Below are 72,089 nucleotides of genomic sequence, written 5' to 3'. Positions count from 1 at the left end.
ATTACCAAGGGACAGTACTATGAAAGAATCCATTTACCTTCATGTCCTCTAGGGCTAAGATTCTAAAACTTTTTTCTATCCTAGGGACCCCTTAATTAAATCAAATTTTCCACGGAGGCACAGACCATAAAGTGAAAATAGGTACATTAATGAATATTAAATATGCAATATATTAAAAAAATGTAAATGCAGGACTTGTTTAAATTATGAGATTTTGTTTAAAAAAAAATAAAAAATTATGATTTGTATACACTCCATGAAATTTTTTATTATTAGTATGTTTACACCCGGCTGACGACTGAACGTGAATTTCGAGACTTTATGTATATAAAGCCTGTATATATATATATATATATATATGTATATATATATATATACAGTGAGAGAGAGAGAGAGAGATTATTTGTATGAGGTTCGTTATGTAATTAACTCACGTTGTACAAAAAAAAATGGAAATTATTCAATAACTTTTTTACAAAGAACCATATTAGCAGGTAGGTGCATATGTTTGCTTTTGTAACCAGAAATTGTGTTTTCAGTTCCTTGTATGTGGATATTTCAGTAAGCTGCTTCTGCATTATGGATTCATCTGTAACGGGTTAATTGCAACTGGTGATTTCTTGGACAGCCACATATAAGAAAGAGAGGCACTAGAGCTAACTAACATCTACAAGGATAATATACTACCAGACTAAGACTATTGATCCTTAAGGAAATTTGTTGTGATTACAAGGACTCTTTTCTCATATAAATACAACACAACAGAAACATACACATAAATACAACAGACACAACATAAAGAGTTCATTCAGCGACTACACACAGGCATCTTGGTCCTTTTCATGTTTCCTGATCAACGAGAGGCGTTGATATAGTCTGACCGAGTAAGGTACGAACGAGTTTTTGTATCGCTCTGTTGTTGTTTTGATCGACAGTAGTCGCCCACTTCGCGACTACCTGACGTAGTTCTGATGGAGCGGGTGGCCGTTGTCTTCCATGATTTTTTTTCGATTTTCCTTAGATACTTTTTGTTCAAAAAGTTCCTTTAAGTGTGGTAATGTGTAATTTTTTATGCCCTTTTTATGATGGTTTCTAGACGTCGCAACAGTTTAAATGAAGCTTTGCCTTCCCAACAAGTTATTCCGTATGTTAGCAGATTTTGTATAGTCGCGCCGTAAAAAGTATTTAGGATCTTCTTAGCTTTAAGCTAAGAACGCCCAAGAACGCCAAACAGCCAGATTGTCTTCCTGCCTAACGCCAGGGTAAGCTCTGGTAAATCTCAACAACAACAGCAAGGTAACATTCCTCCAATGGATCACTGGCCACATTGAATTAGAAGGCAGACATATTGGGCATAGATGGAAGATTGACTAAACAATCCAAAGCCACCCGGAAGAAATGAAACAATAGTAGAGTTGAATAAACGAGAAACGCACCAACCCTCACATAAAGTTCAAGAAAAATCAAGCCTATTACAAGCTGCCCCCCGACATGACCAACATGTAGGCTTAATATTTCTTTTCAGAACCGGACACAGCAGAAAGAGACCACGTCATCCAAAAGCTGAAAATAGGGACTAATGAGATTAGCCTTAGTGAAGCTTCATCCCTTAAATCTGCAAACTCAATCGAGAGGACCCAAACAAGCACTGTCCCCTCCCCCTTTCAATAGAACCAAAAATTATAAGGAGAGCTGCCAAATCTGGAGACCATTGCACCATTTCATCGCAAATATAGGACTACTTGTTTGAACCTTCCAACATATATGAGAACGAAGAGGTAGATTAATTCAATCGCAAAAGGTTCAATACCCAGTCGGGAGTATCCAAGTTATAAATATGTTCAAATCTTTAGATTAGGTTGTCATAGAATAGTACGTAATGGACCTATTTAACAGTAGTGAGAGAACAGTTGATTAGTATTCAAAGTATCCGATCGGATAAATTGGCTTTTAGCGAAGACATTTTTTTAATTGTTTACAATTTTCATCTTTCTGCGGTCCTCCCACGGACTCCAGTTTGAGAATCGCTGCCTGGAGTAGCTCGAGAAGCATGTAAGCAATACCTTTTACCTGAGAATATAAAAATCAATTTTTTTAAAATTTACCAATTAGTTAATTAAGTATTAGTAGTTTGTTGTTTTTTTTTTTTGGTATCTCAAACAAGGGAAAGAATTTGTACTTGACTGAAGCGGTGATATAAGTTGAATTAGTCCCCTTTATACTTTGCTTTTAAGTTTGAAACTATAAAACCTAGTTTTAAAAGGAAAACTCTAGCACTGTGGTCACTGTTTTTTTTTGTTGAGGAGGTTAAAGCCATCGAGTTCGATACTTTGAATGGACCTCATTCACCAATCGTAAACAAACAACATTTAGACACGAGATTCTACATATCTTCTATATAAATTGTGTAATCCATAAAGGCTGTCACGTGATACGTATTTTTCATTGTTTTATCAATATTATGACGTGGCTAAATGTGTTTATTTACGATTGGTGAATGAGGTCCATTTTTTAAAAATTAAATGCATTTAAAAAGCGATCACCCAGATACCCCTTTCTTTCTTTCTCCACCACTTTCCTCAACTGGTTCAGACAAGTGATAAGAACATAGCGTTTTCTTATATAAGATAAGATAGCTAAAAGCATGAAATACTTGGTAAGAATATTTATAATCGCACATATTTATTATTGTTAGTGTATATCTATTACAAATTTGCCCTGCATGTGGCAAAATATGTAGGTCACAGCTGGGGCTGCGCAGCCACGGGGAAATACTGCATTCCTCACTAATCTTCGGACTCGAAGACAAGCCTTATTTATTACATGACTGGTCCAAACTTATTGATACAACTACGCTTAATATAAGCTTTGTTCTTTAAAAAAATGTTTTTCCTAATAGTTCTTCTTGTTTTCATCAGCTTTGCCGAAGATGGAGACATCTCTACCAGGACTTCTGACTTTCAGCTTGTACTTCTGATGGCACTGAAAGAGAATGAAGCCCTAGACGACTTTTGGGCTTTACGTTACGAGAGTCCTCCGAAAGTTTTGACTGACCCTACAGGGATCATAACTAGCCCAAACTATCCAAACAGCTATGGGAATGATCTATATATTTCATGGCTGATTCAAACTGACCCAGGGAACACAATTATTGTGACGTAAGTTCTTATCTAGTCACTAAGATTTCTATTTCTTCTAGCCAGCTTTATTGCTGCTGATCTGTCAGCTCTTTTGCAGACTGTACCAAGGAAAAAAAGTGTGCTGTTTTCTTCAGTTGTTCAGCACAGGTTTTTGTTTATGTTGGGCTGTAGTGGAAGTAGGGTCTGCCTAAGGTGGATTATGAAGGGGCACTCAAAGAGAATATGGTATACGGTTTCATAAGGGTGGGCGCAGTGTCTGCCAAGTGAGAGGTGTGTAGAATTTATTTAGTCACTGATATATAAAGAATCCAAACTAGAATATTCCTCTAGACCTGAGACTAATGTTCAAAAGAAATATTTGCACTGTCCAACATCGTACATTAATCGCATTATGATTTGACAATTAAAATTTAAAAAAAAAAACACAAAAAAAAACTGAATTCGAAAAAAGAGAGCTAAAGCCTCCTCAGCCAATAAGGTATTGTTATTTCCCCCCCCCCCTTTTTTTTTCTCAACAAACAATGAAGGGAAATAATTCAACTTATACCTTTTTAATAGTCAAGGAAAATTTCTTTCCCCTGTTCGAGATACAACATACAAAAAATAAATTACCAATAGTTAATTAAATAATTGTTTATTATTATCTCGATTGTGATTTATTTTCATTGATTCTTGTGTTGGCATGTAAAAAAAATAATTGTGCAAAATTTCAGCTTGATCCAAGATTGAATACGGGAGAAATCATGTGTAGGCCTACAAACTAAACTTTTGTTTACCAGACAGACGGACTGAGCTAATTTGAGGTTTGTGTTTTAAAATATGAAAAACGAAGACTACAAGAGTAAAAGTTACAATTAATGCTATATAGAGAATTTAATAGCTAAACAGTGTGTGTGGTGAAAGAGTCGATTTACCAGAGGATTATAAAAAAAGTGAAGGGTCCGATAAGTGTGTGTCCGTGTGTGTGTTAGAGTGAGAGAGCGGGCAGCGGCCAAAAAAAAAGCAACAAAAAAAAGTACATTAAATATTTCGATATTGAATTGAGAAGCCGAAAAGGTCAAATATTGTACTTAAGCATGGGGGGGGGCGTATAAGTGATATTAGAATTCAAGAACCAAATACATGCGTATCTTTAGGAGGAGAAAGGGGGGGGCGTTATAGAGGGGGGCATTCCAAATCAAATCAAAAGTAGATGTCAGAGAAATTATGATACGCAGGCTAAAAAAAAGGGGGGGGGGTCAGAGCGAGACACAGACAGAGAAGGAAAAAGAAAGATATCAGGCTCTTTCATTTCACGGGCTAAAAAGTAGGTCACTGAGAGCGTTAAATTGTAACCCAGTTATTGGAAGCTCAAAAAAAAAAAAGTAAACAAATAGGAGAGGATAACAATATAAAGTCTGGGGAAAAAAAAATTACGGGCGTAGCCGGGTGTGTAACACTAGTTCTAATATAGAAATGCCATCTCAGACATCTCACAATGGCCTAACACATTTCTTAAAGCAGCTTGAGAGACGTGTCGTTGGAATGTAACGTTGACTTTGTCACCATCTACGATGGTCCAGACAGTACCTCCTGCGTCATTAGTCGGTTCTGCTCGTTACCAGAAGTAGACCTCCCTGCAATTAGGTCAACGACCAATGAGCTCTTCATTGCCTTCACTTCTGACGAGGCTGTCACCTTCAAGGGATTTCTTCTGCAATACACAACTACAGGTAAAGATTTGCAATTTTTATAAGCGGCCCCCGAAAGGGGAATAGACGCTATTAGTTTTTTGTGGTCTGTGCGTCCGTCCGTCCGTCCCGTTTAGATCCCTATCCCGATTTTGAGTTTGTGTTTCCACACAAACTGTCTTTGTAACCTTGATTTTTCTCTTTCTTTTTTTTTTAACAGATGAAGACATACTGGACTCTGATTTTATCTATGAAGAAGACTATTACTATCCAACTTATTTCCCTGGCAAATTATTAAGTTTCATGGAGCTTTTCAGATCCTATTGCAACAATCTAAAACATTCCTGGGTGATTGAAACAGAGCCCGGATCCAGGATTCAATTAAAGTATGTCAACGTAAGAGATGGCAGAAATTAATACATCTGAACACTTTATTTAGCATGCATTTTTTGGGGGAAAGAAATCAAAATATATCTACACAAAAGAAATATGATAGGAATTACCACTGGAACTCATGTAACTTTTTTCATTTTGTTACATTATTATCAGATTTCTCCATATCGCTTAACCTTCTTTTTTCCTTCTCACTTTAGATTAATTGCTTTAAAAAAGTGGCTTGGCTGTTGTATGTAAGTTAGAACATTAAGATCATTTTATAAATAAGGAGATTATTGTAATTAGCAATAATTCTTTTTTTTTCCTAATTATAAAAACGTAGCATTCCAAGCTCTTCGCAAATAGCTCGAGACAACATCTATATTTGGAAAAATCTTATTTGTAATCTACAGACAGAATACAGTGAGACTGAGTGAGATGTAATCCATTGAAGCTATGGAACGTTACAAAAACTACTACATATAAAGGCCAAAAAAAAGATAAGAGTAGTATCTACCAAGCGTTTTTTTTTATAGGCAAAATAATATGCAGATAAAAATTATTTCCTTTTCATTAAATACATTACACAATTTTAATTAGCTACGATGTATTCCCCGTGGACCATAATGATATTGTCTTCAACACAGGTCATATTGGGTTTATTTAAGTTGTTAAAGTGGTCTCCGGTGTCTGCTTATGTTAATTACCAGAAAAAAAAGAAGTTTCCTTTATGATAGAGTTGGTCTCTCTTCCTTTCCAATTTGATGTTAGAATTCTTAGTTAGTAGAGTTTTTTTTTTAATGTGGCTGACCTTTTCTGAACGACACCTAGACTATCAATAGTTCCTTTTTAATTTACGAGGAAAAGAGCGGGAGTTGTTGATTAAAAGATTTCCACGCCCCTGCCTCTCCCATCATTTCATTGACATTTTAAAAAAGATTCTTAGATATTTGAATATTGTTGATATGCTACACTGCAGATTTTCGGATTAAGAATTGTTGATATCGCTCCTATTATATCAACTTCAATGAGGTGATGGAGGTCATGTCAATGTTTAATATTTACATTTCTTTAATGGATCACAGAACACCAGCCATTTAGCAAGCCAGTCATTCATGTATCGTACCAAACCATCATAACATCACTCATTCGGAATACCAAACATTGATAACACCTATCATTCACACACCTACAATGAAAACACCAATAATTCACCACGCCAAACAATTGTAAAACCAATCATTCAATATACCCAACAATGATTGCACCAATTATTCACCACTCTAAACAATGATAACACCACTCTTTAAGCGCACCTTAACGGTAATGGCACCAATCATTTACACATCAGTGATAGAACCAATCATTCACCTAATCTAACAATTATAGCACCAATCATTCACCACATCTAACAATGATAACACCAATCATTCACCATACCAAACAATGGTGGCACCAAGCATTCAATATACCAAACAGCTATGGAACCAATCATTCAATATACCAAACAATCATACAAACAAATCATTCACCACATTAAACAATCATTCATTATACCAGTATCAGCCAACAATCCCGGTATATAGTTTGATAATAAAATTCTTGTCCTAAATAAACATCATCGCAAATAATCAAATGTCTCTCTAACAGTTTTCACGATGTCTCAATACAATGTGGTAACGACTACCTCATTATTTGCGATGGACCTAGTTCTGAGAGTCCAGTCATTGGTCAGTTGTGTTCCTTGCCTGATGACCATACCCTGACCTCCACTTCCAACTCCCTCCTCATCACCTTTATGTCTGACAGCTCAACTTCAGATCGAGGATTTTCCTTGACATACAATCAAATAGGTACATCTTTATCTTTTACTTTAGTAGTTCATTTTTGCTATCTTAAATTGTTATAAAATTAAAAACTTGAATAAAACTACTACAGTGCAGTAGCGTAGCAATGTACCCATGGACCCAGGCTCAAGAATATTTCGGTGGGCCCCCCATTCCCCCCCCCCAAATATGCCTATTCAGTGTCAGACATAAAAATCGAGAAGTCTATACACTTATCAAAAAGACATTCCATTGCTAGTATAAGGCTAGTCTTCGAGTCTGAAGATTAGTGAGGAATGCAGTATCTTCTGTGGCTGAGCAGACCCAGCTGTGACCTACATATGTTGCCACGTTCAGGGCAAGCATAACCATTGTCCGCAGGTGGTCGATTTAGATTTTCTTTTCGCCGTCTTCTGGAGGCAATACAGTAATTAGCACATTGCTAGTATGCACCTTTTATAATGTTTATTAAGCTACTGCGTTTAATCCAGCTATTACAATAAGCCTGATGAATGCAGTTTATTACACTAAAGTCGGCAGAGCTCCAGGTACATAGCCTCTAGCTGAAAATACGGGCTAACATATTGAAATCAATATATAGTTTGATATAATGTTTAGAACTTTTTTTTTTTTTTTTGGTTAAACCGGATTTTACTTAAGTGCTATTTTGTTTCCACTTTGGTGTCATCCACAAGGGACCCAATCTGGCCACAAAACGAGAGAGCGCAAAAGAAAACGAAGCGTTAAGCCGGAAAAAAAAGTGGACCGATTACTGCTATCACAGGGAATCTTGACAGGATCAGAAGATCAGGGAAGTGATAATGATGATGACTTGGTGTAAGTGGCTGTGCATAATGCATGGAAATGTCAATCTTGATGTCCCTTGCCTCTTTAAAACCTATACCTAGAATTACAGCAATGTCTTCGATTCCTATGATTAAAGATGAGTGCTGTGTTTCACAAGGCTACGCAAACCAAGTTGCGACCTGCATATTCTTCAGCAGACAAAGCCGTTGTCCGTCGGCGGTCTATTTCAGTTTTCCTTTTTGTCTTCAAGAAATGGTTGTCTTTGAGTATTAAATAAGATAAGATAAGACGTTGTGTTATTTTTTTTATTTATAAATTGACTTTTAGTTCGCGCGCACCGTCTTGTAAGCCTGGATCTACAGGCCTATCTTTAGAAGTTTATATACTCTGAGTAGATTTATACATTATCTTAAGTAGGATTTTTTTTTGGGGGGGGGGGGGAAATTTATCATTTAAAAAAAATAATTTATTAGTTAAAGAAAAAAATAAATCTTACAGTAATCAGAGCTATCGCTTTGTTAAAGCATTTTTTTTTTGTGTGCTTGTTTTGTTACAGACTTAGAGGCCTAGCTGACAACTTGCATACTAGGTAGACTTTGAGCCTCTCCAAGAACTAATTTTCTAAGGTTTTGAACAAATAAATGTTTACAAATAAAGAATAAAAATAAAGATTCATAACTAAGCATATTGTTTTCTTTTATCTTTCGTTGTTTCTATAACAATGGTGGGAAGCGTGGTCGAGAGGCCAAGTGCCTAGAAGGGGGCTCGAGGTTCGACACCCGACTTGGGCAGAGTTGTGTTTACTGAGCGCCTAAAGGCAGCACGGAAAACCAACTCCTAGATACCCCCTCCCCCCCACCGGTCTACAAATGAGATTGGACCAAAAGCGCTCTGAGCATGCTATAAGCATGAAAGTAGCGCTATATAAAAGCTATAATATTAAAAATAATAATAATAACAATTTGTTATGGGCGTGTGTCGCTGGTGTCTTTTGATGAAGCTCACTGCTCGCAAACCCAGTTACTTATCGATATGATTTAAACTAAGGATAGTTATATGGTTACATGGGGAACATCCGTTTCTCTATTTGTTAATAGGAATAAAAGTCTAGTTGAGGCTACATGGCAAACTTTTACTTAGTTACGTGTTGATAGAACTGAAACTATAAGTCTAGTTGAGGCTACATGGCAAACTTTTACTTAGTTACGTGTTGATAGAACTGAAACTATAAATCTAGTTGAGGCTACATAGCAAACTTTTACACAGTAACGTGTTGATAGAACTGAAACTATTATCTAGTTGAGGCTACATAGCAAACTTTTACTCAGTTACGTGTTGATAGAACTGAAACTATAAATCTAGTTGAGGCTACATAGCAAACATTTACTCAGTAACGTGTTGATAGAACTGAAACTATAAGTCTAGTTAAGGCTACATGGCAAACTTTTACTCTAACGTGTTGATAGAACTGAAACTATAAGTCTAGTTGAGGCTACATAGCAAACTTTTACTTAGTTATGTGTTGATAGAACTGAAACTATAAGACTAGTTGAGGCTACATAACAAACTTTTACATAGTTATGTGTTTATAGAACTGAAACTATAAGTCTAGTTGAGGCTACATAGCATACTATTACTTATTTACGTATTGATAGAACTGAAACTATAAGTCTAGTTGAGGCTACATAGCAAACTATTACTTATTTACGTGTTGATAGAACTGAAACTATAAGTCTAGTTGAGGCTACATAGCAAACTATTACTTATTTACGTATTGATAGAACTGAAACTATAAGTCTAGTTGAGGCTACATGGCAAACTATTACTTATTTACGTGTTGATAGAACTGAAACTATAAGTCTAGTTGAGGCTACATGGCAAACTTTTACTTAGTTACGTGTTGATAGAACTGAAACTATAAGTCTAGTTGAGGCTACATGGCAAACCTTTACTTAGTTACGTGTTGATAGAACTGAAACTATAAGTCTAGTTGAGGCTACATGGCAAACCTTTACTTAGTTACGTGTTGATAGAACTAAAACTATAAGTCTAGTTGAGGCTGCATAGCAAACTTTTACTTAGTTACGTGTTGATAGAACTGAAACTATAAGTCTAGTTGAGGCTGCATGGCAAACTTTTACTTAGTTACGTGTTGATAGAACTGAAACTATAAATCTAGTTGAGGCTACATGGCAAACTTTTACTTAGTTACGTGTTGATAGAACTGAAACTATAAATCTAGTTGAGGCTACATAGCAAACATTTACTCAGTAACGTGTTGATAGAACTGAAACTATAAGTCTAGTTGAGGCTACATAGCAAACTTTTACTCAGTAACGTGTTGATAGAACTGAAACTATTATCTAGTTGAGGCTACATAGCAAACTTTTACTCAGTAACGTGTTGATAGAACTGAAACTATTATCTAGTTGAGGCTACATAGCAAACTTTTACTCAGTTACGTGTTGATAGAACTGAAACTATAAATCTAGTTGAGGCTACATAGCAAACATTTACTCAGTAACGTGTTGATAGAACTGAAACTATAAGTCTAGTTTAGGCTACATGGCAAACTTTTACTCAGTAACGTGTTGATAGAACTGAAACTATAAGTCTAGTTGAGGCTACATAGCAAACTTTTACTCAGTAACGTGTTGATAGAACTGAAACTATAAGTCTAGTTGAGGCTGCATAGCAAACTTTTACTTAGTTACGTGTTGATAGAACTGAAACTATAAGTCTAGTTGAGGCTGCATGGCAAACTTTTACTTAGTTACGTGTTGATAGAACTGAAACTATAAGTCTAGTTGAGGCTGCATGGCAAACTTTTACTTAGTTACGTGTTGATAGAACTGAAACTATAAGTCTAGTTGAGGCTACATAGCAAACTATTACTTATTTACGTATTGATAGAACTGAAACTATAAGTCTAGTTGAGGCTACATGGCAAACCTTTACTTAGTTACGTGTTGATAGAACTAAAACTATAAGTCTAGTTGAGGCTGCATAGCAAACTTTTACTTAGTTACGTGTTGATAGAACTGAAACTATAAGTCTAGTTGAGGCTGCATGGCAAACTTTTACTTAGTTACGTGTTGATAGAACTGAAACTATAAATCTAGTTGAGGCTACATAGCAAACTTTTACTTAGTTACGTGTTGATAGAACTGAAACTATAAATCTAGTTGAGGCTACATAGCAAACATTTACTCAGTAACGTGTTGATAGAACTGAAACTATAAGTCTAGTTGAGGCTACATAGCAAACTTTTACTCAGTAACGTGTTGATAGAACTGAAACTATTATCTAGTTGAGGCTACATAGCAAACTTTTACTCAGTAACGTGTTGATAGAACTGAAACTATTATCTAGTTGAGGCTACATAGCAAACTTTTACTCAGTTACGTGTTGATAGAACTGAAACTATAAATCTAGTTGAGGCTACATAGCAAACATTTACTCAGTAACGTGTTGATAGAACTGAAACTATAAGTCTAGTTTAGGCTACATGGCAAACTTTTACTCAGTAACGTGTTGATAGAACTGAAACTATAAGTCTAGTTGAGGCTACATAGCAAACTTTTACTCAGTAACGTGTTGATAGAACTGAAACTATAAGTCTAGTTGAGGCTGCATGGCAAACTTTTACTTAGTTACGTGTTGATAGAACTGAAACTATAAGTCTAGTTGAGGCTGCATGGCAAACTTTTACTCAGTTACGTGTTGATAGAACTGAAACTATAAGTCTATTGAGGCTACATAGCAAACTATTACTTATTTACGTGTTGATAGAACTGAAACTATAAGTCTATTGAGGCTACATAGCAAACTATTACTTATTTACGTGTTGATAGAACTGAAACTATAAGTCTAGTTGAGGCTACATAGCAAACTATTACTTAGTTACGTGTTGATAGAACTGAAACTATAAGTCTATTGAGGCTACATAGCAAACTATTACTTATTTACGTGTTGATAGAACTGAAACTATAAGTCTATTGAGGCTACATAGCAAACTATTACTTATTTACGTGTTGATAGAACTGAAACTTTAAGTCTATTGAGGCTACATAGCAAACTATTACTTATTTACGTGTTGATAGAACTGAAACTATAAGTCTAGTTGATGCTACATAGCAAACTATTACTTATTTACGTGTTGATAGAACTGAAACTATAAGTCTAGTTGAGGCTACATGGTAAACCCCTGCCCATGTATTCAATACGTTGCAAAACAGTATAACTCTTGATTTATGTTACAGACTTTCAAGTTCAATAAACTCAATCGATGGTTCTTCAGCAGACTCAACTTTAGTCCTTTCTCATTTCTCCACTGAAAATCGAAACTTCGCCTCCTCACATGCGCACAAATGTTAGACTCCCTACTCTAGACTAGAACCCCTGGACCATGATACCAACTACATTTGTAATACAATAAGAGAGAAATATTAAGGGATCTAAAATTTTAGATTTTACCCCCACACTCCCAAACATGACTCCTGACAGCAACAAATATTCCCCCTCTCTATCCCTCTTATTTCGCCCTCATAGCCTCTTATTTCTTCCTCATAACCTCTTATTTCTTCCTCATAGCCTCTTATTTCTTCCTCATAACCTCTTATTTCTTCCTCATAGCCTCTTATTTCTTACTCATAGCCTTTTATTTTTTCCTCATTGTATCTTATTTCTTACTCATAGCCTCTTATTTCTTCCTCATTGTCTCTTATTTCTTACTTATAACCTCTTATTTCTTCCTCATTGTCTCTTATTTCTTACTCATAACCTCTTATTTCTTCCTCATAGCCTCTTATTTCTTACTCATAACCTCTTATTTCTTCCTCATTGTCTCTTATTTCTTCCTCATAACCTCTTATTTCTTCCTTATTGTCTCTTATTTCTTCCTCATAACCTCTTATTTCTTCCTCTTAACCTCTTATTTTTTCCTCATTGTCTCTTATTTCTTCCTCATTGTCTCTTATTTCTTCCTCATTGTCTCATATTTCTTCCTCATAACCTCTTCTTTCATCGTCATTGTCTCTTATTTCTTCCTCTTTGTCTCTTATTTCTTCCTTATAACCTCTTATTTCTTCCTCATTGTCTCTTATTTCTTCCTCATAACCTCTTATTTCTTCCTCATAACCTCTTATTTCTTCCTCATTGTCTCTTATTTCTTCCTCATAACCTCTTAATTCTTCCTCATTGTCTCTTATTTCTTCCTCATTGTCTCTTATTTCTTCCTCATAGCCTCTTTATTTCTTCCTCATAGCCTCTTATTTCTTCCTCTCTCAATTTCTCCCGCTTTCTTTTCCTTTCTTTCTCTGCTCCTTTATCTCTCACCTTCCTCTATTCCAGTGTTTCATAAACTGTGACCCTCGAGACCTGAATGGGTGTTTTACGAACTACTGAGATGATTAACTAGTAGGCCACCAAGTGATTTAATGTCTGTCAAAAAAATAAGCAAACGTGTTCCGCTAAATACTCAGAACGTGTGAAGTGTTCCGCTAAATACTCAGAACGTGTGAAGTGTTCCGCTAAATACTCAGAACGTGTGAAGTGTTCCGCTAAATACTCAGAACGTGTGAAGTGTTCCGCTAAATACTCAGAACGTGTGAAGTGTTCCGCTAAATACTCAGAACGTGTGAAGTGTTCCGCTAAATACTCAGAACGTGTGAAGTGTTCCGCTAAATACTCAGAACGTGTGAAGTGTTCCTGTAAATAGTCAGAACGTTTGAAGTGTTCCGGTAAGGAAACAGTTTTGGAACCACTGCTCTATTCATTTCCCATATTTCCTTGTTGGACCGAGACTAATCGTTATATTAGGCCTGAACACTGACCTGCAACGTCAAACCCAGGGCCGGCCTTAGGCCGCTGCAACCTATGCGACCGCAGTGGGCCCCGCACTTTCATAGGACTCGCGCTAATTCTAGGTGTAAATTATTAAATTAAAACATTATCACTTATGACAGATAACAGATTTTCCGCGGCCTCCTGATTTGCCAGGATCTCCTGGAAATCTTTTGAAATTACAAAATATACGAAATAGTCATGGTAATCTCCTGAAATTATTATAATCTCCTGAAAAGTCATAAAAATCTCCTGAAAATAGACAAGATTACCATTTAGGGGTGCCAATCCCACGCGATAAAAAAAACGGCATTGTCAGCTTTCCTTTAATAAACATTTATTGCAAAGACGAATGCATTTTCTAATACAAAATCTTAATTTTGACATTAAGCTTATCCCCGACCAGAACGGGCCCCGCGCAATACGTTTCACATAGGGCCCCGCAATACTTAGGACCGGCCCTGGTCAAACCTGTATGCAGTTTAGTCCAATAGCTTGTTGCCACGTGACAGGTCCTGCCGTAGAGTATTAATTTGCGTTTTGTTACAATAGTTAGCAGGTCATCGTGGGGTCCAATCCCAGTACTAACCTTGTCACTAATATCTGTGTTTGTGATGCGGTCTTTAAATGTGATGCCTAGGATTCTTCTGTAACATCTCAATTCCATTGCTAGGATCCTCCTCTCTTGTTCTGCAGTCAGCGTCCATGACCAGGGAAACTGGAACAGACACAAAATACAGCAGTGAGATTCATAACAAATGAATATTCACATTTGACTAGAGTAACACCTTTAGTAAAATCACTAAATTTAGAAAACCTTCAGGAGAGAAGACTCAAAAGTAAAGTAGCAATTATACATAAGACACTGAACCGTAATCTTCAAATACAAAAACAAAATTTAATAAAATACTCAGAAAGACACAAAGATAAAGGCACATTTCTCGTTCCATATGCTAGGACAAATTTGTACAAATGCTCCTTCCTCCCTAGTGCTATTAGAGAATGGAATGGGTTGCATAACCAGTGACTTGGCAGAATTTAAGTCATTGGTTAACATGCATGACGCGTAGGACGTAATCATCTTTTTTTTTTAAAGTAACGTCTTTATTAAATAAGATAAGAAGATAAGAGATTGTTTTGAGTTTTGCCAGTGCTGCTGTGGACTGTGCAATTCGGGCCAGTAGATCAGGTTTGGTGCCCTCATCTGAGACAATTGTTCCGAGGTATATAAAACTACTGACACATGTCAGATTGTCACATCCAATGCTAATGTCACACCACTGTGCTGCTCCAGTTCAAAAATATAGCTCTGCCATCTGTAGTATCTTTGAAATTTGTTTGATCCCAGGCTGAAGGTAAACCTACTGCCTCATATCTCCCTTTTCCGGAATGAACCTTTTTTTTTTTTATACATAAGAGACCTAAACTTTATCTACGAAACAAGATTTCCAAAAAAAAATTAACGGTTTCAATAAAAATCTATTACGTAAATTTGGATTCCAAACTTATTTAAAATTTTGTTTTCATTTTGTTTCATTAGCTTATTAGAAAATCCTCCCAACACAAATAAAGGACATTAGAGCGTCCCTTAGGCCTTAGACCCGAGCTGACTGAGAAACACATTTTTTTTCTTGAAGAGGGCACCACTGGTAAAGTGTGGGAAACAGTGGCTAGTACGTTCGGTGTGGGACAGTCCTTGCTGCCCCGAGCACCTGTCACGTTCGCAAGCCATTAAAAACTTTACCTCATTTTTGAAAGATATTGCTTTGAACTTTATTACGAAACAATATTTCGCAAGAGGAAAGAGACAATAGGTTCTCTCTTAACTTGTTGCCACCTGTCAAATGGAAATGTTTATCGACTTTCATACCGTGCGTTTCACGCTACTAAAGCATACTGCGCAGGCCGCCATCATAGACACAAACCTAGGTCCTTCAGTCAATGAGGGAACGTACTAGATGATTCTACTTAATCGCAATGAGAATAGACAATGGGGGTGCACTAGTGGGGATGCGTGGCTACCTAACAAGGAGGATCGAGTTTAAACCCCTACTCGAGCAGAGTTTAGTTAGCTGAGCGCCTAAAAGTAGCACCGAAACCTTGTTATTACCGGTCGTTGACTTATAGCAATAAATTGCTGGTAGACGATTAAACCGCTGTAGGCGTCTTAAGTCTTAACTAATAAAACTTTAAATAACTTCTTTATGAAAAAAACTAAATATAACCTTTATTATAATATAGACAAAATCAAGCTGAAATAAGATAAAAAGTACTAGACTTGAATAATAATTTTTTTTTAACAAAATATAACTCACTACAATAACACAGCCTTTCAGTCCCATGTTCTGGAGTCGTCTCCCCTAACAAAGACCGAATGACGACAATGCCACCAATGCTGCATCATTCACAACCAATCGCTAACCTCTTCCCACCGTCACCATAGAAACACACACACACAAACACAATCTAAAACACTTCCCCCCCCCCAAATGGTCCACAAAAGAGATAGGACCATGTAAAATATATTTTTTAAAAATTATAAAATCCTCTATTTTTATGTTTAGTGAGGGGGGGAGGGGGGGGGCCAGAGGGAAACATTCTATCTTTAAATGTTTACATTTCGCTGTTTCCATCATGTGACCTAGTTCGTGTTGTTTTCTTCTCTACGTTACATTGGCACACAACTGGTGACGCCAAACGCTGTATTCCCCCATTAGACTGTTATTGCGGGGTGCGCTGGGGCTGAGTGGTTAAGCACTTGGCTTACAAATCTGGGGTCCTGGGTTTGAATCTCGGTGAAGACTCGGATTCTGAATTTCAGGATGTTTAGGATGAGTGCAACAAACTCTAATGGGTATCTGACTTTATTTATGGAAACCCTGCCCGCTCCCATTCCCCGTCGTCCTGCGGAAGGTTTGGACTAGGAAGTAAACTATCTTCAACTCTGAAGGAACATCCGAAACATGTAAAACAAAACATTTTACAAACAAACAAAGTAAAGGCTGTTGGTCGTTGTGCTGGCCACATGACACCCTGCTCGTTGACCGTTGGCCAAAGAAACAGATCACCATAACACCATCTACCCTATAGATCGCTAGGTCAAAAGTGGAACTTTACTTTTACTTGTTATCGCCACTCGGCGGTGTCGCCCCTGGTTGAAGATTCAACGTGAACCAAGAGAACTGATCTAACGTGAGAAAATGACGTGTAATTCTGCAGTTCATTGTACTAACATTTGTTTTATTAGTCTAGTAGTCGCACTCTACTAAACAATCAACAAGTGCAGTCTGTGTCTCCATTCTTTATGTCCACTTGTCAAAGAGTAGGCGAAGAAATCTGTATATAAGAGACACACAATCATTTGGTAAACACAAGCTGCTGGGGGAAAACGAAACTTTTACAAGATATCAAAGTCACCAGACAGTAAAATCTGTAAGTTTACTTTAGTTACTTCACTTACTTTATTTGTTACTTTGGTTTCTTTGTAATACAAAGTAATTACACCTTTTGTGGTATAGGGCATTCCTCGAATTGCAGAAAGGTTTGTCGTTGGTGATTTGATGTGTTGAGGCGTAGTGAAGAGGGGGGGCAATGGGGGCACGTTGCCTTGGTCGCCACCCTCAGGGGGGCACCACACACACAGAGGCGCCTTTACATGTTCATGGTAAATGAGGGAGTACTAGATCTAGAAATAATGAATATTCTTTATTTTTGCTTGCTTTTTGTACAGTGAAGTTTTGATATTATATAATGTGCCATACTTTTTGGTTGTCTACATAGACATAAATAAATATAGACTGGAAAAAGGAAGTAACTTCATGTAACTTGAAAACATGTATATCTATTGTATTCGGATTTCCGAATTAAGAAAAATTGCATGATCTTCACGCTGAGAGATTTAAAAAAATCACTAGTGAAAATATTGTAATACTTATATAGGTTACGGCTGAAATAGATCTGAATACTTAACTTTTATACTGCTCATAAATGCTGTATAGTAAAGTACACAAAATTGCAATTCACAAATTTTCGTTTCATAAAACTCTTTAATCGGCCAGTCTATATTTATTTATGTCTATGGTTGTCTATTAATGAAAACTGAACATTTAGGTCAGACATTTTTTATGTTCTTTTCTTCTTTTAAGGGTCACTCTTTTAGGGTTTTCACTCAGGATTGTGACCACTTGTGTGGTTTTCTTTAAATAAAAAGAAGTTAGTTTCTTAGCCATTTCATGCATAGTGCCTGCTCGTATGGTCTGTGCTCCAGAGTGTCGACTAGTTATTCCTGGGTTTGAAACCTGCCAACCCTTGCCGTCCTGCAGGATGCTTGGGATAGAACCTAATAACTTTATAAAAAATGTACTAAACATTCAACTCCTATTCTTTACTTCCACATTAAACGTACTGAACAGATGGAACCAGAGAAAGAAAATGATTTCATCTATTCGGCCACGACTATGTCACATTTATTTCAAGTATTTTTTTATTATTTTGATCAGCTTGGCCGAAGATGAAGGCACTTGTATCAGGACGCCTGAGCGTCATCTTGTTACTTCTACTTGTTCCATTGGTGAGTGGGAATCAAGCTCAAGAGGAATTCGATGGGCCTTATCTTTATGGAGAAGGCATTGGTGTAAGTTCTCAAGGTGGACCTCACAGGGAAGACCCTCAATACACACAGAGTCAAGCAGAGTATGCTACAACTACTGAAGATACAGAGAGCCATACAGACAGTCCTATCGGAAGTAGCCCTGGTCATTACCCAGATTACTCAAGCTATACTGATAGTATTTGGCACCCTAGCCCAGCTCTTCAATACTGCTCCAGTGTTAAGACTGAGCCTACAGGAAACATTGTGAGTCCCAACTATCCGTACGGCTATGACAACAACCAGCACGTGACTTGGCTCATCAGAACTGATCCTGGAACAAAAATCACTTTGACGTAAGTATTTATAGAGTCATTAACCCTTAAAACGCGTGTGGTAGTTTAGCCTCTAAATATCAGAATTGTAATTCCATTTTGTATACGCTCAGTGAAAATCAGCTCAGTACTTTAAGGGTTAACAATAAATGACCAAGAACTAGCAGAGTAAAAAATAAAGTTTTTATTTCAATTACGACAAATTGTATCCTAGAAATGTCATTTTCTTTTCGTTAGGAAATATGCAAAATGTATCTTTCCCATTGTGGTTCCTTTACCCTAAAACTGACATATAGCACTAACATAATAAAAAGACACTAGAGCACTGAGAGTTTAAAATTTCATTGACAATTGACATGTAACATTCACATCAAATACTGACATCTATTACTGACAGCAGAACACTGACAACAGACATTTTCATATAAAACTAACATCCAACTCCGACATGAAACATTAACACAATCAATTACACCTGAAACTATCCAACACTGACATCCAACACTGACATCTAACACTCACATCCAACACTCACATCCAACACTGACGTCCAATACTGACATCCAAAACTGATATCCAACACTGACATCCAACACTGACATCCAATACTGACGTCCAACACTTACATCCAACACTGACATCCAACACTGACATCCAACACTGATTTCTATTACTGATGTAATCTGTCTGTTGCAATATTTTAAAATGACAACATTTCTACGATCAGCTTACTCGAGGTGTCCTTGGAATGTGGGTTTGACTACCTGAATATTTACGATGAGTGGAACACTGAGAAACCCCTGATTGGTCGGTTCTGCTCGTTGCCGGAAGTACCTACAATAACTTCCACATCCAGTGAAGTCTTTATCACTTTCACTTCCGACTCTTCCGTCACAGAAAATGGTTTCTACCTTGAGTACACAACCATAAGTAAGACTCAATTTTTACAAAGCTTGTATCAACTCTGTCTGTCTGTCTGTCTGATCAAAAGTTTTTACACGTTATTTCTCCCACACCCAATCTCGGAAAAACTGAAATTTTGAACAGATTTTTTTTTTACTTGACAACACGAGAGTCAAAACAACAAATTTAATTAACTATTGGTAATTAATCATTTTGTTTGTTATCTTGAGCAAGGGAAAGAAATTGTACTTGGCTGATGTTGTGTTGTGATAGTTTTAAGTTCTTCTCCTTTAGAAAAGCTTATTTTTTTAAAGATTTTTTAAAAATTTCATTTGTTTTTATTATTTTCAGAGGACTATCCAACGAACGAGCCCGTGGATTATGATCCCTTTTATCTTGTTCAAAGTATCCGCTATCACCACAGTTTAACAGAGCCAATGGGAAACATCACAAGTCCCAACTACCCTGGAAATTATGATAGCAACCTTGTTGTTACTTGGCTGATTGTAACTGACCCGCGAACCAAGATTCAACTCACGTATTTTTACCTTTTTAATTATTGTTTTATCACTTCATTCAGCGCAGATTTTTTAACATTTTTACACAGGAAGTAGCAAATAGAAATATTTCACCCAATGTGGGTGTGGTGACCGAGTGGCCAAGCGCTGGGTTTCGAAATTGAGGTGTCCCGGGTTCGAATCTCTGTAAAGATCTCATTTCGGGATTTTAAGAGGGCCTTAACTCCTATGGGTACCAGACATTAGTTGGGGGAAAAGTAAAGGAGGTTGGTCATTGTGCTGGCCACACGAAAACCTCGTAAACCTTGTGAAACAGAAACAGATGACCTTTACATCATCTATCCCATAATTCACTATGACTTAAAGGGGAACTTTACTTCCTAAATGATTAATATTAGCTTCACTTTGAAGGACCATTGTGACATCAGTCATTCACAGCATCATACATCAGTAACAACAATCATTCACTCATACAATCATATCAACTATAGCACCAATCATTTACGTCAACTAAAATTTAACTCTTTCTCTCCGTAATTATTTACCACATTCTGGTGGAATCAACGCTGGTATCGTCAGTTAGGAGAGAAAGAGTTAAAATCACCAATAGTTCAGCACAACGAAAATCGATCTCATTATGTTTCATCGGCATTCTCGGCAAATCTGGATGACACTTTCTTGTTCTAAACAAATAACGACCATTCAATCATTAGTAAAGTTCCGCCTTACAGACCATGTGATCTATGTTTCGGTGGCCCACGGTTTACGAGGGTGTCATGTGGCCAGCACAATGACCAACTTGCCCCAACTAATGTCAGATACCCATTAGAGCTTGGTGGACTCAGAGGCGCCCAAAGATCCCGAAATTAAAAATCCCTGTCTTCACCAGCATTCGAACCCGGGACCCCGGGTTTGGACGCCTAGCGCATTATCGCTCAGCCACCGTGCCTCTATTCAAATTAACTAAATATTTTGCGACTAACAAAATCTCTCTCTCTTTGACAGTTTTCTGGATGTTTCAACCGAGTGTGGTTACGACAATGTTCAAATCATGGACGGGCCCTCCTCTAGCGACCCTGTCATCGGCACATTGTGTACCTTACCTGGTGTCCATTCTCTGACCTCAACCTCCAACGCTCTGTTCATCAACTTCACGTCGGACAGCTCTGTTTCAGGTCGAGGATTTCTACTGACCTACACGGAAATAGGTCAACATTTTTATATTTTGAAAAAAAAATAATAAAATCGTTCAATACCTATCAATGAACCTGACACCTATGAATTCTTGACATTCCAAACAAACATTCTACACACATCTAACAAGTTATTTCATTGTGTTGCACAATATTGTTCATATGTGCTTATTATTAATTGCTGTCTAATCAATACTTCTATTGTGTTTTTATTTTCAATTTAGCTGCCTAGATGATTGCCTGAATAACATGAATCTAATCCGGAATAGCATGAATCTGATCCGGAATAGCAAGAATCTGATCCGGAAAGAACAACTTTAACTTTTCCTGTTTAAAAAAACAACAACTTTAGAAAATAAAGTAGAAAAGAAGCATTATATAGAAGTTGTGTTATTATTATCATTATTGTTTTCTATTACTTTCAAAACCCTATGGGGGGGATAGATGTGTAGTTTGTGTGGTGTAAATGTGATACATTTCATTAATCTTGACTTAATGTCAATTTTGATCACGTGACTAGACACCAAAACAATCCTAGTTTCTTATAACAACGGAAGTTGTTTGGCGGACTTATCTTTTAACAAGCCTATCTGGCAAGCGACTGGGTGTGTCACCATCTTTAAAAAACCTTTATGACATTTCATCTGCATCTTCAGATATGTTTCAGTTTTGTTCGGATAATAGAAATTCCTAATTAATGACTCATTAGGGGGGTTCTCGGTTCCTGCTTTTATTTGTAAAGTAAACACTAAGCCGTTGTTGTTGACTTGTAGCGCGACACTAATGGTAGACAACTAAATCGCTGTCGGCCGCATTATATTTTAAATTGTAACACTTGAAATAACTTAAATGAGGTCTTAGTGAACAAAACTAAATAGCACTTTTATTACAATCTAGACAAATTTAACTCGAGATGAAATAAACTGATATTTAAACAAATCACAAAAGACATGTTCTTACACTCTGGCATCCTGGAGTCGTCTGGCGCTCTAGCTTAGGCAGAGGCGTAACCAAGGTGGCGGTAAGGGGGAGAATTTGAAAATCCCCCGGGCCCTCACTTGAGGGTGGCTTCCAAATGAGTGGGTTTTTTTTTTTACATTAATTATTGAATATTACGCAAAATGCAGGGGCCCTTAAAGAGGTCAAGCCCTTCCGGGTCTCAAATGATGGCAAATTCCTAGCTCCGCCACTGAGCTTAGGATACAATCTCATTAAAAACACAATAAGGACATGAAGAATATATTTCAATTGTAAACAAAATTTAGATAAGAAATGAATCTGCACACATTTATCCAAAAGATGGAGGCCGGTGGCTAAGTGGTTTCGAATCCTGGTGAAGACTGGGATTTTTAATTACGGGATCTTAAGAGCACCTCTAGATCCACCCTGCAATAATGGATAATTGAAATTCATAAAACAGAAATGGAAAAGTGGTTTGAGTGCTGGGACAAGTTCCAAAAACGCCGTGTAGTTTTGGAGCGCATGAGGTGCCCTAACCGCACTTCCCAGTGGTGGAGGCTGTCCAGGCCTGAGCAAGCTATTATAGCACAGTGCAGGACAGGCCACTGTCCTGTTGGCTCATATTTCTCACGGCTATGGCCAAAATTTCGATACACGGTGCCCCCGCTGTGGGGAAGAAGAGGAAACCGTGCCTCATATTCTGTTTGACTGCCCCAGACTTGCTGATCTTTGTCTCGACCCGAAAATTCTCGACCTGTATGGTGACATGTATGCACTACGCAAGACAGCAGGGTTTCTGTCCAGGGCTTTTGCAAGAGAGGATTTAAGCCTCTCAAGCCCTCACTCAAATGGAGTTTCATGATGATGATGATGATGATGATGATGATGATGATGATGATGATGATGACAATAGCTGGGGAAAAGTAGAGGCGGTTAGTCATTGTGCAGGACACACGACAGCGTCGCTAACAGTGGGTCACAGAAACAGATGATCTTAAAATCGCAAGGAATGAAAGGGGAACTTTATGATTAGTTGCGCGGTGGTCAAGGCACTTGGTTTCCGAACCGAGGAGACCTGGGATTGATTCTCGGGAAAGACTAGGGTTTGAATTTCGAGATTTTTTAGTGTTCCCATGAGTCGACCCATCTCTTCTTTTTACACATGGTTACACCTGTGCATTACAAACAAAACATCATTATTATTTATCACTGTTGCTATTTCTAGTATTCTAATACAAAATATTTTAAAATGTTGGGAACATTAAGGGACACTACTAGTAAACATTCAATAGGATTCGGACAAAACTTTTTATTCTTTACTGATAGTACAGATCAATAGTATAAGCATGGGTAATTGTGATTTTAGGTGCAGTTGTTTTATTCATTTTCTTTTAAACTATATCTATGACGATAAAATAAAGTATATATATTCATATTTCAATATTGTGTGTTTTGAGTGTAGATACGTGTAGTCTAAATTAAATTATGCCGAATAAATAAGTTTCTGTCAATGAAAACAACATTACCAACCGACCTTCTCTTGTGTTTGTGATAACTGCGTTGGATATTATATCAATGATCATCCACTATAAATAATTTGTCGAAAATGTTGACAGCTCAGCCGTGTTGTACTGTCTGGACGCGAATGTTGTTCAAATGTTTGACCTTTGTGTTTTGTAAGTGCTTGAGATAGATAAATGAGTAAAAAAAAATATGTTCATTTTCATTTTTTCATTCACACCGATCGGTTGGCGATAACGCTTTGGCGCAGACGCTTTGGCTCGAGAAGCTCTGTAGATAATTTATAAAACCAACTAGGAACGCTAGGACTGGTTCGAAGCAAGTCTGCATGAAATGGAAACTGCCACTAGGAACAAGAGAGTAGCCTTGCTAAACTACAAGGAGGATCCCACCCCAGACAACCTACAAGTGCTTAGAGCTACACGGAACAATGCCTAAAGAATAGCAAGACAGTGCGCTAACAAATACTAGCAGGACCTATGTGAAAATATCCAATCTTGTGCCGAAAGTGGTAACATCAGAGGACCATACGAGGGCATGAGAGAAGACCCTGGACCTCACACCAGCAGGTGTGCCCCGCTCAAGTCAAAAGATGATTCAATCATCAGTGCACTGCAAATGGAGAAATATCCAGAACCTTACATGAAAGCTTCTGAATCATCCAACGACTTGGCAGAGTTTAAGCGTGTAATAAACATACAGGACTATATTAACACATGAATATGAATAGACGTAATTATCTTCTCTTTCAAAGGAACGTCTGTAATATAGTATATTAATTGCTCAATTATCAATGTATGCAAACGCGACACGAAGCTATTTTAAAACTATTATAGAAAATATCATATAGGTCTCAAACAGCCACATCGGGTGAGTGAAACCAAAGACATAAAACTTTCAGTCCCCGAAGTTGACAAAAGTGGTCATCATCGAACCACGATGGACGAACTATGTATAATATAAAATATATTATAATTCTCCATTCTGAAGAAGCATCCAATATATGTGAAACAAAGAACACAGGAATCAAATGTTGAAATGGAGTTTATTGTTTGTCAGCGGAGCTAAAACCATTTTCCTAAACCTAAATCTAGCTTGAGTAGATTACCAGAGCTTGTAGGGGGAAGAACACAAGGTTCACGGCTGTTATCTCCCCTGAGGATGAAACAAGCATGTATTAATTAATTTATTTACACCATAAAGCTATCAGACGATTTTGTATTTATATTTCGTTGCTAGAGGAAACGCATTTCTCCATAACTGTGTCAATTTATGCGCTTACAGATATGACCTCTGTCATAGGAAGAAATTAAATGGTTAGCCGCAAGGGAAAAAATAAATTAATTGGGATTTTCCGATAAGTTTTAACACAGTAATCAGTAAGCTTAGCTTTCGATTTAAATTTCCCTAAGCTAAAAAATACAGAAACATATAAAAAAAAGGATAAGAGATATGGAGAAATGTGTAGACAATATAAGGAAAGCTAAAGAAAAAAAAAACATTGGCAGAGATCTTCCCATTTATAGACCAACTAAAAAATATCAAGGAGGCACCCCATTTAGAGTTATCCATCATGGATTATCTCTGTAAGGGTTACATACTTGACGCAAAATAGTAGCCAATAACAAAATCAAATGGCACAGTTATAAATTATGTATCTGATAAAACATTATGTATTAATTACTTATGTACTAAACCACCTTTCTACTAAATAATCTATCTACTAAATGACCTATCTACTTAATTACCTATCCAATAAATTACCAATCTACTAAATGATCTATCTACTAAATTACCTATCTACTAGATTATCAATCTACTCAGTTGTATAGCTATGGTTACCAGTGTAGCCACACCTGCCACTTCCCTTTCGCTGCAGGGCTTTTTGATTGATGAACATGGGAGATGAGAATGTGGCTTGCGCGATGAAAATTTATTAAAGTGAGGGAGATAAGCGCTGCATCAGCCTCACTCTCTCGCCCCTTGCCAGCTGGATCCAGTGGCAGACCAGAGCCCAGACAACTGGAGCTGGTCTGGGATGCAGTGGATGGCGAGTGTGCTCTTCATGTCCCACAGTGCTCCAAAACTTTCTAAATCTACTAAATGACCTATCTACTAAATGAACAATCTACTAAATGAGCAATCTACTAAATTACCTGTCCACTGTAAGTCCAAGTTTAATATTGTTACGATCTTTGTATGTCACATACAAGGAATCTCTAGAGCCCATGGAGGGACACTCTGAGAAATAGTTGTAGGGCAGTAGAAAGAAGGTCATCTGATTGCCCACTGTAGTTGTCGCCGGTCTGTCCTCTGAGCTCACGATGTGGTACATGCCTTGAGTTATCCAAAATACAAGATCCTGGAAAAAAAAAAAAACTTGCAATCTAGTAAACTTCAGGAGACGCGGCGGTAAAGGGCTGATGTTTAGTTACGTCTTTGTTAAGCTACTCGTAGTTAGAGCAGGTATTCGTTTGGTTAGAGATGACATTGAGCAGACGTAATCAGAAATAGGCATTGGAGGCGAAATCGCTTCAATCAAGCCTCATAAGAGGCATTAGTTTGAAGCTACACCATGACATTGCTCTCTTATCTTATATAATACAGACGTTAGTTCAAAAAAGAAGATGATTACGTCCGAAGCGTCATGCATTTAGTCATGCATGTTAACCAATGACTTAAATTCTGCCAAGTCACTGGTTTTCCTGGCTAGCTCAGGCAACCCATTCCATGCTCTAATAGCGCTAGGGAAGAAGGAGTATTTGTACAAATTTGTCCTAGCATATGGAACGAGGAATGTGCCTTTATCTTTGTGTCTTTCAAAATATTTTATTAAATTTTGTTTTTGTATTTGAAGATTATGGTTCAGTGTTTTATGTATAATTGCTACTTTCCTTTTGAGTCTTCTATCCTGAAGGCTTTCTAAATTTAGTTATTTTAGTAAAGGTGTTACTCTAGTCAAATGTGAATATTCGTTTGTTATGAATCTCACTGCTCTATTTTGTGTCTGTTCCAGTTTTTGTGTCTGTTCCAGTTTTTGTGTCTGTTCCAGTTTCTTAATGTTCCTATTGTTCGGTAGTCTCGATGGTCCCGGGTTCAAACCCTGCCCGCTGCCACCCCGTCGTTCCTCGGGAGGTTTGGGCTAGGAAGTCGTCAACTCTGAAGGAACTTCCAAAACGTGTAAAATATTTGACAATTAAACTTTAAAACTAAATTAACCTGAAACACTGAACACACAGTGTTCTTCAGAATTACCTCATCCACAATGTTGTCATTATCCTTAAAGAACTGGTTGAAATCCACGGCAGGGTTCGTCACATCAAACATGGATAGCATAGAGCTTGAGGAGACTTCATCGTCCGAATGTTTTGTGACCACCATTTGGTGCTCTGACCAAGGTATGGTCGACTCCTTCCCTTAAGAGAATTAAAAAACGGATGCAGACGAAATTAAATTAAATTGAACAAAAGACAAAACACAAAACGCACACCTATCAATTAAAATGTAAAAAAATACTTAAAAAACAAACAAAGCTTAATTACAAGGGAAAGAACTGCATATTTACATCTATATATCTCAATACAGTATGATTACTTTTCTTTGTCTATATCAAACAAAAGTAATTAATTACTCTTAGTTAAGTTTAAAAAAAAAATAATATTAGGGACAATGAATAATTGTGCAAAGTTTCAACTTGATTCCAGCATGGGAAATGAGAGATATAACGTGTGCAAAATGTGTACCAGACAGACAGACAGACAGACAGACGGAGTGAGTATATATAACATTTGTGAAAAAAAAAAGCGCTAGCTAGTAAACTTCGGGGCTAATGTGTGACATCGCAAGAGAATTCATTTTAAGCTAATATGTATCTCAATGAAAACCAAAACAAGGATTATTGAAAATGTAAAGCCTACGACAACTCAATAGATTCTTTAATCCGAAATGGGCTGTACTGCCTCAATAGGGCAAAGACTAGCTAGTCAGTGCTCAAACATACGATACATAAATCAGTGTAAGAAATTATTTGAATACAATTTTTTTTCTGTAATGCATAAGATGATTACCTTGTGGCAAGAGCTGTTTTGTCATTGCATTCAGTAGAATTCTAGGAAAAAAACAAACAATTTAAACTTAGTATTTGTCGGTGTTTTAATTGGATGAATGCTTCTTGTATTATCATGGATACCTCTTCTGGTACGAGAGTGTTCCTCTTGCATTAAATACCTTTATCCACACCCCACTTGTTGTTGCGTATGTACACGTTACTGAGTAGTATCACCACAACACATACACTCAAAATGCGCAATAGTTAGCAGACGACATTTATTCTTCATAAAAGGATATCACACAATAATTGGTAATATCAGCCATCAATGAATCATATAACTTATCTTCCAAATTATTCAAAACAAAATTCCATAAGTGCATATCTAGTAATAGTTTCAACTTTAATACAAGACACGTCTGTCTTCTTCAGGATCTCTGGGGTCTACTACTTGACCATGTGATTAACATCCCACAATCCCTTGTGGTCCCCTTTGATTTTCCCATGTGACCTCATACTCTTCATAAGACAAATAAATCTCGTGCTTCATAACCAATTCATGTCACTGGCTATCAAACAATGCTGTGGCAGTATTATTTTAAAATATATACATAACAGCCTTAAAAACTGTCAAATAATACATTAGATGGCATTAAAGTACAACTAGAAAAGATAAGATGACTACAACAGGACATATTTTTTTTTAACATAGCTCTATCATTTTTAAGCCATCTTACTTATTGTAACATCTAATCGATAACATCAAAACTCCATTTCTAATAGATTCTATGGAAACTTCAGATCTAATTGATTACCTAAACCTATATTTCTTAATGATTATCTTAAACATCTGCCTGGTCGAGTTGTATGCACTGTGGATTGTCATCTATATAATTACAAGTTTGAAACCCCGCCCGCCACCCTCCCCGTCGTTCTGCGAGAGGTTCGGGCAAGGATGTAATAATATTCAAGGAACATCCAAAACATGTAAAAGAAACAGCAAACGGTTTATTTCCAGACACCTCTAAATCTAATTAATTACCTGTAACTTATATTTAATTGAATGCCTATAACTTCTAGGTCTTATTGATCACCTGTACAAAATATATTTAATTGATTACATTTAACTTATATATTTATTTGATTACATGTATCCTGTAGATGTATTGATTACCTGTAACCTCTAGAAGTAGTAGATTACCCATAACCTCCAGATGTAATTGACTACCTTTAACCTCCACATCTGATTGATTACCTGTAACCTTTATATCTAATTGATTACCCATAACCTCTAGATCTAATTGATTACATGCAACCTCTAGATCTCATTGATTACCCATAGCCTCTTATCTTATCTTATATAATACAGACGTTACTTCAAAAAAGAAGATGATTACATCCTACGCGTCATGCATATTAACCAATGACTTAAATTCTGCCATGTAGTAGATTACCCATAACCTCTAGATGTAATTGATTACTTGTAGCCTGTAGATCTTATTGAATACCTGTAACCTCTAGATGTAATTGATTACATGTAACCTCTAGATGTAATTGATTACCCATAACCTCTAGATGTAATTGATTACTTGTAACCTCTAGATGTAATTGATTACCTGTAACCTCTAGATGTAATTGATTACCCGTAACCTCTAGATGTAATGGATTACCCTTAACCTCTAGATGTAGTTGATTACCTGTATACTCTAGATGTAATTGATTTCCTGTAACCTCTAGATGTAATTGATTACCCATAACCTCTAGATGTAATTGATTACTTGTAACCTCTAGATGTAATTGATTACCCATAACCTCTAGATGTAATTGATTACCCATAACCTCTAGATGTAATTGATTACCCATAGCCTCTAGATGTAATTGATTACCCATAACCTCTAGATGTAATTGATTACCCATAACCTCTAGATGTAATTGATTACCCATAGCCTCTAGATGTAATTGATTACCCATAACCTCTAGATGTAATTGATTACCCATAGCCTCTAGATGTAATTGATTACCTGTAGCCTCTGTTCTCCCCATACACTGTCTTGCTGTCCTCGCTGTACACAATGAGGTACTTGGTGTTATTGAAGTTGGAGTCATACACAGCCTCTAGCTCTGTGGACTTCATCTCTTGCTCAACTCTCGTTTGATAATGTAGAACACTCAGATTCTGGTAGCAATGTCAACAATTATGGGATTAATTGCAAAAAAAAACTTTTATTTTAATAACAATGGAAAAAAAAACAGAGCGAATATTAAAATTTTAAATTCATGATCATTTGTAGTCTGTGTGTAGATCTTCTAATCATGTTTTAAAAGAAAAAATAAACACTTGAATGATATGATGTAGATGTAAGGTAAAAAAAAATAAAAAAATATCATTTTGCAGATTCATAGATAGCCAAGGAAACTATCGAATGAAACAATAGAAGTTAGCTTTAAAGTTTCTTATTTGGTGACCATAAAACTGTTACTAACTTTCCGGATCATAATTTAAGCATGTTATTTCAACCATTGACATTTATGACGTACAAAAACACATCACACATAATGGATTGATCCAGGACAATAAATATGGAGAAATGTATTTTCTCAAGGCCTCACCCACACTAAATAAAATGTTTAGGGTTTCATTGTTAAAGTGGTTAGACCCGTTGTAGAGACATGGGAGTAACACACACACACACACACAAAAGAGGAAATTGGTAAAAGGTACCCCATTGCAGAGGCGTAGAAAGCAAAACGTGCGCCCGTGGCAAGGTACCTTATTGGCGACCCCACCCCATTTTCCATGAACATCACATCTAGGCTGCGTGTGACAACCCCTGAGGTTGGCGCCCAGGGCGTCTTGCCTCCCTTGCCCCCCCCCCTCACTACGCCTCTGTCCCATTGGAAAGGACTATAAAAATGTACAATTTAAATTTCTATTGAATGGTCTGAATAAAAACAATTACACACATACATTTTTTTTAAAGACACTAGATTTTGAGATTCAAAAAACAAAATCGTTGCCAGGAATGGCACAATACAAGTCAAGTTTAACATTTATCTTCTTATCTTATCTTATATAATACAGACGTTACTTCAAAAAAGAAGATGATTACGTCCTACGCGTCATGCATTATGGGAAAATGAAACAGACGCATTTGATAATTTATGCTTCAACTACGATAACTAAACGTGAAACTGTGAATGCCATTCTATAGGCTAGAAAATATTTATAGCAAGACTTCAAATGATAATTATTTAAGAAAGGCTCACCTGTCTTAGTGGTATGGCTTCTTTGACTACATTCAGTGTCTTGTACCTGTTGATGGGGCCAGCAATGTCAAGGTCAACCTTAAAATGGGCCAGATGATGGTGTATCTCATATATAGGTTGGTTTCGTTCACTGGTCAGTGGAACCGAATCTAAGTCTGGGAACAAAATTGAGAGGTTTCTTCAGCCATTGGTCAGACATAGTTAGTCAAACGCTCATTAGCCAATATTCCACAGCGCATGTTGAATAAACAAAATTAAATTAGCTTAATAAACAGATAGAATGCTAAAGTGTTTTATTTGTATAAAATATATATATAAAAGTACCACTTTCAGACCTTGTGATATTATGGGGCTAAAGAGGGTGTCATTTACAATGACTGATCTACCTTTACTATTTCCCAACTAATATCAGGTACCAATGGGGTGAGTTGAGTGGACTCAAAGGCATGTCGGGTTCTGCATGAAGGGCGATCGGAACAAGGATTTAAGAGAGATAGAGAACTGGTTCGTTTGCAGCATTAGGTCTGTCCTTGTACGAGGACAAGGCGAACTTAAAACTCACTGCCCGCTTCCTTTTGCGTGTTCTAGGGGGAGTAATCTCAGCATGTTTCGTTACTAATGGGGTTTCCGATTCGGACTCAGAGGCGCCCTAAAAATCCCGATTAAATTATTCATTCTTCACTGGGATTGGCACTCCTTTGCTATGCAAACAAAGTGCTCTACCGATCAACAACCACGCCCCCTTGTATGAAACAGTTAACATGAAAATTTCGAAACATTTTAGTTATAGAGTCCTACGTCCGGACAGACAACACTATACGCACATTGTTTGTGTGATTACTTTATTGTTTTTAATGTACGGAACATTGATGAAGATATGACGTGGCCCCTAAATCTAATTATTCACTGACCTGTATTCATAAGACGTGTTTCGATGATGCCGTTCTGATGAAATGTAAAGTCCAGGACGTACTCGTAGTTCCCCCGGGACACGCCAGCTCTAAAAAAAAATCAAGAAATCTTGGTCAAAAGAATGTGTGTCATCTGTAGACATGTAAAAAGTCTCAAAGTCTCACTTATTTATCACCACATTTTATTCCATTAAAATCTCTCCTGGACTTTCCTTCTTCCCTAGCGCTATTAGAGCATGGAATGGGTTGCCTGAGCTAGCCAGGAAAACCAGTGACTTGGCAGAATTTAAGTCATTGGTTAATATGTATGACTAAATGCATGACGCGTAGGACGTAATCATCTTCTTTTTTGAAGTAACGTCTGTATTATATAAGATAAGATAAGATAAGACACACAATAGTATCTGTTCAGCAGTCAAAGCCTCCTATTTGGGCAGTCTTTAGGCATAGGCAAACTAGGCAGCAACCTAGGGCCTATAATAAAAAATGTCGAAATCGGGATCGAATCTCAGACATAGCAGAGATCTGTGTGTACTAGTCTAGCTCTTAGTCCTTACTATCACTCAAGGTTTATCCATGAATGTTGAGATCAACTAGTTTGACTGCCTATGCTAGACGAACCTTGTTTCTTCCTATTGGTGAATTTGTCAAAATGTTATTTCGAGTCTGGTGCAACACAATGCCAACTAAAAGCGTAGAATTCAGATTTGTTTTATGCAATGTTCTTACTCTTCAGCATTGATTGTTTTAACCCCAGAAAAAAAAAATTGCGTTATTGTCCTGTTTCTGTCTGTCTGGCCAAAAGTTTGTACACGTTATTTCTCCAACGAGTAATACTCGGATCAAGCTAAAATTTCGCAGAATTCTTTTACATGACAACACAAGAATCAATCAGTTAATTGACTATTTGTAACAAATTACTTTGGTTTGTATGTCAAACAAGGGAAAGAAATAGTACTTGACCAAAGTGGTGGTATAAGCTGAATTAGTCCCCTTCATACTAGGCTGCCGTCTGAGGGCTTAGTGAACACAAACATGAAATAGAAACAATAGATAACTTACATCTCCCATGTTCATAGACTCTTTGCTAGTAAAGTGGTTAGTGCGTTGGCTTGACAAGCCTGAGACTTCGAATTCAGGTCATCTCACATTTTTTTTTATTTTTATAAATGCTTTTTATTGTTAGTCTAGATTTAATTCAAATTTATTTACATGACTGATCCAAACTAATTGATACAAGTACGCTTTATATAAGCTTTGTGTTTTTTGTTTTTTTTTTTCAGTTTTTTTTTTTTTTTTCAGTTTTTTTTAAATATTTTATTTTGACACCAAATCCATACGGGTTTTTAATTCGTAATAAGTATTAGAGTAATTTATATCTTTAAACTCATGTATTATTACAACAGTAGTTCTAGTTGTATAAATATATGTAAGTGCTATTACGTTGGGGATTTATGAATTCAGTGGTGGTGTAAGAATATATAAATTAAAGTAGTGCTGTATTGTGAATTATTGAATTAATGTTTTGAAGGAGCTCATTAATTTAAAGATAAAATAAGTCTAGAAGTTTCTCTAGTATATTTTAATTGTTTCATATTTTCCCGGCAAGCGATTCTTTTTGTGCCATTTCATATACACGAAGGAAAAATAAGCATTGTATTGTAAAATCAGTCATAAATATAAAATCATCAACAAATAAGCACAACAACAGCAATCGTCACACCCACCACTGATACGCAACGGTGGTTCTCTTTTACTTCCTACTATTGGATTAATCATCTCTCATAAATATTGGATTAATCATCCTTCCCAATATTGGATTAATCATCCCTACTAAATATTGGATTAATTATCTCTCCTAAACATTGGATTAAGTATCTCTCCTAAACATTGGATCAATCATCTCTTCTAAATATTTGATTAATCATCTATCCTAAATATTGGATTATCCATCCCTACTAAATATTGGATTAATCATCCCTACTAAATGTTGGATTAATCATCTCTCCTAAATATTGGTTTAATCATCTCTCCTAAATATTGGATTAATCATCTCTCCTAACGCCCGGCTTCCCGCCCAGACGAGGCTGAGAAGTGTGATACAACGTGTCAAGGTTAAGGCTAACAACACAAACCTTAATGTCAAGACAGAATCCAACAATCCACCGTAGAATCCACCTTCATCTTTGTTGTAGGATAAATGTCTTCTCAGCGGGTGTCCGTTGTTGACTTCAAACAGACACAAAGCAGACTTTCTAGTCTCCGTCTGGTCGTAGCGAAGGACTGTCTGGAACAAAGGAGAAGCAGACATATACATCCTAAGGCTCAGATCACTGTCTTAATTTAAGCCTTCAGCGTTTCAATGAACTTTAACACGGCTCTGTGAATATGAATGAGTACATGAATATGTAGGAGGCGGTGCTGCAGCCTGCAAGTCATGAAAAAAGTAACTTAAAAAAAAGTTTTCTTTAAAAAGACAATTCCTTCTTTATGAAGCTGATGATTTTTGTAATAATAAAAACATTGCTCGTAATATCCTATAAATGATTGATGACAAAGGAACATTTTTTACCCCCCTTCGATTCTCCCACCCCACCCCAGAAAAAAACAAAAAATCCTAGATATTTACTTTTCTAAACGTGACAGCCGGACAGACGAACAGACTAACTACATAAAACTAATACCTTTTTTTTTTCCCGGGTTGGAAAAAAAAGTGTGTGATCCTGTGAAATCTAATTAACGTCATAAAACGAGTTGCGAACATTCTAAATCAGAGTTTGCAGACACCGGGACAGGGAACCATAGAACTTCTGACACATGGGTCACTTGCTTCATGTCTGCAGAACCATTGTCGAGTCGAAGTGAAGTGATTCTCTGCAAGTTCATTATGTACTGTAAGGCTGTGAAGGCAGGAGTGTTGATGTTCAATACGTCACTGGCCGAATACAGCCCGCGAGTCGTACGTCGACATCACTGTTCCGAATAATAACACACTTCCTCTAAAGTGTATCCCCATGAATATTAATCAGAAGTACGTTAAAACAACAGACATTTTGAAGTGGCATGTTTAATTAAAAGACATAAAAATATGTGTCATACGTTCATAAAGATTTGTAATACAATTGTTGAAGGTCTATAAGCTATCACCTTTGTCACATTTTGTGTACTTCTATGAGCTATCAACTTTGTCACATTTTGTGTACTTCTATGAGCTATCACCTTTGTCACATTTTGTGTACTTCTATGAGCTATCAACTTTGTCACATTTTGTGTACTTCTATGAGCTATCACCTTTGTCACATTTTGTGTACTTCTATGAGCTATCAACTTTGTCACATTTTGTTTACTTCCATGAGCTATCACCTTTGTCACATTTTGTGTACTTCTATAAGCTATCATCTTTGTCACATTTTGTGTACTTCTATGAGCTATCAACTTTGTCACATTTTGTGTACTTCTATGAGCTATCAACTTTGTCACATTTTGTGTACTTCTATAAGCTATCACCTTTGTCACATTTTGTATACTTCTATGAGCTATCAACTTTGTCACATTTTGTGTACTTCTATAAGCTATCACCTTTGTCACATTTTGTATACTTCTACGAGCTATCAACTTTGTCACATTTTGTATACTTCTATGAGCTATCCACTTTGTCACATTTTGTGTACTTCTATGAGCTATCCACTTTGTCACATTTTGTGTACTTCTATGAGCTATCCACTTTGTCACATTTTGTGTACTTCTATGAGCTATCAACTTTTTCACATTTTGTGTACTTCTATGAGCTATCAACTTTGTCACATTTTGTGTACTTCTATGAGCTATCACCTTTGTCACATTTTGTGTACTTCTATGAGCTATCAACTTTGTCACATTTTGTGTACTTCTATGAGCTATCCACTTTGTCACATTTTGTGTACTTCTATGAGCTATCCACTTTGTCCCATTTTGTGTACTTCTATGAGCTATCCACTTTGTCACATTTTGTGTACTTCTATGAGCTATCACCTTTGTCACATTTTGTGTACTTCTATGAGCTATCACCTTTGTCACATTTTGTGTACTTCTATGAGCTATCACCTTTGTCACATTTTGTGTACTTCTATGAGCTATCAACTTTGTCACATTTTGTGTACTTCTATGAGCTTTTAACTTTGTCACATTTTGTGTACTTCTATGAGCTATCACCTTTGTCACATTTTGTGTACTTCTATGAGCTATCAACTTTGTCACATTTTGTGTACTTCTATGAGCTATCAACTTTGTCACATTTTGTGTACTTCTATGAGCTATCCACTTTGTCACATTTTGTGTACTTCTATGAGCTATCAACTTTGTCACATTTTGTGTACTTCTGTGAGCTATCAACTTTGTCCCATTTTGTGTACTTCTATGAGCTATCAACTTGTCTCATTTTGTGTACTTCTATGAGCTATCAACTTGTCCCATTTTGTGTACTTCTATGAGCTATCAACTTTGTCACATTTTGTGTACTTTGTCGATTCGTCTGTCACGTTTAGGTGTAAAAAAACAACTAAATGAGCTATTGACTCAAAGGAAAGCCTTAATACATTAGCCCCAACAAAAAAATAAAGATTTAGATTTAGACCTACAAATTAAAAATTAAATATTCGGTCTGCATCGAAATGTTAATTGTAATTGATAAATGATGATAAAAATGAAAAGTAGATTTCCATTGAAAGTTACACCTAAAATGAAACAAAGAAGATCTATCGAAACCTTAGCATCAGAAAAAAAAACTTCTAAGATAGATTTAGTAGGCTATTTGTGAAGAAACAAGTCCTTGTAAGTATAAACTGCCTTTTATTGTGAAGCATTCAAACATAACATATATACAAGGCGAACATTATCTACAGATAACCAACTCCACTAGATGACTTCCTTCTGCATATTTTAACACACTCGTCACTTCCCGCAAGTCCGATACCCAACACTTGACCGTGTGTCACGGTTGACCACACATAGTAACCGTGTCACAACTGGCGACCACGACGAGATACGACGAGGCACAAGTAAGTGGAAATGTCAATGTACAAAATATTTAGAGAAGCGGACAAGGAAAATGGCCTTCAATGCGAAGAACTTGAAAGAAAGAGAAGAAAGGAGATTTAATAGGGAAGAAGCCAAAAAGAAAGAAGAAGATAGTAGAAAGAAGTTGGTTATCTGTAGATGATGTTAGCATTGTAAATATGTTATGTTTGAATGTTTCACAATAAAAGGCAGTTTATACTTAAAAGGACTTGTTTCTTTACAACTGGCTCTCAAGAATGATCTGTAGTCATCAACCAAGCCTCATAACGTCATAGTCAGTGATCCAAAGGATGATAACTTAAAGCAGCAACTCATGACTTGTAACATCATCTTTCGTTTAGTCTCTACGTGGTTTATTTGCACCCTTCACCTAATAATTTAGAAATTGGACTAATAGGTTTGGGTTGTTGTAGAGACGCACTATAGGGGACTGCTAGTGAACGCACAATTACGACGACATCAATCCGAAGCGAGACTGTAGATTAGATAGAGATTAACAGACAGTTAAGGCTAGTCTTTCATAGAGTTTATTAAACTGAGACTAGACTGTTCCCATTCTGAATTAGTTCTATGTTTGTAAAATGTTTTGTAAAATATTTTACATGTTTCGGATGTTCCTTCAGAGTTAAAGATAGTTTACTTCCTAGTCCAAACCTCCAGCAGAACGACCGGGGATGGGAGTGGCAGGGTTTGAACCCTCGACCGTCGATAAATCCGAACGATAGTCCAGCGCGTAAACCCCAAGACCAGGCAGCCATCCTATATTCTTACATACACCTGTTGATTGACTTAGGAGTGTCTTGATCTGAACGCCTGTGACCACGAACTCAATAGTAATACTACGCGTACATCCAAACGCAACCTATCTTCTGATCAGTACAAATTATACAGACCCAGATTAGGCATCTTCTCTACTGTTTGCGTAGTCATGTGAAACACTGCACTCATCCTTAATCTTCGGAATCGCATTGCCATTATAAGTTGGTCTACTAACCTGATCGATAAGTGTAGAGTACTCAGGGCAATCACCTCCTACAACCAATGATTTTGACTGAACACCACCATGTGACAGATCGTCATCTGTGTCTGTGACCGAGTCCTGTTTAGGAGATAAGCAAAAATTTAAAACTAGGAGCAACAACTCTAGACCCTGCCTGGACAAACCCTCCCAGTCCTTGCCTTACGAATAAATGTGTCTATAGCAAATATTTTGTTTTAGAATTTTAATACGTAGATAATACTAAATCTCTTATATTTGTTAGTCTCCTTCTATCGAGGTAACGACTATAGTTCGTCACATCAAAATGAGATGAAATTGGGGAACATCATCCATGGTGGAAATGTTGTCGCCCACACAGTAGTTCCCCCTTCTCTCCACGCTGTTTGTGTTGTCCAAAAAAACTTCAGAAGCGTAGACAGTTTGGGATCAGCGGCGTTGCAGCCTCTGCCAGAGGGCGTAGCACTCTGTGTGCTGTAAACTTCTTAAGGGTTACCTGCTCCTGATTTTGTTCTGAAGGTTGACTCCCGAAACCATTCCCGTGTTTGGGAATAGCCGCAAGACAACAGGGGTGTGGATTCAGAGTTTACCCTCTCCTAGAAACTCACCTAAATCACCAATACAGTGATTTTTTTTTACTTTATGAGATTTGGTGGCCAAAAAAGGAAATAGTAAACATTGATTAAAAAAAAAAATAAGCGCATAAAAAAATTTGTCGAGAAACTAAGAACAAGTTACGACTTTAATAAACAGGGCGTTCCCTTTGACCTACTTTCGTAGTAGTAGTAGTTTCCTTTTACAACCATTGTTTAGTGACAACAGTGCAGCGCGTCATTCCTTTGAAAGCGCTCCCCCTCCCCCTTTTCCCATCAACATCTGATCCTAACAATGCATTGTGGTAGAAAGTCTATGAAAACCCTACATGCTGGCACAGCATGGGACAAGATAAAGATACACTTTAACAACAGCTGACAGCGTCCGAATACGTTGTTTTTTTTACAAATAGAGAAATGGTTTACCCACTCCTACAAAATAACGAATCGATAATACAACTGGTGGTTTGGCGAATGGTTGATTCATTGTTCACGTACCATTATTATTGCCAAATACAACTTTTTGAACATAATAGATGTACAATTGCAACAGACTTCTATTCTCTGTGAAGTAGCTGTCTACTCCCAAGCATTCTACCATTGAGACTGTGTATTTGCTTGCATGTATTTCTGTCTGACTAGCAGAGCACATGGCTGGCTACCCACCTAGGAGAAGGAAAACTCTGAATTCAAACCTCTGTTGCCTTGCACCTATACCCAATCATGGGAAAGGCTTCGGGAGTCAACCGTGAGGAAAAATCAGGAGCTGACGACCCTAAGGCAGTTTGCAGCACCCAGTGCTACACTCTAGCAGAACCTGCGACGCCGCTGACCCCAAACAGTATCGGCACTGCCGTTCCTTTCGATACATCAGCTGCGTGGAGAGGGGGGAACTGATGTGTGGGCGACATCGTCCCGACCACAGCTAATGCCCAGGCATTCATCTCACCGAGATGATCCATAGTCGCTTCGCTACTGAAGGAGGCAATAGAGCAGAGCCCATAAAAACTAGTAACTAAAGTGATGTAAACAATGGATGAATGCAATAAAAGCGATTGTCTTAGTGAAAAGTGACATTTAGTGGTGCTATTAGTCAAAGACCATCATCTCTATTCCACCATTGTATCGGAGAGGGAGAGGGGATACAATTAACTAAAGTGCTGATTTGGGTAGAGTATCCAAGAGCATCTTGACAACCTAATAAGGTGGGGGGGGGGGGACCGGGTTCAAATCTCGATGTACTTAATGAATAATTTACAAAATGTAAGCGTGTCATTTAGACTGTAAGAGAATAAAAACACAAGTGGAATAAATGCTTGAGCCTTGATTAGAAACTTAGGACTTAAACAAATTTGTTAATGAAACTTGTTAAAAAAACAGGAATATTTATTACAAATAACTTCGGTTACTAAACATTGTAAAAGAAGTATAGTCGTAATGCCTTGGGGAGTAAGAGCCACTAAGGGGCATTACTCTGTTTTGATGGCCAGCAAAGAAATTGAAACTATTTCAAGCTCAACATTTTCAGTTGGAAGAAATTTATCACTCAACCGATGCTGGATTTACCTATAGTTTAGGGCCCACACTTACTGGGGGCCCCTCAAAAATAGCTCCATGGATATTTTCAATCATTAGGAAGAAAGAACAAAGGAACATTTGCCTTTTATTGATTGCCCCCATTTCTCGAATAGCTTAGGGCCTTATTTAGTCTAAATCCGGCCCTGCACTCATCCACTAGTCCCAATTTATTAAGATATTTCTACAATTGTGCAAATTACAGTCTGTTCTCTGTATATCATCGTCATCCTCTTTTCTTTAAGTTCCTCATGGAATACAAGGCCTCAGTAAAAACACGCCAATCTCAACAGTTTCTCGCTACTTTTTTTATGGCTTCCCAGCTCTTTCCGGTCCTCTCGGCTTCCTCTAGTATACAGCGTCGCCATGTTCTTTTTGGTGTTCTCCTACGTCTTGTTCCCTGGGGGTTCCATTCTAGTCTAGCTCTGTTGTTGGTATCTTTTCTAAGGGTGTGACCAATCCATCTCCACTTCCTCTGTAAGATCTGCATCTCTAAATTTTTCTGTCCACTCATCTCCCACAGTTTGGTGTTTTCTACTTTGTTGTACCAGTGTATTTTTAGGATATTTCTCCCCCGGGTAGGCTATTCTGCCTCAACGTGGCACTCGGGTGGAAACGATCATTTTAGAAAGTGATTAGGCTAAATGAATAGCAAAACAAAACTCCTGTGGGAGTGTCCATTGGAATGCGAGATCTTTCTCATTGCACGATGCGGAGTTGAAAGAGAGATTCCACGTCCCTGTCGATAATCCATGCGCCGTTCCTCAAGGGACCATTACACTAATGGCGAGTCCTGCACGGTTAGCTTGGTACAACTTAGGAAAATGGAGGAGGTTCCCGGTGTACTCGACCTTCGGCCATGCATTCTAGCCCATGCGCCCAGAGTGCCAGATACATTGGAAATAACAATGCTTTACATAGGCATTGACTTGGACCTCTTTGTTTGAGATGTGAGGAGATTTCCAGGTTGGTTTTAGCTGTGTAAATGTCTACGGGTTAGATTTAAACGAAGTTTAATGTCTTTATCTGTACTACCTGATTCACTGACTACACTCCCAAGGTTTAGAAAATATAAAATTATATACTTCGTCTATGGTCTGAAAATCCAGTTCTATGTCTCCAATTTGTTTATTGTTTACTTTAAGTACTTTTGTTTTTGGTGGTTTATTTTGAGGCCTAATCTTTTTCCTACTTAAAGCTGTGACCTTTTCTTGCATATCCTGTAATCTGTGTGATAATAGGGCTATGTCATCAGCGAATTCCAGATCTTCCACCTTTTGTGTAAGAGTCCATTGGATTCCTTTCCCTGAATTAGAGTAGGCTTTTTTTTTTGTGACCCAATCCAATACTAGAAGGTACAGGAGTGGTGAAAGAAGACATCCCTGTTTGACTCCTGTTGTGACTAAATTTATCTGACACCTTGCCACAGTGGACTACTTGGCAGGTGAAACCATCATAAAGGTTCTCTGTATATAATCTCTTTATAATCTTTTATGATTATTATTTCTAGTATTATTACTAGTAAAAGTAAGTTCTCCTTTCAGACCGTGCGATCTATAGGGCAGATGATGTACAGGTCTGTTTCTGTGGCCCAAGGTTTGCGAGGGCGTAATGTAACTAGCATAACTACTAACCAGCTCTTTCCTTTCCCCAACTAATGGAATTTATGAAAATGATTGACTGTATTCTTTTTCGTTCTTGTGTTTACATGTGCTTGTAACTCGTCCGTAAGAATGTCTTCACGGAAAGCTAGAGATGTGTGCTGTGTAGTCATTCAGTGTATTAAAGCCTCAAACTATATCGACCTTGTTTTTCGACTATATTGTTTTATTATGTTCAGGTACCCATTAGGGCTGGGTGGACTCAAAGGCTCCCTAAGGAGCCCGAAATTAAAAATCCAAGTCTTCAGCAGGATTCGAACCCGGGACCCAACGGTTCGGAAGCCAAAAGCTTTACCACTGCGCCACCTCGCCTCGAGTAGTAGTGGTACTAGTCATTTTGTTGTTGTTGTTGGTGTCGTTTTTTACCTGTGACTAAAAAAAAAAATTTTGTGTAATAAATATATAACAAAAGTAAAGTTCTCCTTTCAAAGTCATCGTTTTTTTTTTGGTCAATGGTTAACGAGCAGGGTGTCATGCCCAGTGGGCCAGTACCCAAAAGGGCCGGTAGGTCTCATGAATACCACTATAGAATGCATTAAATTGTTAAAGGTTTTTATAATATTCTCTTGTAAAAAGGCTCTCTGGGCGTCGTGTTTTTTTTTAAATCTTATACAGAATCTACCGTGTATCGCTAATCTCATGTAACAAGCATTCCGAAATAATGTTATAGTCTACATCCGTAGACAGTGCTACTATGGCCCGCACTTTTAGCCATTAAAAAGCAACATAAGGCCTTGTATATTTCTTTAAAAGATACAGAATTTATTGTATGTATGCGTTCATTTATTAATACATTATCAAACTTAACAGAATGATTTTGCGTAAATGTAGACATAGAAATGGATGTCAATCATATGATATACGATTCGGCCGGATTGTATAGAAATGCCTGGGCCGATTGTAACATCCAGTCCGACCCTGCCCAGGGCCGCAGGTTCAGAAACCAAGCGCTTAACCTGTCACCCACCGAGCCCCTTATTGTGTTATATAGATATTAAACATTAACATAGTAACAAAAAATAAACACACACACTCCCATACACATACACAGACACCCCCTCCAACACACACACACACATTAAAGAAAGTACAATGCTTTCATATCAATGAGTAAACTTACAGATGGTAGGTCTGCCCCCTGGACAGAATGCTGAATGGCTATTTGAGACAGACTTATCTCATAGGCTATTCTGTCTCCTTTGAACTTGACGTTGTATAAGGCTGGGCCGGTCATTGGCGACACCCTAAAGCTGAAGGACCAGTCCAGGTACTGCACCTAAAGGGAAGAATTCATCAGTTACATTCAAGCGTGGTCGAGAGGCTAAGTGCGCTTGAACTTGGCTTGTCTCAGCTACCTACCTAGAAGGGGGCTCGAGGTTCGACACCCGACTCGGGCAGAGTTGTGTTTACTGAGCGCCTAAAGGCAGCACGGAAAACCAACTCCTAGATAACCCCCTCCTCCCCCCCCCCCCCCCCCCACTGGTCCACAAATGAGATTGGACCAAAGCGCTCTGAGCATGCTATAAGCATGAAAGTATGCTATATAAAAGCTATAATAATAATAATTCAAATTTTTTTTTTTAAAAAGTGTCTGGTTCGCTACAATTAAAAAAAGTAAAGTTCCCTTTTTAGAACACACGGTTTATATAGCAGATGATGTTAAGGTCATCTGTTTCTTTGTCCAGCGGATAACGATTAAGTTGTCATGTGTCCAGCAGAACCACCAACCGCCTTTACTTTCCCCAACTTAAGTCAGGTACCCATTGGAGTTGGGTGAACTCAGGGGCGCCCTTAAAAAATCTCGAAATTCAAAATCCCAGTCTTCACCGAGATTCGAACCAAAGTCCGCAGGTTCGGAAGCAAAGCGCTTAACCACTGGAAAGTAGAAAATTGTCTTCAAGCCTAGCCCTCTACCTCATTTCCTTTTTTCCCACTCCACGAAAGAGTAGCCAATATTGAATAAAAACAAAACAATACTTGTTATTTTGAGATATTAAGCTTGCATCTTACATATGTTACAGGTAAGTTTAAACATTTGGACCATGGTGCGAAGGGGTTCAATGAACCCGGGCCCACGTCCATTAGGGGCCCACAGCCTGTGGAGTAGCAAAACGCGCAAAGGGGGTTCATTGCACTAAGGCCCATGGCTCTTGACTAGTTGGAGCCCACTTGATAACTTACGGATGACACTTAAGTCTTGATGTTCACGAATTAAAATTTCGACACAGCTGCTAATTATTCAATTTCCTGAAAGCTTAATCTATTTCTTTTTCTTTTCTGTATTTAAAATGTGTTAAATAACTCTTTTATGGTTGCGAGAGATTCTCTGTTGTCATATTTAAACTGAGTCTGAAATGAGAACTACCTTTCTACAGCATTATACGAGTAACAAATTGTCTCAACAGTTTCGATTACAAGACTTTTGTATCCAAGACAATGAAGTAAGTAAAAAAGTAAATTTCTCCTTTCAGACCTTGTGGTCTATAGGGCAGATGATGTAAAGTTCCCTTTACAGACCTTGTGGTCTATAGGGCAGATGATGTAAAGTTCACCTTACAGACCTTGTGGTCTATAGGGCAGATGATGTAAAGTTCACCTGATTTTGTGGCCTGCGGTTTACGAGGGTGTCATGTGGCCAGCACAACGACCAACCGCCTTAACTTTTTCCCAACTAACGCCAGGTACCCATTAGAGCTGGGTGGGCTCAGAGGCGCCCGAAGATTCTGAAATTAAAAATCCCAGTTTTCACCAGGATTTGAACCCCGGACCCCAGTTCGGTAGCCAAGCGCTTTACCGCTCAGCCGCTACGCCTTCAGATAATGAAGCAGATACTTTGAAATTGTGTAAAACAATCATTTAGGACGAAAGCATCCTCTGAAATCTTTATCACATTGTTTTGCTGTCTTTGTATTGTAAACAATATTCATGTAATCATTAGAACATAACAATAAGGAGATGAAATATAACAAAGAAAATAATAACATTAAATATTTAGCAAAGAAACAAAACGCCATAGTATTTATCGTATGTATCGTTAAAGTGAATATTTCGACACAGCTGCTGATTATTCAAAGATCTAGAGAGATGTCCAAATTAATCAAGGAATAGTGCCATTGTCTGATCCATGTTTTCACAACAATTAAAGTTAATATTGTTCAGAAATTGTTCAGACTTGATGATCATTAGCTTGTCTTATTGTCCTCTGTTGTGGACACATGTCCGTACACATGTATCACACATGCCAAACGAACGAAATCCTTGAAAGTGGGATTTTTTTCAAAAAGAAACTTGTCTTTTTTTCACAATGTCTAAAAAAAGTCATGGTCTCTCATAAAAAGTAATATCATGCTTTCCCAGAAATTGTTCATAGTTCATTTGGTTGTCCTATTTTCTGGCTGTAGACACATGTATTATTATTTTTTTTTTGGGCAGACACAAATAATATGTTTAATATATACAATAGTAACACCACATAGGAAATATGATACACAATCCAAGAATGACCAGTAATAATCCTTTATATTCCTTTATAGAAATACTTGACAAATATAGTAATAATTTATTGATTAGTACAAATCTCAACTGCTTTATAATTACTCTATAGCGACTGCTTACAATGACATTATCAAATGACTACTTTCAATGACTGCCCCCTTACTGACCGCTCTTACTGACCGCTCTAACTGACTGCTATCAAGTAACTGGAAAGCTCAAAATTAAGGTGTTCATCTTTTTAAAATAGGTTGCAGACGACACCAATATATTGAAAATAGGCTATCTAATGTATGGCACCAACTTTGAGGTATTGATACTGAGGACCAAGAGTATATCCTTGATTTTACCATCACAAAAGAGATACAAGACACCGATAGCAAAGACAAACAGACACAAACACTCTTTTGTTCCCCTGGCAATCAAATCATTAAATAAGAACAATCTGGTATAAACTTTGTCACATGTAAATTATGAGTGAGTCTGGTGTGAATGTACACTTTGGTTTCTTATAGTTATAATGATTTTTGTTTGGTCTAATGCACAAATTGTAAGACATATTTCCTTACGGATAATAAAGATTATTATTATTATACTTGTTACTGGCAGTATGTGTGTTTCAGACATAAAGACGAAGAAAGGGAGCATTAGCTTTTGGCGAATGATGAAACTATGAGCTGGTCTGTCGTAACATAAGTTACTAGGATCTCTTGGCGTTTGTATACGGGGGCTATTACGTTTGCTGCCGCCTTTTTGTAGCATGAATGAAAAAATCTTTATACAAATAATTTAAGAAATATTTCAAGTGCAGTTACATTTGCATGATTTTGTAAGAAAATAATACAAATCTTCAGACAATATTAAGTTTAGCTGTGAAGTGCTTCAAATTGCTACATAAAACCATTTAAATGTAAAAAAACAAACATTTTAACTAACCATACTTAGACTTATGTTACTGAACTAGTCCTCTCAGTTTATTGCAACTTCATGTTTATATCCAACAATGTTTTGAAGAGTCTAAACATACTGAAGATAACATATTGTTCTTTAATGCTACAGCAAAAAAAAAAAGTCAGTAAGTAATTCCAGATTCAACATTTTTACATTCTCAAACGTTCAAAGGTAAGTCCAAACCTCTCATTTCAATCAAACAATACAATTTTAATGTTCGAATCATCCAACAACACAGAGAGACTGCCATGATTCATCTTCTGACCCAGAGGCTGCTTCTCTAGCGGCCTTGACGTCTTCCCATAATTGACCTTTGTTTATTTGCAAAAATTGCTGTCATTATCGAATTGAAAGCTCTTTCAAATGGATAAGCAAACATGACAGGAGCTGGACAAACGTCGAGGTTCTTAGAAGGTTGGCATTATATACAGTTTTAGAGACATTTGAGAACGACATGATTTCTGACTAGTTAATAGACTACATAGATTTGGAATCCAGATTAAACAGCAGTGGGTCGGAATCAATTAAAAAGTTTTAAGTATAGGAGATGTTTATAGTAAAATTTAATTGTTTTAAAAAAGGTGACACAATAAATTAATAGTGGTCTCTTTATTATAGTTAAAACTACCATCCCTTACCATCCGAACGGTCTGAAAAGAGCCCAGGATAGCACTACTGATATGACAGCAAAACAAAACAAATTCCATAGTATGCTTTCCACACAAGATGTTAGTTTTAATGAGCTATTTAGCTATCAGTCTAAAGTCACCGTCATAAAACGCTGTCTACAAAAAATGTACATTGTTCAGAAATTGTTCAAACTTTATGATCCTTAGGTTATCTATTGTTTTCTGTTGTCGACACTTGTTTCATACATTTATTCACATCCCAAATGAACCAAGTCCATGAACTTCTGTTATTAGTTTCTATGGAAGACTAAAAATCCAAGAAACATAATTGTTAAATTTTCCTGTTCCTGCTTATTTTGTTCTATCGGGCGTTGTAGACTATCACACTGTTTTTCATCAGTTTAAATTTAATGATCGTTGTGAGAACATGCCACTGAAGGTTTTGTCTTGTGTGTTTCCTTGGCAACGTTATCTACTTCCGGTGAAAAAAAAAAAGAACTCTCTAATTCAGCTTAGATCCACAAACTAGAGGCTACATACCTCTTGGTTTTTAATGGTGTAACGCTTCCCGTCAGGCTCCACTTGTAAAGGAGCTCTCTGCTCAGACCTCAACGTCTCTCTGATCTGATCAGCGCTAGTTGCCTCTTTCCTGCCGCTGTACTTCAAGGAGGCTTTAGGAATCCTGCAATCATAAGTTATGAAGCAGCTGGATTATCCTTTAGTAGTGCATTTTTAACATAAGATATGTATAACATACTAGCCGATCCCCCTGCCATTCTACGGTTGAAATAGCTGATATGCGAGGAAAGCTTTCACAAACCACATTTGCCACAGATCACATCTGCCACAAACCACATTTGCCACAGATCACATCTGCCACATACCACATCTGCCACATATCACATCTGCCACATACCACATTTGCCACAGATCACATCTGCCACAGATCACATCTGCCATAGACCACATCTGCCACAGATCACATCTGCCACATACCACATCTGCCACATACCACATCTGCCACATACCACATCTGCCACGTACCTCATCTACCACATACCACATCTGCCACAGATCACATCTGCCACAGACCACATCTGCCACATACCACATCTGCCACAGATAACATCTGCCACAGACCACATCTTATTTTTATTCTTATTAATCATTGGACCAGCCAACATCACAACAACATCCCAAAATATATATTTTTTTTGCATCCTCCAATGGAAAACAAACTCTCCTCCCCAACATCGCGCTTTTGGGCTTTTAAATCTAGTCCTTAAGAAAGATGCAACTTTGGTTAGGCGCGGTGGCTGAGCGGAAAAGCGCTTGGCTTCTGAATCGGGGGTCCCGTGTTCGAATCCTGGTGAAGACTGGAATTTTTAATTTCGGGATCATTGGGCGCCTCTGCGTCCACCCAGCTCAAATGGGTACCTGACATTAGTTGGGTAAAAATAAAGGCGGTTTGTCGTTGTGCTGGCCAAATGACACCCTCGTTAACCGTAGGCCACAGAATCAGATGACCTTTACATTATCTGCCCTATAGACCACAGGGTCTGAAAGGGGAACTTTTTTTTAATTTTGGTTAGTTTGACCATTAAGTTCTGTTGTAAGTCGGCCAAAAAATTACACCTATAGATAGCTAGTACAACTAGACCAATGTAGGCGTATTATATTTTTAGTTTTAGAACTTAAAATTACTTCAACAAACTTCTTTTCAAAACAAAATTCAATAAAGGTTTTATTACGATAAAGACAAATTTAACTTGAGATGAGATGTATTAGTATTAGAATATTTAAACAAAATCTAAAATCATAACAAAAACACGGCTTTACTCTTTCAAGTCTCTGGATCGTCTTTTCTCCTTAATATCAATTATAACAGATCTTTATTCTACACTGCATAGCCACCAACCCATAGATTAACCTCGTCTCACAGTCAGCTATGAAACACACACATACACACACACTTCAAAACACACACACTCCATAACACACACACTCCATAACACACACTCACTTTTTTTTAGAATCCTTCAATGAAAGATCAAAGAATGCAAAAGAAAAAAAAATATTTGTTTGTTTGACAATTAACTATTATCCTTATAAATATTTGTTTTCCTATCAAAGAGACAAAGTTTTATAGCCCCTGAAATGTGTAGCTCTCTCAATAACCAAAATATAGATTATGATGGTTTATAAGAAACAATGAAAGATGTTTCACTTTAGTAATTATCATTTCGAACGGCCTGTAGTTTTTTATCTTATTCACATCAATATGAAATACATTTCTAAAGACTTACCCTTTTAAAGTGTTGATCAAACTTTGTCTATATTTTAAATTCAATAATTCACATTTTTCAACGTTCGGCAGAGGTCCACAGACCAACTCTTTGACAGTGTGAGGAATGGTTTCTCCCTTGAAGATGACCACCCTTGCCCATCTTTCTGGCTGCTGACCTTTTGAAATTAAAATATTATACTAACTTTTATTAAATTGTTAACATTATTATTATTATTATAGCTTTTATATAGCGCTGCTTTCATGCTCAGAGCGCTTTTGGTCCAATCTCATTTGTGGACCAGTGGGGGAGGGGGGTATCTAGGAGTTGGTTTTCCGTGCTGCCTTTAGGCGCTCAGTAAACACAACTCTGCCCGAGTCGGGTGTCGAACCTTGAGCCCCCTTCTAGGTAGCCAAGACAACCCAAGTTCAAGAGCACTTAGCCTCTCGACCACTGATTAGTAAGTTCTTCTAATAAAAAATGTACTAGGTTAAAATGTCTCTAGGATCTAAAGAGGTTCAAGAAAAAAAATTTTTTTTAGATGGTACGAACCTTTGCGCGCTTTTCCGAACTGTTACGTTCTTAAACTCGCAGTGGCGCTCGGGGGGAAAACAGTCGTTAGAGGAGGCGATTAGGCCGATAAAGAAGCGAAATAGAACTTCCGTTGCCCCAAACCCCCCCCCCCCTGGCTACGTCCATGTCCGTTGGGGTGCTTAAGTAGTCGAGTCTGTTGCGCTAGCGGAGATGGAAGACAGCACCTACCAACATGTCACTATCCACACACCGTTCCTCAAAAGGACGCCCTTTTTTTTGAGGACACCTGCACGGCTGATGTGTTACAAAGAAGGAATATGGGGGAGATTCCCCGGTATGCTCGGTCTTAGGCCTCTTGGGATACCAGACATCCGTATGTAGTCATTTACATCTGCTTTGATCTTTCCCAGAATGAAGTTTGTTGAGACTGGCCGTTGGAGACAAGCTTTCATAGACCTAGAGTTCCAAGAGTCTTAGACTCAACTCTTTGAATAAGCTTCCATAGACCTAGAGTTCCAAGAGTCTTAGACTCAACTCTTTGAATAAGCTTCCATAGACCTAGAGTTCCAAGAGTCTTAGACTCAACTCTTTGAATAAGCTTCCATAGACCTAGAGTTCCAAGAGTCTTAGACTTAACTCTTTGAATAAGCTTCCATAGACCTAGAGTTCCAAGAGTCTTAGACTTAACTCTTTGAATAAGCTTCCATAGACCTAGAGTTCCAAGAGTCTTAGACTCAACTCTTTGAATAAGCTTCCATAGACCTAGAGTTCCAAGAGTCTTAGACTCAACTCTTTGAATAAGCTTCCATAGACCTAGAGTTCCAAGAGTCTTAGACTTAACTCTTTGAATAAGCTTCCATAGACCTAGAGTTCCAAGAGTCGTATACTTAACTCTTTGAATAAGCTTCCATAGACCTAGAGTTCCAAGAGTCGTATACTTAACTATAAGAATAATCTTCCATAGCCCTAGATTTTTAAGAGTCTTAGACTTAACTCTTAGAATAAGCTTCCATAGACCTAGAGTTCCAAGAGTCGTATACTTAACTATAAGAATAATCTTCCATAGCCCTAGATTTTTAAGAGTCTTAGACTTAACTCTTAGAATAAGCTTCCATAGACCTAGAGTTCCTAGAGTCTTAGACTCAACTCTTAGAATACGCTTCCACTGACCTAGATTATCAAGAGTCTTAGACTCAACTCTTAGAATAAGCTTCCATAGACCTAGAGTTCCAAGAATCTTAGACTCAACACTTAGAATAAGCTTCCATAGACCTAGAGTTCCAAGAATCTTAGACTCAACACTTAGAATAAGCTTCCATAGACCTAGAGTTCCAAGAATCTTAGACTCAACACTTAGAATAAGCTTCCATAGACCTAGAGTTCCAAGAATCTTAGACTCAACACTTAGAATAAGCTTCCATAGACCTAGATTTCCAAGAGTCTTAGACTCTAGACTCAACTCTTAGAATAAGATTCCATAGACCTAGAGTTCCAAGAGTCTTAGACTCAACTTTTAGGACAATGAAGAAACAGAAACAATACGTCCCTTGGGCCGGAATTGGTTGGGCACTAATAAACGTTCTTGAAAACGTTACCTTTGCTCTCGAGAAACTTTAAAATGTCTTGCTTGGGTGGAAGATGCAGGTCTGCTGCTAGCAAGATGCTGCCACTAGAGTTGGCATTCTCAGGCTTGGACAGTTGTCTATCAGGATTACTCTCTAGAAATGTTTTCAACTGAAATAATGTTTGACAATGTTATTGTCTTCATTTGGTGCTATGAAAATAAAGTATATTTTTAATGTAGTCGACTCCTATCAACTTAGACTTACCAATCTTATATAGTATATACTAAACTAATAATTTTACAGACTAAGATGGCAAATGAGAACTTTAAGCGACTACATACAGACAACGGTTATGTCTGAACTGGAATTGACTAAATATACAGATCGCAGATCGGACCGCGTAAATAGTCCAACTATTGTGTCTATAACTCGAAATAAAACCTTTACTACATTTCTGTAATTATTAGATGGTAAAATCTTTATTATTAAAGAAAATCATGAAGTCATGTGTTACTCTTGCGCCAGTTGCATGGGATTACAGTTGTTTTATTTACCATCGTCACAAATTGTTACTACTATGTAGTAACTCCAATGTAATATTTAGTACTATAAACTCTCTTACTTCATTAAGTAGAATACAATTACTGTTTTTTTAGTCAATTGAACACTTACTTTGAATGATGATGTAAGGACCATCTGTTTCTGTGGCCCACGGTTAAAGAGGGTGTCATAAGCCCAACTCAGTGACCCAGGTTCGAATCCTGGTGAAGACTGGGATTTTTAATTCCGTGATCTTTTGGGCGGTTGGTTGTTGGTTTTCATGCTGGCTACAGGAGCCCCCCCCCCCCCCCCGTTAACCGTGGGCCACAGAAACAGATGACCTTTACATCGTATGCACTATAGACCGCATGGCCTGAGATGGGAGCTTACTTAATAGAGCTCAATAATGTAGACATATGTGTGTAGCACTAGGACATATCTTCGTAGTACTAGGACATAAGGTACTGACATAGATACAAGACAGGTGATATTTCATACCTCCGTTTCATGATGTTTTATATATGTCTCTAAAAATAGAAGTGTCCTGTATATTCCCTGTCCTGTATATGTCACTAACAATAGAAGTGTCCTGTATATTCCCTGTCCTGAATATGTCACTAACAATAGAAGTGTCCTGTATATTCCCTGTCCTGAATATGTCACTAACAATAGAAGTGTCCTGTATATTCCCTGTCCTGTATATGTCACTAACAACAGAAGTGTCCTGTATATTCCCTGACCTGTATATGTCACTAACAATAGAAGTGTCCTGTATGTTCCCTGTCCTGAATATGTCACTAACAATAGAAGTGTCCTGTATATTCCCTGTCCTGTATATGTCACTAACAATAGAAGTGTCCTGTATATTCCCTGTCCTGTATATGTCACTAACAATAGAAGTGTCCTGTATATTCCCTGTCCTGTATATGTCACTAACAATAGAAGTGTCCTGTATATTCCCTGTCCTGTATATGTCACTAACAATAGAAGTGTCCTGTATATTCCCTGTCCTGAATATGTCACTAGCAATAGAAGTGTCCTGTATAGTCAGTGTCCTGTATATGTCACTAACAATAGAACTGTCCTGTATATTCCCTGTCCTGTATATGTCACTAACAATAGAAGTGTCCTGTATATTCCCATTATTTGCCTACCAATCGATAATAGGGGGTTTTGGGGAAGCGGGTAGGTACAAACAAATAGCTTTTTTCCTCGTTATAACTGTATTGTCTACCTTGACCAGCTGTCGTCATGGCATTTATCTTGCATGTCTAGCATTATATTTATCAAATTTTCTGTTAAGTCTTCAGAAGCTGGCAGTTGAATAGCAAGACAGCTGTAGGTTCTGAGCTTAGTATCCATTATATAAAGTAGCTCTTACTCTTATAAAATATAAAAGAAAAACATGACCTAATATTTAATGAAAGATAGATAGATAGATAGATAGATAGATAGATAGATAGATAGATAGATAGATAGATAGATAGATAGATAGATAGATAGATAAATAGATATATAGATAGATAGATAGATAGATAGATAGATAGATAGATAGATAGATAGATAGATAGATAGATAGATAGATAGATAGATAGATAGATAGATAGATAGATAGATAGATAAATAGATAGATAGATAGACAGACAGACAGACGGACGGACGGACGGACAGACATATAGACAGACAGATAGATAGATAGATAGATAGATAGATAGATAGATAGATAGATAGATAGATAGATATAGATAGATAGATAGATAGATAGATAGATAGATAGATAGATAGATAGATAGATAGATAGATAGATAGATAGATAGATAGTTCGAGAATTAAGAATTTCTTTCTAATACGACGACCTATTTGTGACCTATATATTTTGCTATCAATGAAGCAAATGAAGGCTTTAATCGTCCAGAAGTTAGTCCACTTTTTCTGGCATGGAGTAATCTATCAAACACCACATCCTAGACCTTTTTGAACTACAAAAATAGTACCAACCTATGTATCCATCCGCTGACTACTTACCCTTTCTAGTTCATTTGTGGTCAGGTCATGAAAAGGTCCTGGTTCTAGCGGTTCACTTAGATCAATAAAATTGTGATTAGGGTTTTCTAATCCACAGACTTTATGAAAATTGTGTGTTTCTCTTTTTGCAGCTCTGGCTAATGTTAAACAGCCAATTAGCACAATCAAATACTTAGCACTGGCCATTTTGTACCGTCTGTAGACCAAAAAAATAAATAATAAACAGCATCATAGACTAGCTAGAAAATACCGAACTCATTAACTTTGTGTAAAATAACTTTTCAGAAGGATGAATTTTAAATGTGTCATGTTTGAACTAATTCTAATAGAAACATTTTTACAATTCAACTTCGTAAAGGGTGGAACCAGGTACCTAGATACGGATCTCAAAAACAACTTTAACAATTTTCCGAGAAATTTAACAGTTGATGTTTATCGCTGAGAAAGAAAATCACTAGCTCGCTGGCCACATTGGGAAAACTCTAATTTGACCATTATAATTTTTCAAACTAAAAATGAAATTAATTTAGAAATTTAAATTTGGCTTGAGAACTAGGTCTAGATCTAGATCCAACATCGGTTTTGAAAGGACCATCGCGTTCTTAAAGGAAAGTAGTTTTAAATACCTAGAAGCTTTTGTCTCAGATGAAGGAATCGAACCTGAACTACTGGCCAGTCCACAGCAGGACTTGCTAAAGACCAAGCAATAAGGACAGAGAAAGAAATAGCCCTCGACACTCGATTCAGGCTGATGCGTTCCCTGGTCTTAAACACATTCTTATATGCTTGCCAGTAACACAGAATAAAACGCAAAATACATAGGTGTTATAATAAATTAAAAAGCATTATGGTTTATTAGAAGAAATTTCTATGAATCAAATAAGAACATAAAACTAAAAAGTTATTTAACCTTGGTTAGGCCAATAATAGAATATGCATCCTCTGTTTGGGAGCCCTTAACTCAAGAAAACATTAAGAAACTGGAACAGACACAAAATAGAGCAGTGAGATTCATAACAAACGAATATTCACTTTTGATTAGAGTAACACCTTTAGTAAAATCACTAAGTTTAGAAAGCCTTCAGGATAGAAGACTTAAAAGTAAAGTAGCGATTATACATAAAACACTGAACCATAACCTTTAAATACAAAAACAAACTTTTAATAAAATACTCAGAAAGACACAAAGATAACGGTAGATTTCTCATTCCATATCCTAGGACAAATTTGTACAAAAGCTCCTTCTTCCCTAGTGCTATTAGGGCATGGAATGGGTTGCCTGAGCTTGCCAGGAAAACCAGTGACTTGGCTGAGTTTAGGAGGTCATTGGTTAAAATGCATGACGCGTAGGACGTAATCATCTTCTATTTTGAAGTAACGTCTGTATTATATAAGATAAGATAAGAATCTAAATAAATAAACCATAAATGTTGTTTACTTACAATAAATGTACATCAATTTGAAACGTCTCCCAAACGTAGCTAACCCCTAGGAGAAAGCACTATGGTTAGGCAGTGTGTATGCCACAGTGTGAGCCTAGATCTATTTCCTATTGGTCAACACTGTGTAGGTGTTTTATGTTTCTAAAAAGGTGCTGTGTTCTTTGAATAAAAGATCCATCAATGGCTTTAAATTGCGAGCTCAGCAATAAAATGTTTTTAATTATTAACGACCTCACTCAGCCCGTATCTACCTGTTTTTTTTTCTTATTGTGGGTATGCTTGGGTATTGTTTGTTTGTGGGGTTGGGTTGGGGATGTGGGAGTTGGCATATGAATGAGTACGTCACCTGTGTAAGCTCTCTCTCCCTCTCTTTCTCTCTCTCTCTCTTTCTCTCTATCTCTTTCTCTCTCTTTCTCTCTCTCCCTCTCTCTCTCTTTTTCTCTCTCTCCCTCTCTCTCTTTTTCTCTCTCTTTCTCTCTCCCTCTTTCTCTCTCTTTCTCTCTATCTCTTTCTCTCTCTTTCTCTCTCTCCCTCTCTCTCTCTCTCTCTTTTTCTCTCTCTCCCTCTCTCTCTCTCTCTCTCTCTCTTTCTCTCTCTCTCTCTCTTTTTTTCTTTCCCTCTCTTTTTCTCTCTCTTTCTCTCTCCCTCTTTCTCTCTCTTTCTCTCTATCTCTTTCTCTCTCTTTCTCTCTCTCCCTCTCTCTCTCTCTCTCTCTTTTTCTCTCTCTCCCTCTCTCTCTCTTTCTTTCTTTCCCTCTCTTTTTCTCTCTCTTTCTCTCTCCCTCTTTCTCTCTCTTTCTCTCTATTTCTTTCTCTCTCTCCCTCTCTCTTTTTTTTCTCTCTCTCTCTCTCTTTCTCTCTATCTCTCCCTCTCTCTCTCTTTCTTTATGTTAGTCCCATAGACTATGGCATGGACAATGTAGATATGATCAGAACCTGATTTAGACTTGATACGACCCTAAGCTATTTGAGCTCTGGGGCCACTTGTAAATCAACAGAAAGCATTTTTTCCTCTGCTCTTTCTTCATAATGATTGAAAATTCCTGGATCCATATCTAAAAAGGGAGGGGGAGAGGAGCATCCAAACAAGTTGGGGCTTTAAGCTACAGCTTCTGTTGCCTTTAGGTAAATCCAGCACTGCATATTTTATTGTTACGATGGAATTGGGTAATTAACACACCTCGGTATTTTAGGAGTAAGATTGAAAATGTAAGTCCAATGACCCGAATTCCACTGTATAACGGGAGATATATGTTTAAGTGAGGAATTCCTCTTTATGGAATAAGCTAGTTGAATTCCTCAATTTGAAATTAATAAAGATTGAACACATACTATAACTTCCTTCAATAATTAAGTATAAAATTCATTTGACATAAATATTAAAACGGGAGAGACTTATTTATTGTCTTACTTTGTGTTTATAGTTTATATACCTTCTAGCATTAGCTTCTCCACAAAAATACTTAACAAATAACCAGACTCTGTTTTTAACTTCTTTGACTATTCTTAGTACTATTGGAAATTTGCTGTTGTTTATTGTTTCAAATTTGAACATTCTTTTTCATGTTTACACATGCTTTTGGCAGACTTCAAGGGCAAGTGTGGCAACGGAGAGGACTCGGCATATCCACAAAACTGAAAGTCTACAGTGCTGTAGTTCTCCCGTCACTCTTATATGCATCAGAGTCCTGGACCCTATATTTCCGCCACATCAAAAAGGTAAATTCCTTTCACCTACGCTGTCTAAGGAGTATCCTTAAATCTTAAAGCTGTCCAACATGAACACTATCAATGCCACAGTAAAAAAAAGTCCCAACTTCGATGGGCGGAACATCTAGTCCGCATGCCTGACAATCGCCTTCAAAAACGACTTCTCTACGGGGAGTCTCCCTGGGAGGTCAATACAAGCGCTATAAAGACACTCTCAAGAACTCCTTCAAGGAATGCGATAACGACTTTCGAATTACAGAGTAGAATGTTGCGTTATTGATCTAACCCATTGTATTTGGCTTCATATATCCATTGTGTTTCTTTATAGCGATTTCGGATTATGAAGTTATTCTGATTAGATCTATGGATTGGAATACTCTGTATTTCCATTCCTAGACTCGTTTGTGCTCTATTCATATTGAAGCAGTGGCGTATCGAGGGATTTGGGGGCCCAAGGGGCTTGGCCACTTATGGGCCCCTGCATTTTGACATTCGACATCATGACATAAGATAAGATAATTTTTATTGATCCAATCAAATGGAAATTCAGTTTGACTACCATTGACAACCTCAGTACTTAATGTACTTAATACGTATATAAGTCTAATGTGTGGAATACATGCACCACTGTCACTAATTTACATAACAACATGAATAGCAAGATTACATAACACTAGCTTAATATTTAATGTAAAAAAAAATTCAGGACCCATCTCTAGTGGGATTTTTATATTTGGACTCCCCCTCCCCCAACATAGCCACGCCACTGTATTGAAGTCAAGTTATTTAACACAAGGACATTGAACCTCTGTAGTTTATTATTTCAAATAAAAAACACTCAAAGTAGATGAACAACTGGACGAAAATCAGACTCAAATTGACAAATACGCACATTTGGATTATCTATCCACAAGTATTGTCTGGTATTCGTCCTGGCTAAGGTGTAGCTTTTTTAAAACTATTTTTGTGGTACAGGACTTGGAGCATAAAATCTATGTTCTTATCTTTGGCTCAGATGACAAACATTCAATGGACATAGCAGTAGGCACTGGCCGGCGACAGCAAACTAAGGTAGATTGAAACACGAGCCTGTAGCGCGAGTTGAATGTGTAGTACACCAGCCAATGGAAAGTCGTCTTTACCACGATGACAAAGTTGCTGACGTTGGTGATCAGGAAGTACAAATTGTTGTAGGTTCTGCCCAGAGCGATCTCGGAGACCACCAGCTTGCTATAGGAGATGCATAACACTGGGAGGTTGCAGGACAAAGTGATTAGAAGCACCAGAGAGACGCCTTTGACGATCTGGATCTCAACTTTAGACATGTTCAGCCCGTCTTTTCCCTTATTTGTGTTGCCTTTTGCTGCATCGTTCACGATGGCTAAAGACTGAAGCGAGCGCCGAAAGTCTGAAGCTTCTTTGAGTTTGAGCGTAAGAAGAACCAGACTTGCCAGAGAAATGCCAAAGGTGACAATCAGTAGCGCGTTACGATTTAAACTCTCGTAGATGACCATGGCGATTTCGTCGCGATTTCTTGCGAACCAAATCACCATACGGGAGGAATTCGTTTTCGGAATAGCCACAGAGCGCAGGCCTTGTGACGCGAACATGGGAGCGAACTCAATGAGGAAGGCAGTGAAGATAACTCCGAGAACCCAAAACGTCCTAGATCTGGTGAAGGTAGATTTGAATTTGAGGGGCATGACAACACAGCAGCATCTAGTCACGGCTATGAAGCAGGTTAGGGTGTTAGATAGGTCGTAGCACATCCTGTTAAAGGGGACCAGTAGAATGGCTATTGCCAATGGATCCACTGACCACTCAACGCTCGGGTTCATGAATATCACGACCACCAGTGTTGCCATGTTGGTCAGTGCGAAGACAAAGTCCGAGACGGTAAGCGTGAAGAATGAAATACTGATGCTATCGCTGAGACCCAAGCGGGAGTACACGATCAGGCTCATCCCGTTGGTCAAGATAGCCACAATGGTCAGAGCCGGCGCTAAAATATTTGCTAATATGAGTTCGGCTGTCTTCATGACCTCGTAAGGGAGATCAACGGAGCTGTTAGTAGTCGCCATTATTCCAAGAGTTGCATCCCTTGTTAACTCTTTCTCTCCTAACTGACGATACCAGCGTTGATTCCACCAGAATGTGGTAAATAATTACGGAGAGAAAGAGCTAAGAGAATGATAAATCACCAGGGTTATTTATAACCAAAATGGAAAGTCAACACGTGAAAGCTACAAAGATACATTTCGACTTAAACTTTTTTAATGAACTGATGATATCAGCCACTTGCCAGTTTAGGGCGTATTGCTTTGTACTCGTGTCTTATTTCTAAGTTTATATGACAACTAATCTTTTAGGGCAATTATAGATTTTAAAATTGTCCCCATATTTTAATTTAATTTTCTTACACATTTAAATACATCAGCTATGATGTAATAATTTCAAAAATATCTTCATATAAAATGTACATCTATTGATTTGGGTCTAGCATATGGTGTAGATAATTAAAACTCTTAGTGCTGGAAGAGAAAAAAAAAATTAGGACTACTTTCAATAATAAATAAGTGATTTAATGTAATTGTTTTAATTGTTAAAGACACAGTCTTGGCATATTAATTAAAGTCTTTAAGTCCCGGAGCCGAGAAAAATTAGGAGATCGATAGACGTGAAGATTGGTTCATTGCACTGTCAACGTTGAAATTAGGCGAGTACGTTTTGTTCTTAAACATACGCGCCGCACACACGCACACACATACAGATATACGCACACACATACACATGACTATTTTAACACAAATACTCTCTGATTTCCCCAAGAACGTAACACAAAAGTCTTGAGTTAGCCAGGAAAATGACGGCTTTAGTTCAGTTTTTAAAAGCCTAATTGGCATCTACGACTAACTTGACGCGTAGATATGCCCAAGACGTCATATTTCTCTTTGTTAAAGAAACGTCTGTAAATTATAACAAAATATAGAAGCCGTCTCGCTTCGTCTCTGTTGAAGAGACATCTACCCTTCAATTTGGCATATAGCTTGTTCAACATTTTGGTCTTTAAGAATGTTTTTATGAAGGAAGATTAAAGACCGCACTTTTGTCTTGTAAAGTAGGCCATGTTGTATCATAGAATCTGTACTAAAATAGTATCGAATGAACGAATAAAAATATCAATTTGTACAAAAACATTATTAAACTGAGGGGAACAAGTGTTGTTCTTGACTTCAGTGTCGCGGTAAATCAACGAGTGTGTCTTATAATCTTATATTATCTTATGATTACATACATTTATGTAAAAATGAGGATCATTCCGCCTTATGCACTTGTATGTGTTACTCTACTTGTTCCGTTGAATTCTAGATCAAAAATGTTCTTTGTTGTTCCTTTTACTGAGTGTTTAAGTTGGGAATGGCATTTGAGAAGGTGTTTTCACCTGTGCTTATTCCAGTGTTTGGAATAAGAGATGTGTGTTTATCTTGTCTTCTTTCTGAAAGTTGTACTAAGCTATATTTATGTATTTGTGAGTCACGGTTCTGTGTTTTTTATAGTGCTAGTCGTTTGCTGACCTCGATGAAAGTAACGGAGACTTATTCCTCGTTCTGTCTTCTCGCTCTGTTACCAGACGATAACAAGGCTGGTTGGCTTATCACTATTTAAGTCACAAAGAAATATTGGAAAGAACTGTCCTCTTTAACTCTCACAACGCGTGTGGTAGTTTAGCCACACTGTTACATCACAATTGTAATTCCAGTTTGTATACACTCATTGTAAAACAGCTCAGCAATTTAAGGGTTAACGAGATGGAAGATTTAGAACGGCAAAATCCAAGATCTGCTCCCTTTATTGTTGTAAGTCTGAAATTTTAGATCAATCTGAAATTTTGCAAAATTATTTCTTTTACACGTCAACACAAGAATCAATTTTAACAAATTAACCAAATAGTTCATTAATTATTGGTAATTAATTACTTGGTTTTGTATCCCGAACAAGGGAAAGGATATTCTTTGACTGATAACGTGGTATAAGTTGAATTAGTTCCCTTTATAGTTTGTAGAAAATAAAATGTAAATATCTATAAATAATTATAAAACCTATTTTCTTAAGCAGCCCACTGTTCCAGTGGTTAGGTAATAGGCTGATGAGACCTTAGTCCTCGAGTTCGAATTCAGGTCAATCACTTTTTTTTTATATATACATTTGAAAAGAGATGACCCAGATACCCCTTTCTTTCTCCCCCTACCCCTTTCCAACTGGTCCAGACAAGTGATATGATCATAGCGTATAGTGAAAGCTAAAAGCATGAAATTGCGATAAACTAAAACAATTGGTCAAAATATTTTTTATCGCACAGATTTATTATTGTTAATCTATTATAAATTATTGGTCCAACCCAAACCGATTGATACACTAAACTTAATATAAGCCATGTTTTTTTTTGTTGTTTTTTTTATTTTGTTTGTTTTAAATGTATACTAAATGTAAATTAAATATATTTAGAATACAGGATACGTATATCGAATTCATGGTTGGATTGTTATCTGCATGGCTTTTACTTAATGGTTTCTACTTATCTTATAAGATAACAGACGTGACTTCAAAAGAAAAAGATAATAACGTCCTACGCATTTCATGTGTCAATGTAGTCATGCATGTTAATCAATTACTTTAACTCTCCTAAGTCATTGGTTTTCCTGGCTGATTCAGGCAACCCATTCGATGCACTAGAGAAGAAGGAGCACTTGTATCACTTTGTTCTAGCATATGTTACTTTATCTTTGTGTCCATCTTAGCTTTTAATTAGGTTTTATTTATTTTTATTTCATTATGGTTATATTTGTAAGGCTCAACAAAACCTGGCGTCTGGATTTTAGTTCTTTACATTGTTAACAATGTGAATCAAACAGTTTACAAAATTTGGACCGAGAAATGTTGTGAAATAATAAACATAATATGCAGCATGTAGCTCCAGAAATATTGTCTATTCTATTGTGTTTCTGATCTCAATTTTAAACGATTTATTTGTGATAATGTATTCTGCTTGTGATTTCATTTGTTCTTATTTTGAATCTTTCTTATGAATCAAAGCCAGAAGAAGAAATACATTCTAATATTACTTCAATAGTGTTTGCTTTTTGTGTGTTTTTATTTCAGTTTGTTGTTTTCGTTGGTAACGTCGGCAATTTGTTAAACATTTATGACAACTTCCGGCAGCATTTTGGGTTTTAACATTCTCGACAAATTTAAATATACTCTAATTATTATTGGCAAGACAGAGGTCACGAGCTCAGTAATTATAAGACTGGCAGGATTGTGACTTGAGAACAAAAGCTTGTTACTGCTTGGCCTCCATTATTCTTAGAACGACTAGGGCTCATGTATTAGAGAACGTTTTTCTGTGACTGTAGAGCCCTGTTGTCAAGAGACACTCTCGCCCATATGCATCGTAGGTTATTGTGGCATTCCCTTTGGTGGTAGAGGAAACAGCCATTTTTCTTCCATATATGAGACCAATGATTTGTGCTCTCAGCATAGTGCAGTCAAGAGCTATGTCTTCCAAGTAGTCAGCATTTATTCACTCTGCTTTGAGTCGTCTTACTATTGAAAAACACAAGGCTGGTAGACTTGTTAATATTGAAGAAAATATGGCTTGTTGGCTTGTTACTATTGAAGAAAATAAGGCTGGTAGGCTTGTTACTATGAAGAAAATATGGCTTGTTGGCTTGTTACTATTGAAGAAAATAAGGCTGGTAGGCTTGTTACTATGAAGAAAATATGGCTTGTTGGCTTGTTACTATTGAAGAAAATAAGGCTGGTAGGCTTGTTACTATGAAGAAAATATGGCTTGTTGGCTTGTTACTATTGAAGAAAATAAGGCTGGTAGGCTTGTTACTATTGAAGAAAATAAGGCTGGTAGGCTTATTACTATTGAAGAAAATAAGGCTGGTAGGCTTGTTACTATTGAAGAAAATAAGGCTAGTATGCTTGTTACTATTGAAGAAAATAAGGCTAGTATGCTTGTTACTATTGAAGAAAATAAGGCTAGTAGGCTTGTTACTATAAAGAAAATAAGGCTAGTATGCTTGTTACTATTGAAGAAAATAAGGCTAGTAGGCTTGTTACTATGAAGAAAATAAGGCTAGTAGGCTTGTTACTATTGAAGAAAATAAGGCTAGTAGGCTTGTTACTATAAAGAAAATAAGGCTAGTATGCTTGTTACTATTGAAGAAAATAAGGCTAGTAGGCTTGTTACTATAAAGAAAATAAGGCTAGTAGGCTTGGTACTATTGAAGAAAATAAGGCTAGTAGGCTTGTTACTATTGAAGAAAATATGGCTAGTAGGCTTGTTACTATTGAAGAAAATAAGGCTAGTAGGCTTGTTACTATGAAGAAAATAAGGCTAGTAGGCTTGTTACTATGAAGAAAATAAGGCTAGTAGGCTTGTTACTATGAAGAAAATAAGGCTAGTAGGCTTGTTACTATTGAAGAAAATAAGGCTAGTAGGCTTGTTACTATTGAAGAAAATAAGGCTAGTAGGCTTGTTACTATTGAAGAAAATAAGGCTAGTAGGCTTGGTACTATGAAGAAAATAAGGCTAGTAGGCTTGTTACTATTGAAGAAAATATGGCTAGTAGGCTTGGTACTATTGAAGAAAATAAGGCTAGTAGGCTTGGTACTATGAAGAAAATAAGGCTAGTAGGCTTATTACTATTGAAGAAAATATGGCTAGTAGGCTTGTTACTATTGAAGAAAATAAGGCTAGTAGGCTTGTTACTATGAAGAAAATAAGGCTAGTAGGCTTGTTACTATTGAAGAAAATAAGGCTAGTAGGCTTGTTACTATTGAAGAAAATAAGGCTAGTAGGCTTGTTACTATTGAAGAAAATAAGGCTAGTAGGCTTGTTACTATGAAGAAAATAAGGCTAGTAGGCTTGTTACTATAAAGAAAATAAGGCTATTAGGCTTGTTACTATTGAAGAAAATAAGGCTAGTAGGCTTGTTACTAAAGAAAAGCTTAAAACAATTTTTTTTAAATAAAACGTCTTGTCTGGGTTTTTTTTCAGAAAGAAAACATGTTGTTTAGAGAGTAGATGACTGATTTAAATTAAGATACTTTTATATTTTCAGCTAGCATAGTGAAATCTTATTATTTAGAAATAAGTGTATTTGTTTTTTAATTTATAAAAATGTATATTTAGTATACATTAAAAACAAGGAAAATATTTTTAAAGGGGGTAAAACAAAGAGACACAAAGGAAAAAACAAAGAGAACAAAGTTTCATGGTTCATAATGAAAACATTTTAATTACTTTTAAAAAAAAACATGTTAGATGAATGTTGAAATGTTTTTAGATGGTGAAAACTTTGAAACAACATTCTACAAAGATGATTTTTGAACATAGAAGATGATGAACACAATATATATATAGGCCAGTGTAAAATAATTTTTAAGTTGATGTATGAGAATGAAAAAGACAACATGGGAACTACACATCCACGATGAAAATGAATCTAGACAAATATAATTTTACTGGATCTAAAATAAAGTTTTTTTTAAAATCATAATCTAGGTTTTATTTTTCCCCTACTACCAGAGTAAATAAAGTAATACTTTAAAATAAGGATTTCATTTATAGAGCGCAAAACAATAACTCTTTGCCATGTTCGACGTCACTATCTGTGACGTGGCAAAAAGCAATTGGTCTAGACTGTCCAGAGGTTGCGACGTCGCAGAGGTCAGTGTTCAGGCCTGCAATAAAGACTAGTATCGGCCAACCTCAACTTCATTTCTATAAGTAAACCCTGTGATGGCAATACTGCGGCGATAAATAAGCGTCCGTAGCGTTTTATAATCATTTGAAGTCATTGATTTATAACTTTATATTCACTAAGAACAGTCAGATCTATAAGAAGAAATCTTTGTTTTGCTTTGCAATGTCAATTCAAACATAGCAACGAGATTTTTTTTAAGTCCTGCGGAGAATGAAATGAAGACATGACTGAACTATATGCGTATTTTAAAAATCTAACTTATTTCTTCAAATTTTTTTATATATCCTTGGTACCCACTACCCACACATTAGGTGTAATAATACTGCAAACTTCTCAATGATCACAACACTATTCGAATGTAAATGAACATAAAAATTAATGTTACAGTTATACAATTTAATAGATGATAATACCCAAAGTTTAAAATGTTCATTTATGGTAGATTAATTTGTACCCGTATCCTGCTCTGAACAAATCCGTCTCCTTCCACGGGTCTTCCTCTGTCGGCGGCTTCTCAATCTGAGGCTCTAGCTTTTGTTGGTTCTCTGGCTTGGCCTGAGGCTTCAATTTCAACTTCTCGGGTTCCGGTGAGGGTTGGTCCACCTTTATGACGTCATACGTTCCATCAGTGTTGACGACATAGGGGCTGTAGTAGTGCGCCCCCAGCTGAGGCACCTGCACCAGTTTGTTGTAGAGATAGTTCCTGTTGTACCACAGCGGCGCTTTGCCACTGAGCGTCATGGAGGCAGACTTTTCTCCTTCTTGAGAGGAGCTCTTCGGGGCTTGAAAAACGTAATTAGGTGGCGAGAGAATGTACCCGGATGGGGGAGAGAGGGGCGGCAGTTCCCCGTGGTACTGCTGGTGCAAGGGCCCAGCGTGGTACTGTTGAAGTAGGGGCGCACTCTGGTAATGCGGAGGCAAGGCGACGTTCTGGTACTGATGAGGCCCACTGAGGTACTGTTGAGGAAGTTGTACGCTGCTCTTATACTCCTGGGGCGCCGGCAGTACGTAAGGGGTAGGCTGGAAGTGGTGGACAAAATGCTGTGGTTGTGGAATGTGGCTAATCACGTGATGATACTCCTGGGATTCTGGGGCCGTTTTGTATTGACCGTTGGTCATTTTCTGGTGCGTTGGCTTGGAGTTATCTTTCTTTGCTTTGTACTCGTAACCCCCTGAATCTCCATAGTCAGTGTCGTAGTTGGTATAATAACTGTCCTCCTTCGTATGCTTGTGGTTCTTGTGAGGATCCTCCTTTGAGTCACTCCAGCTGCTATCTACTTTGTTGTCTTCATCATTGCTGTCTTCGACGTCATCATCATCAGAAGAATGGCTTCCTTTGGATTTCTTGATGTCAACGGAGAAGTCAGGGGCCTCGAAGTCTTTCATTTCTTCAGAGACTGACGGCTTGTCACATTGGACTTCCTTGGCGTGGTTGCAAGTCAGCAGGTCCTGGGACCACAGGGTGCCGCTTGGACAATTGAAGGATGCCCCTTTGCCCCAGATGCACCGGTAGAACTTAGAGCAGTCGTGAACGTCGGGGTAAAAGTTGAAGAGCGAAGGACATTTGAAGGTCGCTGGGGAGACGAAGAAACAAATGTTGTTATGTTTTAAAAAGTATTAACTCACTCCGTCTGTCTGTCTGTCTGTCCGTCTGTCTGTCTGTCTGTCCGTCTGTCTGTCCGTCTGTTTGTCCGTCTGTCTGTCCGTCTGTTTGTCCGTCTGTCTGTCCGTCTGTCTGTCTGGTAGAAAATTTTTTTACACGTTATGTCTCCCACTTTCCAGTAACAGATTAAGTTAAAACTTTGCACATTTATTCATTGTCTCTAACGAAACACGAATCCATTTAAAAAGTGATAATATATTAATTTTGTTTGACATGGCAAAAAGGAAATAAATCGTACGGTATTATGATATATAGTTGTAAATAGTTAGTTCTTTCTCTTTGTTTAAAAAAGAAGCATTATTTATATTTTGCTTGTTTTTAAATGATTTTTAAAGATGAACGTAACAATAGTGTATTTAAGACATATGGCTCCTTTGAAGCAGCACCAGCGTTTCCTCTCCTGGGTGCATATCATGGGCAGCCCATGGTACATCTCTCGACCTTGCTGATGAGATCCAAAGGAACGCTTCGCATTACATTTGGCACCAACTCAATTGCAGAAGCTGCCGGAGGGAATCTCATACTCCCAACGCCTAAGGGACTTCACTCCTGATTTTTCCTCGAAGTTGTATCCTAAAGCCTTAGTACCGAAAGGCAGCGTGGGTTTGAAATCAGAGTACCCCTCTCCTAGATAAACTACCTTACTAGGCTGCGGCGCCAAGTATCCGCCTTCACCCCTTCACCTGTTAGTAAGAGCAGTTTCGCCGGGCTCAGTATCTAAGTCCAGCACCTGGCCTGTTATTTAGGATAAGTCAATGCAATGCTCCGCTTATTGCTTCAATAACTTACCTTGAAAACATGGAAGAACAGTTACTAAGAGATCTGAAACAAAAACAAAGGGAAAACATCATGAAATCAAGGGTAATCCTAAAATAGGCTTCAACTGTTGGGGGGGGGGATCTCTGAACTCAAGGAAATCTTAAGAATCCTCTATACGTCACAAAATTTGAGACAATTGAAGTTTACATTCTACAAAAAGAAATTAAAACTTGGGTTCAAAAAAGATCTCCAGAGATATTTCAAAGCCGAAGATTTCAGAGTGAATAGGCAAATATGCATAAGACACTAAACCATAACTTATAAAAATAATATTAACTACTTAACTTAATTAACGAACAACTGTACACTGCCTCATTTACCACCTTGTAATTAGCTAGGATAGAGTCATTCGAAGAGGATCTTTCTCGCTTATTGTCATTTGATTAAGGAGTATAAGTGTTAAATTTACAAAATAAGTCTTTTCAATGTATATGCTTATGTACCAAAAAGAGAACAAAGATAGATAATATAAATCCCACACTTTTGCACAGCATGTTAGTGTCTTAATGCTGCCTGATATGCTAATAACTGCATTGCAATAAATACGATTACACTTACATTTGTAATTTAGTAATCACCTACTTGAATTCGTGAAAAACAAAAACTAAAGTGGTTTCAATGGTTAGGATGGTTAGGTAGTATGTCTTTGATATTAAATAATATTTCTATTACAATTATTATATATTTTAGGTTAAAATCACGTTTCAATTGTTTATGATTTAATACTTGTGAATAATGATAACTTACAAATAAAAACATATAAAAAATAAAAATTTAAAAAAAGCCCACAAAAGAGGCAAGATGGCCCATAAAAGAGGCACCTAAAGCCCAAAAAAGAGGCAAAGAAAAGAGGCCTAAGGCCCAAGGATTCCTATGATACAGCTAAAATTGAATAGCGCAAATTCTGAAATTTCCTTTAAAAAAAATACGATTTTCCAGTGCATGTAGAGGCGGCTCCAGTGATTGGCTAGTGGCCCCGCGATAAAAGAGTATCCTTTGCCACCGTCAGCGCATCCTACAAATATACATGGTCATGACATGACACTCCTCTAGAGTCTAGAGCCCAGCGCACTGCAAAGGTCACCTCTAGTGCATTCAATCCTAATATAGTTTTAAATAATCCCTTTTCAAACCTTCCACTCAATAGATCACCTTTAGTAAAATCACTAAATTTAGAAAGCCTTCAGGACAGAAGACTCAAAAGTAAAGTAGCAATTATACATAAAACACTGAACCATAATCTTCAAATACAAAAACAAATTTTAATAAAATACTCAGAAAGACACAAAGATAAAGGCACATTCCTCGTCCCATATGCTAGGACAAATTTGTACAAATACTCCTTCTTCCATAGTGCTATTAGAGCATGGAATGGGTTGCCTGAGCTAGCCAGGAAAACCAGTGACTTGGCAGAATTGAAGTCATTGGTTAACATGCATGACTAGATGCATGACGCGTAGGACGTAATCATCTTATTTTTTGAAGTAACGTCTGCATTGTATAAGATAAGAAGCTAAATGTAGATTTGATTAGAGTAGTAAAATCACTAACCTTAGGCACACTTTAGGAAAGAAGAATAAAAAGTAAAGTAACTATAATACATAAAACACAAACAGAAAAACAAATCCTAATGAGATACTCAGAAAGACGCAAAGATTAAGGTACATTTCTTATTCCATCCGCTAGAACAAATTCATACAAGTACCCCGTCTTCCTTAGTGCCATTAGAGAATGTGATGGGTTGCCTGAATCTACCAGGTAAGCCAACGACTTGGCAGAGTTTAAGACAATGATTTACATGCATGACTAGATTGACACATGAAATGCGTGGGACGTAATTATCTTCTTTTTTTGAAGTAAAGTCTGTAATATATAAGATCGTCACTGTTGTCAACTAAATAAAAACAAAGATGAACAACAATTTTACATCTCTGAGTATCAGTTAGTCATTAGATGTACTCTCTTGTGAAACTTCTGTGCTAGGTAAATGCCCGCTTGTTTTGAAATAATTTGTAGGTGATAGCGTGAAAGTATAATACATCCCTACACAGGGGCGTCTCTAGGAATTTTCCATTGTTTGTGGACCCGGGAGGCTTTATCTCTTTGGGGCCCCTGCATTTTGAGTAATATTTAATTTTTAATGTAAAAAAACACTCAATTGGGGGACCCCTTAAATGGGGGCCGGGGGGGATGTTCAGATTCTCTCCTCTCCTCCCTCCACCCTAGCTACGCCCCTGTCACTAAATGATTTTGTGCTACAAACAAAGGAGCTTAGAACATTTGATTGTGCAGTGATAAAAAGTGCACAGGAAATATTGAATACTTTTTTTAAAACAACAACATAGATTTCGTTATTTTAAACCCAGATACACCACAAAGCTAGTATTTATAATGTATTCCGAATGAATAAAAAATCTCTAATAGAGACGAAAATACTTTTTTAAGCATGTCAACGCATTAATTTATGAGTTTATAATATTACATTGTTCAACCTAATAGGCCTACTTAAGATTGTAAACATTGTATATTTTAGGCATATGATAATTTTTAGTTATATTAAAATATCGAAACTTCCAATATAGAAAAATGTAGCGCAATAAACATTCAAAACAACTTTTAAAAAACAAAGTTAATAAGTAAATGTTTACCAGACATTTAACTAGCCTATTTAAAAGCATTGATACAGAAACTTTTTTTTTATTTAGTTAAGTTTACCTTTCAGACCTTGTGGTCTATAGGGCAGATGATGTAAAGGTCATCTGTTTCTGTGGCTCACGGTTAACGGGGGTGTCATCTGGCCAGCACAACGACCAACCGCCTTTAGTTTCTCCCCAACTAATGTCAGGTACTCATAGAGCTGGGTGGACTCACAAGCGCTGGAAGGTCCTGAAATTACCAGGATTCGAACCCCGACCCCGGTTCGGAAGCGAAGCGCTTGACCACTCAGCTTCCCTCCGATTGTTATTTATTTAATTATTATAATAACAAACAACATCATTAACAAATTCTAAGTGTTAAACAATTAATTTAATTGCACTAGAATGTATTCTCTTATTTCAAATGGACCTCATTCACCAATCGTAAATAAACACATTTAGCCAGGTCATAATATTGATAAAACAATGAAAAATACGTATCACGTGACAGCCTTTGTGGATTACATAATTTGAGTAGAAGATATATAGAATCACGTGGCTAAATGTTTGTTTGTTTACGATTGGTGAATGAGGTCCATTGAGTACTGAAGATGCTGTGAAATGAGGTCAAATGAATTAATTTTCTACGAAACATAATCCAATTGTCTTTGACTGATGAACTTACAGAAGAAACATCTTGGAAACATTTTCAAAAGGCACTCAGCGTTAAGACTGTCCCCAGAAAATTCTTCTCTCTAGAACTGATGGCAACATTTGACGAATTACAGAAAGTTCGGGCTACGACTCGTTTCATTGGACAATCCGATGGACAAGACAAATTAGTTTTCTTTGTCCAACTGGTGTGATGTTGACTGCCCGGCCCTACTCAAACGCAGCGAGTGAGTGGAAACGCAGAGGAGGACAGCATTCCCAATTTGACTTGAGAATGTATTTAGTCACAGTAGAAGTCAATAGGAAGACAAATACTCTCACACAGTTCACTTCTTTCATATTTTAAGGGAGAGAATTATTTTTGAAAATATTTATTCATATAAACATGTTGAATTATCTACCTTTTTTTTTTTTTTTTTTGCTCTTTATGTTTAGGCCCTTGACCAGTGGTTCTCAAAGTTATAGACTTATTTTCAAATATCAATTTTTCTTCTTCTTCTTCGTTCTCGTCAATTAAGTTGTGATAGTTGCCATGTAAATTAAAAATAAGTCTAAATCTACACTCACATTTCATACTTTACATGCCAAATCTAGAAGCTATCTCCGCTTTTTGTTCGAACCAATGACCTTTATTCAAAATTCTCAATAATGTAAGATTTATTTTCTTTTTATATCAAATAAAATTAGTTGTTTACAACTATTTAATAAACTAATTGGTTAATATTTTTTTATTGATTCGTGGTTTTGTAACGAACAGAGAATAGTTGTGCGAAGTTTTAACTTGATCCAAGAATGGAAAGTGGGAGAAACGTCGTGTTCAGAATGTCTACCAGGCAAAGTTTTAAAAGCTACTTGTTACATATGAAATCTTACTGGGGATTCTCACGCTTAAGTTCAAACGCAGTTATTTCCTCTTTATTTACATTTAGTATATAGAATACCGGAAGTGTTGATACGCACTATGGGGGAGGTTCAAACCAAAAGTGAATCACATTAATTTGCTCTTGGCACTTTCATTTTAAAATCCGCTCTACCTTCTATTTAAACAATGACATACGGACAACGTTGTTAAAGAAGACAAATCGATATAGTCAATGTTGGGGCGATATAAGGTAAGAAGATAAAAAGAGGAGACATTTTAAAATAGATAAACATACTAAGCATAGCCTAGGACGCCATATTGAAAGATCATGGATGCCAAATAAATACTAAAGCTATTTTGTGCCACATCACGTTGTCTTCGTGACTTTTAACGATCTTCCTTCAGGGAACAGTACCAGGATAAAGAAGAAGAGGCGAACAGAGAACGCGAAGGAAAGACATCAAAAAATTGATTTAAAAAAAAAATTCCAAAAGAAAAAGACAGGGAGGATGGAGAGAGACTGTCAACAGATCTTAAGTGATGCCCCAACAGTCCAACAAACTAATGGGTAGGTGAAAAGTGACTGTGCAAAAAGCGACAATAATAGAAAAGAAAACACTTTGCAGTGCTAACAATTGCACACAATGAATGGAATACCTTCTAAAATGTTTTTACATCATCTGATCTATAGTTCGCAAAG

At 37.1% G+C, this 72,089-nt stretch overlaps 4 protein-coding genes across 4 annotated transcripts; 1 reads left to right on the top strand and 3 right to left on the bottom strand.

Annotated features, from left to right (window-relative positions):
- The first annotated feature begins 16,962 nt into the window (after positions 1-16,962).
- On the top strand, positions 16,963-21,583 carry LOC106054732 (deleted in malignant brain tumors 1 protein-like). Its single transcript, XM_056004273.1, has 6 exons — positions 16,963-17,094; positions 18,162-18,606; positions 19,313-19,515; positions 19,840-20,026; positions 21,012-21,214; positions 21,424-21,583. The coding sequence occupies exons 2-6, from the start codon at positions 18,173-18,175 to the stop codon at positions 21,429-21,431; spliced, it is 1,035 nt and encodes a 344-aa protein (XP_055860248.1). The 5' UTR covers positions 16,963-17,094; positions 18,162-18,172; the 3' UTR covers positions 21,432-21,583.
- Positions 21,584-24,706: 3,123 nt separating this feature from the next.
- On the bottom strand, positions 24,707-55,408 carry LOC106051633 (putative amine oxidase [copper-containing]). Its single transcript, XM_056045452.1, has 15 exons — positions 55,251-55,408; positions 53,809-54,004; positions 51,274-51,412; positions 49,166-49,322; positions 47,400-47,541; positions 42,908-43,063; positions 37,956-38,060; positions 34,042-34,193; positions 31,907-31,995; positions 30,996-31,150; positions 29,750-29,904; positions 27,748-27,788; positions 26,936-27,096; positions 25,837-26,042; positions 24,707-24,835 (listed from the first exon to the last, which is right to left on the bottom strand). The coding sequence occupies exons 2-15, from the start codon at positions 53,992-53,994 to the stop codon at positions 24,745-24,747; spliced, it is 1,935 nt and encodes a 644-aa protein (XP_055901427.1). The 5' UTR covers positions 53,995-54,004; positions 55,251-55,408; the 3' UTR covers positions 24,707-24,744.
- A 2,543-nt stretch (positions 55,409-57,951) lies between these two features.
- Positions 57,952-59,040, bottom strand: LOC106051631 (uncharacterized). The gene has a single exon (XM_013206834.2). It carries the CDS (start codon positions 59,038-59,040, stop codon positions 57,952-57,954), a length of 1,089 nt encoding a protein of 362 aa, XP_013062288.2.
- Positions 59,041-64,304: 5,264 nt separating this feature from the next.
- On the bottom strand, positions 64,305-70,777 carry LOC106077023 (probable serine/threonine-protein kinase DDB_G0280133). Its single transcript, XM_056045715.1, has 3 exons — positions 70,541-70,777; positions 67,190-67,222; positions 64,305-66,311 (listed from the first exon to the last, which is right to left on the bottom strand). Exons 1-3 carry the CDS (start codon positions 70,560-70,562, stop codon positions 65,167-65,169), a joined length of 1,200 nt encoding a protein of 399 aa, XP_055901690.1. The 5' UTR covers positions 70,563-70,777; the 3' UTR covers positions 64,305-65,166.
- Positions 70,778-72,089: the final 1,312 nt, after the last annotated feature.

The sequence above is a fragment of the Biomphalaria glabrata genome, chromosome 11 (genome assembly GCF_947242115.1).
Source record: "Biomphalaria glabrata chromosome 11, xgBioGlab47.1, whole genome shotgun sequence".
In the NCBI taxonomy this organism is placed as follows: domain Eukaryota; kingdom Metazoa; phylum Mollusca; class Gastropoda; family Planorbidae; genus Biomphalaria; species Biomphalaria glabrata.
The sequence above is the reverse complement of the archived record's forward strand: the minus strand, read 5'-3'. Positions and strand labels throughout refer to the sequence as shown.

Excerpts from the sequence above, each read along its gene's own strand:
- LOC106054732 (XM_056004273.1), top strand. The coding sequence starts at position 18,173 with ATGAAGGCACTTGTATCAGGACGCCTGAGCGTCATCTTGTTACTTCTA. Across the intron at positions 19,516-19,839 it reads CCTTGAGTACACAACCATAA|AGGACTATCCAACGAACGAG; the intron begins GTAAGACTCAAT and ends TATTATTTTCAG. Across the intron at positions 20,027-21,011 it reads CGAACCAAGATTCAACTCAC|TTTTCTGGATGTTTCAACCG; the intron begins GTATTTTTACCT and ends TCTCTTTGACAG.
- LOC106051633 (XM_056045452.1), bottom strand. The coding sequence starts at position 53,994 with ATGGCCAGTGCTAAGTATTTGATTGTGCTAATTGGCTGTTTAACATTA. Across the intron at positions 31,996-34,041 it reads GATTCTGTCTTGACATTAAG|AGCTGGCGTGTCCCGGGGGA; the intron begins GTTTGTGTTGTT and ends ATTTTTTTTTAG. Across the intron at positions 26,043-26,935 it reads ATGACAACATTGTGGATGAG|GATCTTGTATTTTGGATAAC; the intron begins GTAATTCTGAAG and ends TTTTTTTTCCAG.
- LOC106051631 (XM_013206834.2), bottom strand. The coding sequence starts at position 59,040 with ATGGCGACTACTAACAGCTCCGTTGATCTCCCTTACGAGGTCATGAAG.
- LOC106077023 (XM_056045715.1), bottom strand. The coding sequence starts at position 70,562 with ATGTTTCCAAGATGTTTCTTCT. Across the intron at positions 67,223-70,540 it reads GTTTCCAAGATGTTTCTTCT|ATCTCTTAGTAACTGTTCTT; the intron begins GTAAGTTCATCA and ends TTTTTGTTTCAG. Across the intron at positions 66,312-67,189 it reads TGTTCTTCCATGTTTTCAAG|CGACCTTCAAATGTCCTTCG; the intron begins GTAAGTTATTGA and ends TCGTCTCCCCAG.